The sequence below is a fragment of the Labrus bergylta genome, chromosome 18 (genome assembly GCF_963930695.1).
Source record: "Labrus bergylta chromosome 18, fLabBer1.1, whole genome shotgun sequence".
NCBI lineage: Eukaryota > Metazoa > Chordata > Actinopteri > Labriformes > Labridae > Labrus > Labrus bergylta.
The window spans coordinates 23,942,976-23,997,363 of NC_089212.1; the positions used below are offsets into that span (position 1 = coordinate 23,942,976).

A 54,388-nucleotide genomic window follows, 5' to 3' on the forward strand; every position below is an offset into this window, starting at 1 on the left:
CGGTTAGCGTTAGCCAGTTAGCTTGTCTCTGAACTGTTTGATACGATGACTGAGGCTATGAGACGGAAGAGGACGGTGAGGGATGAAGTTAAGAAGGGAAAATAGAGAGAGAGCAAGAAGCAGAGTGAACATCCCTGCAGATATTATTCATAACACTCTGTGATCTATCATTATTGGTGTCGTCATAGTCTCACGTTTAGCAGCTTTACCGGGTGCACAAAGTAATCCAACCCTAATTAAGCCAATAACAGCATTGTGTCTGACGACATGCAGTTACACTCAGAGACCATCGGTGTGCACCAAACAGAATTCCTACGTAATGTTGCTTTAAAGAGCTATAACTGCAGCTCGACTAAACAGTGTGTAAGCGTTCTGACTGATGATGTTGCCGTTACATCACAGATGTAGCCCAAACTCTTTCACCCCTTCCAGAGGTTCGCTCTCTTTTTCCCTTTTGTTCCAGTTACTTTCCCCCCACAGTTGGTCACAATCACTATCATTTGTTTTGCATGCTTTTTCAGTCACACAGAGTTCAAAACCAGAGACTCAGAGACTAAGACAATAGAACAAGAGAACCTTTTTCACACTGTATTCTTAGCTCAGTTAGACAGAAATGGAACTGATATTTTTTTTAAACAGACAGTAGAAAGTACTTATCCCCCTTCCCCCCTTTGGATCTGTAACGTACCTAATCTGACTGAGTGTGGACATCATATAAAATCTGTCTAAGAACTGGGACACCCTCAGCCTGCACAGGGAGAGAAGCTCCGTCTGCAGCAGTTTATTTTGTTGTGGTGAGGTTGCTGTGACTCCCATAAGAGAAGATGACAGCCTGCTTGGTGATCGTGCTCTTCCTGCTGTCTGCGTTCTCTTGTTTGCTTTCAGGTTGGATTGCCGGGTGAGGTGTTGTTGTTTCATAGAGCGGAATGAGGCAGGCACCAACAGGCTTAATGTTGAGAAATAAGGGGAGAAAACAATTTGTGATCTGAATTTTCTACTCCTGCTAACTGAGATTGCATACTGAGCCAGCAGGGGGGGAAAAAATCACACGGCAGATTTGAGTTTCAATTTATTTTCTGCAAAGTGAGCATCAGAACCACTGAAGACCCCAAACCCAAAAACTCCTACATAAAAAAATAACCTTTTGCTACTCCATCTATCCACAGTAATACATCCATCCCTCTTGGTGGGATTTGTGGATGTGTAAATGGTGAATGTGCTTATATGGCAATGTTCTCAGCGACTCAGTTTTAGGTCAGTTACTTTGAACTATTGCTGGGTTCATTCCCCTGTGGTGGAAGTAGTAAGAACTAGGAATACCACTCTGAACATCATCTAAACAAAGTTTAAAGGAAAAGTATGCAATTAACAGATAAATAGCTAAGTTAACTGGTGATTCTAAATTGCCTTTTAGAAAAAGCGGAGAAAGCGGTATAGAAAATGTATGGATGGATGGTTCCTGTCAGTGTTTTAAAACTATATCTCTGGATTAATATTAATGATGCATGCATGCTGCCTTAAACTGAGTTCAAGACTGTTTGGCAACTCAGTTTACATCAAGGCATCATATTGTATGAGATGATTATATGTTATAGTAGCAATACATCTTTGAGATATTCCTAGAAAGGTTTTACAGTTACAGATAATAAAGCTCAAGAAGCAGCAGAACTCTCTCATTCTATAAATAAATATTTGAATCCCTCAATTCATGGGATCAAATCTGTCAAAAAAATATAATTAATTATAAAGACACAGGAAGTCTGCTGGCTTATTCTGAGTCTAGGAGGTAATCTCTATAATTCCAGTGGAGATGCTGAGATATGATCAGAAGAGCTCCCAGGGTTGATTCACTACCAGGGCCTTTGATTTTATAAACACATCTCATACCCTGATAAAATGTCTCTTACGTACCTGCATGATGGAGAATAAGTTGCACATGCACATTTGTTCCTCTTCAAAACAAGAGGCAGCAGAGGGATACGTCCCATGAACAGAACATAAAGAGCGAGTCATGAAGTGTCACTGGATCAGAGCATAGACTGTTTATAAAGATGGATCAGAGCAGAAGACCAGAGTCAGCAGTTTTTTTAAGTTTGTCTCCACAGAGTTGAGGAAACATCTGCCTGAAAGTACGAGAGAATATGATGTTTGTGAAGAATGTTAAGTAAAATAGACTGTTTCCTCAATCAAAATAATTACGATGCTAATTCTGTTTTCTAATTAATAGCATTTTCCCCTCTGTGTTAGCATCAAGCTAACAAACTGAGATTCATCCCCGGTGCATCTATGCCCCCCTTGGAGTACAATGCACGAGCTGCCACAGCTTTGAACCCTGATATAATGCAAATGGTTGAAACCAAACCATTTTTTTTGTACCAGGCTGTAAACATTTGAATTTCCGTTGTAAAGTTAACTTTAACTTCAGGCCAAATGGGGATTGACTCGCTTTAGTAGCCAGCCTCATGTGGCCACTCTGGGAACTGCAGGTTTTTTTTGCACTTCTGGAATAGCTTTATTTTTCGGCCACCAAGATTTTCCTCTAGGTCTTTGCTCCACATTTCACCAGCTTATGGACAAATGAAGAAAAAAAGATCTATTATTGTGAGTTTTCTTGCCCATTAAGCAACCATCTCTAACATCTATTTTAAGGGACTCTTAGGGCACATTTGCAATGTTCTTTTCAAACTGTAAATACTCATTCCTTTCAGCTCTGTAAATCAGATATTCCATCTCTTAAAATCTCAGGTTTGTTGCCTCATGAAGCTTTTAAAAAACCATCCACAGTAGGCGAACGCGTGCAGCCGTCGCTCACATCCACCTCTCTTCCTCCTCCCAAGCAGCTCCAGGCTCCACCTGCAGAGCCGCCCCATCTAAAATTGATTACGGTGACATTTACTATTCATAGAAAAGGTTACTAGAGTAACCCTGTGCCGAGCAGCATGTTTGAGTGGAGCATTATTCCCAAACAAATGAAGAGACGCTCTTCACTGAACTGTGTACCGGAGCTGAATGACAAACTGGTTGTGTAATTATGAATAATTTGCTTATCTGCTGTGCACTTTGGATCTATCACCACTTAGTTTATATTCAAAAAAGGAACGATAGAGGAAAAAGAGAAGCAAATAGTGTTTGAATTTCTGCATATAATATTCTGGTGATCTTAAAAAACATACAATTATTTCACTTTTTTCTGGACACTCGAGCTGGAAACTGTTGAATAACCTATTTTTAAATAACATCTCTCCGCTGGTTGAAATGCAGCAAACAGTCATTTAAATGTTACATAATACTTGTAATGCTTCAATATTCAAACAGGAGAATAACTAAGGGAATAATCAAACAACAATTGACAAAACTTGGACAACTATTTTTTCATGAATCCAAGTGTCCATCATCTCTGTGCAAAACAAAATTCTGTTGTATTTATTGCTTTATTTTTTGTGTAAATTACTTATTTTATTGTTATTTCTCTTTATGTTTCCAACATAGCAAATTCCCTTACTCTTTATTCTGTATAAAAGCATCTAAAATGTTTAAATTCTTCCCTCAAGGATGAGTTATATCTGCTGATGAGTGCTGAATATGTGAAATGGTGTCTATGGAGTGAGTCTGTTCAAAACTGTACATCAAAGTTACATTTTTGCCGTTTGAAATGCTTTGAATCGGGACCAAAGGTGTGATATTAACAGTCCCGTTACCGTGGCAACAGTGTCCCTGTTTCATGCTACGTTATACCTGAACTCTCGAGCGGTGAGACCCACCTGACCACAGCCTCCGTTTCTCTTCCTGTTAGAAGCAGAACAAATCGCTCTGAGGTGTCCCACTTTAGAAAAAGGGATGAACTCAGCAGAGGAAACATCCTTCCTCATCTCTAATTAACAGAGTCTGTTCCTGGTTTACATCGTTAACAAGGTCATGTTTTTGCTGATGAAATTCACTTTGATTATTTTGTAAATTCTTGGTTAAAATCTTACTTAACTGTCCATCTCAGTTTCTCCCACGATGATAAGTAAATACCTTTTTTTCCGCCCTGAGATCTCCTCTTATTTATTGAGTTATCTGAGAATAACATTTCTTGTGGTAACTGGTCAATTTCTGCACATCTCCAGATATCCTTTCAAAGCTTCATCCAACTGGAACTGGACTGGTTGAAGATCTCTTCAAAGGTGAAACGTTTCTTCATTTCTAAATGAAAGAAAGGCTCTTCAGTTCTAAACTTTCTGGTGGACGGAGCTGGAAATCTTAAAGATCTTCAACCTGCCAGTTGCCTTTGGATCAAACTTTGAATTTACCATGACCTGGATGACTGAGAACCTACACAGACATTTCCAGAGATCTTGAGTTTTAACAAAATGACGACCTACTCCTGGGCTACTCCACAAACCTTCATAGGCAGAGGTCAATTTCCATATAACTTTAGTTAGATTTCCATGTTTAATTCTAAAGCGCCTGTGATTGGTTTACGTCGATTTCCCTCCCTGAGGACAAAAATCTCTTCACTGATTTAACCCTTTACATTAAGTTACAGGTTGTTTTTTAAAGGTTTATTTTGGGGCTTTTTACGCCTTCATTGTAGAGACAGGACAGTAGATAGAGTCAGAAACCTTTCTGCGTTCTAACCTCTCTCTCCATTTTTCAAAAGCATCTCCAATATTGATCCTAGTTTGAGCACGTTTCTGCTCGTGGAGCTTATTAGAAACATGCAGAGGCTTTTTAGGTCGGGTACAATCACTTCTATCTGAACCACTTCTCTTGACCGCTTCCATCGCTGCAACACCTGTTGACCTGATAACTGCTCTCATATCTGACAAACCGAGGGGCGTCCAAAACAGCTGTGTGGGGGAGTGTCTTAAAAGTGCCTACCTTCTCTGGTCCAAACAAATCCAGAGCATTCAGGAGCAGAATCTAAAGTTAGAAGGAGGACATACTGGCTGCTGCATTGTTGTCAGAGAAGCCAGCACTTCAACATAGCATGTTTCCTTAATGTCTGATCAGATAGTAAGCTCACTTTATCATTTTGCTCCTTTGTAACATCATTTAGATCATTCTGCATGTTAGCTGATCTGTTGTGCAGCTTCATGTGATACTCTTGAATAGTTAAACGAGCAGCAAGTTGGAGGATGAATGTTAATGTTGGTTCTCTGTTCAACTCTTCCTGTCACAGCGCTGTGTTGGCAGCCATGATGGGTCTAACATGTAGGTGTATTTTCTCCGTGTGGGCGTCCAGCTTGCAGGCTGAGAGGCCTCAGAGGAGACGGAGCTCCTGGCTGGCTGCCGTCCACACAGTAAGTGCTCTTCATACAATCAAACACACTGCATCTCCCTGCTCTTTCATTTGGTCCGTACACATTCAAGTGTTTCATCAGGTTCACGCTGAGTTTTCATCAGTTCAACCTTTCAAGAAATCTACACTGTCGTACGGCATCCATCCGACTTAATGAGACAAACATTTGACCTGTTACGAAACATTTACTTGATTCAAGGAAACACTTCAAAGCTCTCAGCAGCCGGCGTGAGACGAGATGACTGACTTACAGACGCATCAAGTTAAACAGCCAATCACACTTTACTTTGTGTGAGTTTATGGCACACGTTCCTACATTAAATAAACATTATACTACCATTAAAGGAAAATCACTCTCTTACAACTGCTGTGTTTGATCGCCCCTTTTAGTTTTCCAACCTCTTGAATCATCTTTGCACAAAAGTTTTGTGGTTTCTCTTCTGTCTTCTGGTGAATTACCGATCATTGGCTGTAATTTAAACAACTATTGGACATCTTTAAACGTGGGAGATCATGAGGACAGTTTGACCTTTGAATAAACTCTCCAGTTACTCTTTTATCATTATCATTTATCATTTTAGGTTTTTTTTTAGTCCAAAGCAGTTTGACAACAACGTTAACCTTGCGTGCCCGCTGAGATCTTTTGCGCCCAAAATGGGATCTTAAAACTCTTCATATCTGTAGCCAGCCTAAGATAAGATTTGTGTCTTTTAACAAATATCTGCATGAAATGGACTTGAGCCTGAGGAGCTGGGGATCGAACCCAAGTGAGTAGGAGACGACCGCCTCTACCGACTGAGCCCCTAATCTGTCCTTACACACCTTTCTTTACACTTTCTCAAGTTGCTTTTCTGACTGTAAAAACACAAGGAAGGAAGGACAGGGATGTTTTCATTATTCTATCGTTGGTAAATGTGGAGTTAGTAGAAATGTTTGTTGCAGCTTGTAAACACAACATTCAGTTTGGGTCCCTCCTCCCGGGCTCATCGGCACCGGAAGCGAACGCCCACCGCAGGGTTAGCGTGCACGTTTACTGCTTTAACACTGCAATCTACCTAAGAATATTTATTGTAATGGAGAAGCTGATCATTTAGCATGATAATTAGATAATTTAACCACTGCTTTGAAGCACCTGCCTGTCCAACAGAAAGCAGGCCACTCTGCATCACCTTCCATTTGGAACAAGCTTTATCCGCTGGGCTTTTCTCCTCACTAAGATTATATTTTCTCTTCTTTGACGATAGCGCCCCAATTTGAATCACATCCAATCGTTGAATTGTTTCTGCTCTGAAACTCACCTGTGCGCTGTCATTGGCTGGAGGAAAACATCAGCCTCCTGCCTAGAAACATTCAGAGTCAACCAAAACATGAAAATCCAGTCAGAGGAGAGCAGACCCAGCCTCCACCACACGGGTATGGACGCCCAGAGGAGATGATTGAGCAGCTTTATATTTGACTTTTAAGGACAAAGCTCTGGACTCTAACATGAACACTTTTTACATATGTCAACAGGAAACAGCGTGAAAGGGATCTCATTAAATGAGAAACTTTCAACAAAAACCGAGAAAAGATTTAGGAGTAAGAAATATGCTGAAGAGCTCTGAAGATAAAACATGTTAGTTTTATTTATCAAGCATCATGATGTTGAACTTATTTCCTTTTTTGTCTACATGAACGCTAACTTTGAGTTCATCTCGTCTTGCCTGTGATATGTCTGATATAATAATCAAACCCTTGTTTGTCCAGTCGTGGCGAGCGCTGAGAGGACGGTGTTCGGGCTGCAGGCGGAGGGGCGGGGCCTTTGAGCCTCGGCCTATCACGGACTCGTTTGAAAGAGCCGTTTGAAGCCAGCAGGAGTGGGAGATGAAAGTCCTGGCACAGCACACTTTGACATCATCAAAACACAACTCCCTCACAACACTCAGCACCTCTAATGGCCGTGTTAAAAAGGTACTTTTAAATACACAGATTTACAAGTGGCCGCTGGCACCGTCCGCTCCGTCTTTGTTCTGATCGGGACATGAATGAATTTGACATAATGAAACAGGCGAGCAGCTGGAGGGGACACAGCAGAGACAAAGAAACCATTATTTACTGAGACTGAGATAGTTGTTCAGAAAAAATGTTGAGATTAGGAGCTTTTAAATTAAAACAAACAAATATAACAAGGGAAGTTTTGATTGACTATTGAATTCATCAGTTTGGGGATTAAATTGCTGTCAGATATTTTTTTTAAAAGGATGAAAAGAAGGGAGAAAGAAGGAGGTAGGGAGCAGGAAACTAGAGGATAGAGAAAGGAAACGGTGATAAAAATGAGACAGACGGTTGTAGGAAGCGAAGAAGAAAGGATGAAATGAAGGAATGAGTGAAAGGAGGAAGGAAGGAAGCATATGAAGAAGGGAAAAGGAAAGAAGAGAAGGAAGGAATTCATAAAGTATCAAAGGAAAGGAAGTATTAAAAACAGAAGTAGGGGCGCTGGGAGCTTAGTGGTGAGTGTGTGAAGGCAAAAGTCTTCCAAAAGTTGGATGTCATTCCCCTCTCTCACTCTCTCCTTGATTTCTGACTTTCTGAAGAAGATAGATTAAATGCATATAAACGTAAGACTGCGAGCTAAATGAGTAATACCTGTTGGTGTGCAGGTGCAGCATCAGTGAATCAGTGTTTTCCTGATCGCAGCGCTGCAGCAGCAAACGTTAAAAAGCTCGCACCTCCGTGAGAATTATCTGTGAAATATGAGCGAGACAGTGTGTGTGAGCTTCCTTAAGAGGAGAGATGAGAGTTAGTCCTCCTTCCTTTGAAAAACAGCTTGTGACATTTAGAGATAATTGACACTGCACCACCCCCCCCACTCGCAGCCTCGCTCCCCGCAGCCCTTCATTTTCCCAGGAGTGACCCGGCGTGCTCCGATGAAGTGCTCCTCACAGGGTTGTCGTCAGAAAGGTCAGGTGCAGAGAGCGAGCGAGGCATGAAAAGAATAAGATGGAGAATCCTGCAATCCATCTCGCTGTCTGGATCAAGACACCGCACTGACCTTTCACAGTTTATCAGCCTCAACAAGCCATCAGAGAGGACGTGGGAGCGCACACGTGTGTGTGTTTATAGAAGAGAGACACGCACTGAAAACCTTTCATGTTTCTCATTTCTCTGAGATTACCTGGAATCTTCTTTCTTCAATTTTTGCTCTTTTTAGTTTCACTGCACGCTCAGATATCTTTAATTTCTTTGCAGAGGTCGTAGATGGCGTTAAGACAAATCCTCTTAACTTTGATGTCGACCTACAACTATTTTTTAATGTGATACATCCATCCAAATGTGAGTTATGTATGATTTAGGACAAGAAGAGTCAGAAGAAATGATAAGTTGTCATCAGGATATTCAGAGTGATGTCTTCATGTTAACTTTGAAAACACCAAAATATTCACTCAGTAATGATATAAAAACAGAGAGAAGCAACAAATCCCCTTTATTATGAAGCTCGGACAAGACACTATCCAACGTTATTCCTGTTTAGAATAACTTTAAAGAGCTTATAAAATTGCTGTTGTTTGATTAATTAACTTAACTTACCTTTCTGTGTTCTAACCTCTCTCCATTTTTCAAAAGCATCTCCAATATTGATCCTAGTTTGAGCACGTTTCTGCTCGTGGAGCTTATTAGAAACATGCAGAGGCTTTTTAGGTCGGATACAATCACTTCTATCTGAACCACTTCTCTTCCATCGCTGCAACACCTGTTGGTTTGTCCTGATAACTGCTCTCATATCTTGGCAAACCGAGGGGCGTCCAAAACAGCTGTGTGGGGGAGGGGCTTTAAACTGTCTACCTTCTCTGGTCCAAACAAATCCAGATCATTCAGGAGCAGAATCTGAAGTTAGAAGGAGGACATACTGGCTGCTGCTTTGTTGTCAGAGAAGGCAGCACTTCAACATAGCATGTTTCCTTAATGTCTGATCAGATAGTAAGCTCACTTTATCATTTCATTCAGTAGATATCTCACATGTTGGACCTTTAAAGTGCAAATTTGCACGTCTTCTCTTTCCTCTCTTTCAGTTTTCTGAACTTTTTACTTCACAAAAGTCATTTGAAAGCATCAGAGTAGTTACCTAAAATAAGATCAAAGCGATATCAATGAAACTTCTCCAACTGTTTATAAAGGAACAGCGACATTTATTGGCATTTGTTTTCTAGTGTTTAAGAGATTTTCTTGATTTGTGAAGCATGTGAGAATCTGCTGCTTCTCCTTTTATTCACATAGCTTCATTTTATTTTCATATTTGGATGTTATGACTGTTAGTTGTACAAAAGGAGAATCATGAAGGTGTTACTTTGGCTCTTAAAAAGTCCCTTTTAAAAAGCAAACAATCAATCCGTTGAAGTTTGCTCACCTGTTAACAGACGACTCAGAGGAAGATTCATCACTCAGAAGTGTTAATGTGTGAAAATGTTGAACAACAGCAGACTGTATCCAGCAGATCCTCTTTGTCTTAATGCAGGAAAAACACATTTTGAACACTTGACAAAGAAAGTTCCAGGACAGATTGGTATCTTTTGATTGGATTATGAGAGTTTGAAGCAGCTCTTTTAAAATCAAACTGTGAGTACGAGTTACTCCCTTTGAGCTCTAACTCTGCTCCGAGTTTTACAAACGACTTCATTGAGATCAAAATCTTTGTATGAAAAGACACAAAAATGTAAACTTTTCTTAGCTCTAGAGAGGAAACACAACGCACCGTCAGATGTTTGTTTTTTTAAGCGTTCACACACTGATTACAGCCGCTGAGATTTGAGGCGTTCAGATCACCTTCCGCTTTGTGTTTCAGTTTTTTTTATTATCCAGATGAACAAACGCTCGGAGCTGATTAACAATGAAACACTTTCTGTTTTCATGCCTCAGTAAGGAGAGGAACAACAAGGTGTGAGAGCAAAAGAGGAAGCTGTCATCAACTTCCCCTTCAGAAACTTCCTCTGAAAGCTGGACACGGCGACGTTTTGATCACGTTTACTTGAACATCTGCAGAGTTATTGGGCGCTCATGCACACAGATGGTCTGATTCACTAAAAGATTAAGCTGCTTTTGTACCCGTTGAAGATGTGCAAATGAGTCAACAATACTTTTAATACACGCTAATGTGAGGCAATGGAAAGACAGCAAACATGACAACAACAGTACATGTCAGCAAGCTGTGAAGTCAGCCAATCTTTTGGTTTGGCTATCTCCAAAACCTTTGTTTACTCTATGAATGAACACCAGATTTATTTTCTGTTGTGAGGACCACTAGCAGAAAGAGAGAAATTCAAAATTTGTCCAGAAGTGTATTGGCTTAAAACTGAACCTCATTATGTCCATTCCAGGGAATATGGGGAAAGTGAGCTAACGTTTAGAGCTTGTGAAGCTTTTAAATTATTTCTGTCCATGAATGACATTTCCTTCTTTGCTTTAGCCTTTAGTCCGTCTCTTTGCAAACTTTCTGCAGGTCTCTTTGACTTGGCGCTAATGCTAGCTGCTGCTTCATATTATTTGAATATGTCTTTGTTGCTATGACAACACTTCAGGTGACTCATACGATTCTGTGTGTTTAAGTCCTTGCGGCAGGTGTGTCGCTTATTGCGAACGTGTTATTCTTCTCTGACGCGAATCATGCTCACTGGTGACGCCGTGAGAACTCTCGCTGCGGTTCTGTGTTCAATGGCGGCTCGCATACCGCCACCTAGTGTTGTAGTCAAGCCCACACTGACCGAGACCAGGACATACACGATACCAGAGTTCTCCAAGACCGAGACAAGACCAAGACCATAAATATCACTGAAAAATCATCATCTTGTGTGCAGGAGGCGTGTCACTCACTTATAACACCGGGAAGGCTGCGGCCGTAATCAGGGGCTAACAATCAAATTATGTATTTATTATTTGAATTATCTGTTGTTTTAGAAAGCAGCGTTTTCCTTCTAAACACAGTAATGTATTAGAAAAATAGCCGATCAGTTGTGGTCTTGACCGGTCTTGATTTATAATCCAGAGTCCGCCCAGTCTGAGACCGAGACAAGGCCGAGAAAAAATGCTTTCGATACCGAGAAGAGACCTTCAAGAAGCGGTCTTAAGACCAAGACCATTTTTGAGTACGACAACACTACCGCCACCTATTGATGGGAATGAGTAGGCTTGTTAATAAGTAAATGAACGCCATTATTATCGGTTGATTTTATCAGTTAAAGTTTCATATTTAGAATAACTAAAAATGAGAAAATATTCCTTAAATTGGCTGATAAATTATCTGAACCGATATATACAGTATATATTGTTGATGTTTAACTTTTAAACACTTGAGGACAAAAAGAATCATCCAATCAGAACTCATCCTCACACTGACCGTCACAGAACACAAGAAAAAAAAACAAATCAAAGAACATTACAAGAATTTTGAAAAGGTTTATTACTTGTGTAATAATTTAGGCTTCCAGTAATTTAAAAAATATCATGTCTGTGACAAGCGACTCACATCTAAAATATACCGATTATTATCAACTTCTGTAACAAAATGGAGCGCCTTTAAAATCCTGTGAACATATTGCTTTAATATCCGAAATAAAACAGAACACTGTTACATTCCCTTGAACACCTAATGTATAAAGACACTCAATAATATGATATTAAAGAACGAGTTATAGTAACATCAATAAAGTGATGAAGGCTTCTTTAGTCAAATACTTCAAAAAACATCGTAGCTAGTTTTACAAAGTGAACCAAGATCACCAGACGACAGCAGTCACCACTAAACACACGGTGACGTTATTTACATCCAGACTTCATGTCAAACCTGTGCACTAAATACAGCAGCTACCGTTAGAAGTAGTAGAAGTAATATGGCACACACGAGCTAAATACTTTAAAGACAGCATTTAGAAACATCTGTCCGGATTACAAAAAAAAAATCACATCATGGGACATCTGGACAGAAAGGCTTGGAGCCAGAGAGAAAATCCAATTTAGCAAATTCAAAAAATAACAAAAATCACAAAGCTGGAAATGTGACAACAGTCGTCGTAGCGTGTGTCTAATGTGTGTGTGTACTTTAAATTATGACAGTAAAAACATGTTGGCTGCCAGGTGTTACGTCGGCTTCTCGTGAAAAGAGAACAGCCGAAAGGCAATAAGAGTCGTAATGGCAGCTTGGTCCCGTTCGATCTTCATTCTCTCACATGTGTCGGAGAGAACATGAAATCAAAAACACTTTCTTTAACATTTATTTATTAAAGAAGGTGCCAACACAACTCTGGCTCCAAGCCCCCGTGATCTGGTGTTTGGGAATCTGTTTAGTCTACCTTTCACTCCTCCATCTCCGCCATCTTTTCTATCCTTTAATGCAATCTGCTCACTCTGTCCGACTCTCTCTCATTCATCCAAGTCTGTATACACTCACAGTAACAGTGGATTACACGTGAGGACGGTTTTGTTCAGTCCTGCATCTCCGCCCCTGTGGCCTCCTCGTCCACGTCCACATTCAACTGTTCATCACCTGGAAGAGACATGAACACACTGAGTAACTCTCAGACTCAGATTTTACACATGAGAGCAAGTTTGATTGATTTTTTGGGCTTTTTGTGCCTTTATTGTAGAGAGAGGACAGTGGACAGAGCTGGAAATCAGAGAGAGAGAGAGAGAGAGAGAGAGAGTGGGGAATGACACGCGGGAAAGGAGCCACAGGTGGGATCTGAACCTGGGCCACCCGCTTGGACTATAGCCTCCATACATGTTGCACGCGCACTAACCACTGCGCCACCAGCGCCCCAGAGTTTGATTTCTTTTGTTGTTTACCACAAAAGTGAAGGAACAAAGGCGATAAAAAAGTGAATCTGAACCTTTTCATGATATAAATACAACTGCAGGATCTCAACTGGTCCAGACTCAGGATCCACCACTGACTCCTTAACGAGGAATCTCAACCCAACTAGCAGATATTTTTTTCAACCAATCAGATTTAGCAAAGAAAGGAACAAGACAAACATATTTAAAAAGCGACTCATAGGTGAGCTGATCTGCTGGTGGTAAGGTCACCCCTCATTTCCTGCTCTATCCACTGTCCTACAAAATAAAGGCATAAAAAGCCCCAAAAACAAATGTGAAGACTAAATTAAAAAGCAAATCATAGACTTTTTTTTTTTTTTTTTTTTACAAAAAAAGCTCCACTGAAAACATCTCCACTATGACCCACTTTTGGGTCCCAACCCACCAGTTGAAAACCACTGCTCTAATAGTATTGTATTAATTATTAGAATTAAAGAAACAAAGAATCTACAGATTGATTTTGTAAATTGAATGTACTTTGTAAGGGCTTTTCTAGTCTTTTGACGCTACATGTCTCACATACTGATGGCAGAGGCGGCTACTTTGGGGCGCAGAATGGCTAGCGGTTTGGTCGTGCCCCATATACGGAGGCAATAGTCCTTCAAGCGGGCTGCCAAGGGTTCAAGTCCAATTTGCGGCTCCTTTCTGTCAATGTCTTCCCAACCTTCTCTCTCCCGGGTTTCCTTCTCAACCCATTGTCCTGTCCAGAAGACGCTGCTACTTAAAGTGTTCAGCTGCTGATCAGCATCAAACTAATGTTATTCATACACATTCACACGCTGCTTGATATTCCCCTCAGGATCAAGTTGTGTCTTTCCCAACGGAAACTTCAGCATGTGGCTGCAGGAGCTTTACAACCAAGCAACTGTTTGTATTTCTGTTAGCTGCTATGATGCGTTTAGTAGCCATAGCATTGCTTTAAGCTAAATGCTAACTTCCCCAAGATTAACATGCTAAGATACTGATGTTTTGTAGGTTTACAAATAGGGGGATCATGTTTACCATTTTCACTTTCTACAGTAAGTAAGTACACTTGCGAGTTAGCATGCTAACACTTACCTTAGTTAGCAATCAACATATAGAACGTTTTATTTTGCCTGAAAAGTCCCTTTAATGTTTTTCTATCTTTGAACTGTGGCTTCAGACCAATCAAAACAAAGTCTCAGTGACTCATCACTCGTCCTCACCTGCAGTTTGTCCCTCTGCACACTGTCTCCCACTTTTGCCGTCCGGAGAGCTCGGCTCGTCCGGCGGCCAGCGGAGCTCGCCGCTCTCCACCTCGGTTGCGTCGGACGGCTCCACCACGATGGAGGGAAGCCTCTTGGACAGCTTCGGGTACCTCTCATGGGTATCTGGGAAGATCTGTTTGGAGCTCGTGTAAAGGTTAACTGAAGGGGTTTTCACAGCCGGTGGGATAAGACATCACTGCTCATCACACACGTGAGAGAACAACAATGCGGTAAAAATGGGATTAGGAAAGATCCATCAGATGACTTCACTTCAGTTATTTCTTTGATCTCCAACTTCAAATGTCATGCGGTCCTTTCTGTTTCCTCATTGAATTGTATGCTAAATGATCTCGTGAGCAGGTTGTGTCAAACTGGAACAAAGAAACAGTATTAGCGGACCAAAAAAGAAGATCTAATCGGACACAAAAAGTACATGTTGAGCCTGTCCCTTTCAGTAAATATCAGCCTGTAACGTGGAGAAACAGAAAGCAGCAGACAAACAGGATTCATCTCACACAACATCTCTCTGACTGTATGAAATATCACCCTTCACATGTCGCCTAATGATGATACATCATGTTTGGAAAATAAAATGTACAGTCGCCGATGATAACTCCCTCAGCTGGATATGACACATACCATTTACTCTCAGCAGGACTGAGTCCAACCAAACACTTTCCCCGCGTCAGCCCACATTTTACTGCTGCTCATCACTCCCGTGACTCACGGCTTCATGCCTTCTATTTAAATAAAACTCGACCGGTTTGAAATCATCTAAACACACACACATTTTGAAAAACACACACACAGCTGGAAGGATACTGCGTCCTGATCCGCGGCTGCGTCACCCCCGCTGAAGTCCTCCGTAGCCGGCTCCAGAGAGTTCATCACCTCAGTCATCCTGCAGGAAAACACACGCTGATTATCACCAATCAATAAGCTGAACACTGTCTCTTAAATGTTCAAGATTCTTTAAGTCTTTGCAAGTCCAGTGTTGAACAAAATGCTGCACAAACTAGAGAGGAGGAAAATAAAATCAGCAACAGAAATCTATCAAAGACAGTAAATACATGACATACCAGAAAGTGTGCATGAATATTACATCAGGTACTGAGTCTTTTTAACTTCTCCATATCAGAAATGTACTCCTCTAAACATCAAACATCACACATTGAGTTGTGTTTATATGTATCAGATCACATGGAAAACCTAAACAGTGATTCTCTAGATTTCCAGAGAGTAAGCAAACGTCATGTTTACATTTGTTGTTTCTCACCTATACCTGCATTTCCTTCCTGTAGAATAGCTTTGGCTAGTTTGGTAGGCAAACTTCTAACAGTGGTTTAGAAGTTTAGAAGTTTAGAAGCTGCATTTATAGGGGACGTCAATGAACACAGTGACTGCAGCAGCAGCCTGTACCAAAACTTCTACATCATCTTTGAGACAAAAAAAAAACAGAACACATTCGGACTTCAACACCGGCTGATTAACTTTAAAAACAGGTATGTGATTTATCTGATTATCCAGGGTGCAAGAAATGCACAAAAGAAAACACAGCCTTCGAGGAAAGATAAACTTGTTCACACTTGCACAAATCTCATGACATTTTCGGGGCATGTGTAAACATAAACGGCAACATTTTAACTCTAACTGTATCCAGTCTGACTGAGCTGAAGTGAAAACGCAGCAGGATATCATCAGGAGAATTCACCTCGAGCGAGTGGGAGGTGACGTTTATTCCCTCTGATTAGAACTGCTGCATAACGTTTCCTGTTTGTTGCTGCTCTCCAGTTTGTTCCTCTCTGCTCTTTTGTCGATTCTGTGAAACTACACTTAGACAGGGATAGTGTCCCGCTGTGAGGAGAACGTGTGAACAACCAGATCAGGAGGATTTCTGGGGCCACCTGAAATTATTTAGAAACTTTCTGAAGTGCATATGCTGAAACGGTTTCTGTCACACCTCCTCATAAGACTTGTGCTGATCCTACATGCAGAGTTAAAGAGATTTTAAAAAAAGGTAGAAAAAGCCCCCGTAGTTTCCTCTTAGTTGTTTTAAACCCTGACTGCCAGGGGTCAAAATGTTCCAGCAACACTCGTAGTATGAAGATCAACTTTCTAAACACGTCTTCAAGACTTTCACTCTTCATGCACCTCGTTTGTTGATTAAGTTGTGCCGGAAAATCCCACTCCGCTACTTCAAACCCTGACTGCCAGACACATGTATCACTCAGGTTCTTGCAAATGGAGCAAAGCTTGAACCTGGGTCCAGTCGGCCTAGTGTGAGTGCGTCCTCTACTTGAGCTCAGTGTCTTTTGACCAGACTGTTTACATGCACAGTAAAGTCAAGCTGAGGTTAGAGCGCCATTAGGCCGTTTAAATGGACTACAGTCCTTGTCTATGTACACCAGCACCATAGAAAATTGATTTATTGACAGCAGTATGTCCAATTCTGCTACGCTAGGTGGTGACACGCCCCCTTTCAGCGAGTTACTATTGGACCTTCTTCTGTTTGACCAACTACGTCACATACAAAACAATCGGCAATCAGCCCATCAATGTACTTCAACGTGTTTAACCCCTTCAGCTGACACAACATAAACTGTGTCTCCAAAGCCAGGCCAGTCCGGGTCCGATTCCGATGTAAACATGCGAGAGTAAATTAACTCCCAACCCCTTTATCTAGATGTCGGACCAACCCAATAAATTGACTTTTTTAACATTGTGTAAACGTGCTGACTGACCGAGCCGAGGATGTAACACCATAGCGGCCTTTACCTCCTTCATTATCTTCATATAAAAGCACACCTGGTTGTGCACCATCACTTATTTTAAATTGACTCTCGCTCTTATAACATGGATATTGATACATATCTAGAATCTTTGCCTCTTAAAATAACTCGTCCTACAACACCAGTCGTCTGCCCACCAGTAAAAAAAAACAAAAAAAAACAGACATTACATGTGACAAGTTATCAGAAACACCACTTTCCATACAATCACACCAGCAGTTGCTGTTGCCATGGGGACGAGCGATTGAGATTGTATGCCTCTGATTGTCGGGAGTAGTGCACTTTGCCTGAGCGCACAAGGCCGAGAGCTGATTTGGGGGTATTCATGTGTGCCGATACGCTGCAATTACCTCCGTCAGGACGGTGCGGTGTTGTTGTGAGACTTCTCTGAGAAACCATGGGCTCACTTCTGCCCCCTTCATCGCCGCAGCACAGAGACAATACGGGCCATTATTCCTCCTCATCAGACTCTTATTGTTTCCTCTGGAGGGAATCTGTGCGGCCACTCTCATGTCCAGCTTTAATATATTTAAAGAAAAAGAGAAGTGGAAAGTGAAGAGGCCCGCACACGTTTCCAGTCAGATCTGGTTTCTGAGAAGTGCACTCACTCAGCGCTGACCTGAAGCGTAACAGACACAAGAATTTAAATGCAGATGCCAGGCGTGACACTACTGTCATGCTTTCTTACCCGCTTCCCCGGCTGAATAATAATAACGTCTTATTTAGAGGCGTTAGGTCTGAACAAGGTTATCCATGTGTTAATGTGTCTGCCTCCTCGCTCTGCAGGACGCTGCTTCACTTCTGCCTCAACAGAGACATGAAACCCCTTCAGACACTTTACATTTAAAGCTGGCTGAGGGGTTTTAACTGCTGGTTCACATTACTTATAAGAAACACTGCACATCCATTAATTGAGCTGAAATAAGCACAGGTTTTTGCCAAGAATCAAGCGCAGTTGTTTTTTTCTTGTGTTGCAGTAAGTGCCACTTAAAGACCCTGTGGGGAGTTTTTTAGCTGATTATAAAACTGACTGAAATGAATAGTGATGCCTCTATAAGACCTATACAAGTAGGTGAGATCATCAGCAACAAGATTGGTTTCTATAATGTAATTTTTAATGCTTGTAAACACAGTCACAGGGTAGAGGTAAGACGAGACGACTGACAGCACTCTGCAAAAAACAGCCTTTTTAAAATATTTTTAATAGCCAATGTTGAGAGTTAATTATACATCTGACTGGTAAAAGACAGCAGGAAACTGGAGCTGGAGATGGTTTTTCCAAAAGGGCGACCGCCATCATTGGGCTTCAGAGACTAATGGGTGACAGCACTTAGACTACATCCATGTCTATGGTAAAAATACTTCGGCTTTCAGACGTGCAGAAAACACCCGGAAAAAAAGTTCCTGATATTTCCCGGAAGAGCTGTATGTGAGAACGCAAAGAGCCGACATTTTCACTCGGACTTTCTCCTGCTAGACACCCTTGTATTTTTAATCGCAGCAAATCCGAGTGAGCTGATCTGAGAACGTCGCAGGATATTTTCCGGAGAATTCACCTCAAGCCAATGGGAGGGGGGAGTGACGTTTATATACACCCCCTCCAGTCTGACAGGGATAGTCTCCCCGCTGTGAGGAGAATATCCCGAGCAGTCCTCCTGAAAGAGTGCATATATGAAAATGGCTTTAGTTGTGAAGACCTCTATAGGGCACCTTTAAGCACGCATTGGAGCTTCAACTAATGCTCATATTTCACGTCTTGATCGGCTTTGAAGGCAGATTTTAGTCGGGAGGAAAACCCTGTTTGTCGCAGAAAATAGTACGTTTGGTTTTAGCATTTGATCGTTGCCACAGTTTGTACAAATTGACAACGTGCCTCAGCTTCCTTTTGTTTTGTTTTTGTCATCAAATTCATAATCATCTAAATATATTGGGGATTTTTAACTATCGGTCTTTCATACTAAAAAAAAACAATGAAAACATCTTGTCATGTTTCAGGAACGTTTTTCATTATTTTCTTACAGAATCATTGATAATAAAAAACAACAATCACAGCTCTTTAATCACCTCTACAAGCCAAAACCCCACAGCAGCACCTTGATGCACTGCAGCTTCTCTCTGCTGATGCTGAATCGCAGACTTGAGAATTGATGCCAGATTCTTGCACCTACTAGTGTTAAAAAAAACAAAAAAACAATCTGATCTTTACTTGAAACCCATCCAGATCTCCAGAAAACAATTCTGCCTGCAGCCACGGTCTCCATTCTCCATCCTCACTGTTTGCTTTTTGGAAAGAAAGATGTGACCTCACATATTAAAATTCCTCCTCTCATGCTGTCCATCATGAGATCCATCACTGTGGAGACAGTCCACAGCGCTTTCCAAAAAATTGGTTTCCCTGAGGACGACTCAAAAATCTGTTCAATTCCAGTTTTTTGTTTTTGGAGATGCTGAAAGAATGACCACTCTTCTCTCTCCTTCTCTCCATCCTCTATCGCCCCAGCTGCACTTTTTTTTTTTTTTATATATTTCATTTCTGCTGCTAAATCAGAGCCAGCAGCAACACCACCTCCTCAAATTCAGGTTGCTCGGATAACCCAGTAAGTTTGAACAGCCCAGGGACGTGAGGAAAAAAAAAAATCAACCAATTGCCAAATATAGAGATATCGTTACTTAACATGCAGCCACCTGAAATGTTCTTTTTTTTCATGCAGTTACATCTGATTTCTCCTGTGTTTGTTGCCCTAATTCACATTTCCTGTTCTAGATTTTGACACAAATGCTCTTAGTTGATCTTTTAATGGCACTAAAATGAAATTACAGTTAACTGTATTTATAATTGATCATGATTTAGGGCACATAGGTTTACTTGCATTGCACACAACAGGTAGCCAGTGCTGCAGGTACCTGATACTATAAATAGATTTAAATATAAAACAGCCTCTGCTACACCTACACTTATACTGAAACACTTCACAGGCTGATGATCAGTGCTTTTTTGCCCACAATCCCACACACTGAACATCACCAGTGCAGGTTTAATTAATTTACAGTCCTTTGACATTTAATAAAAAAAAAATATATAAAACTAATAAATTATGTAAGAACTTAAAAAAAAACAAATTACTTAAATAAGCTTCTGAGTCAGTGTTGGAAAAGAAGACAAGTGTTGTCAGAGTGGGTTAAAAGGTGGATAAAAAAGCTCCGTAGCCTACCTGTCAGCGGGCTGATCCAGAGTCTCAGAGCAGCAAGGTCTCCGTCCTCCGCTCCTTCATCACACTGATGCTGCTGCTGCTGCTGATGAGGATGATGATGGTGATGATGATGATGATGCGGGCTGTTGTGGGCGACGCGAGGCTCCCAGTGAAGTTGCCGCTCGCATGGAAGTGTTCAGAGTCTGCGCGGAGGAACCGGACGGATGTTGCCTTTAAGTACTGTCGAAAATGTGTAAATTCCGAAAATAAGACAACTAAAACTATTCATAAGGGATGTTGTAAGACGACACCTGGAGTATGTTTCGGGGTGGGTGAGGTTGTAGCTTGTGTTTTATATTTCAGCGGTAGAACAACTCCAGATGTCGCACAATCGTGTCTTTAGCTGGAAGGAAAGCTGACCAACCACAGCGTTGCCTATTCCCGGCGAGATAACAATGTTGATAGATATATTAATTTGTAACTGGTTGAGAGTCAGCATTTCTCCTGGCTCTGACTCGTTCTTTAATGAAACACAAGCCTTCCGAAAACTTTAAGTTCTATCGGTTATCAGTCATCGGTTATCCTTGAAGCTGGGATAAACGACAAGCACCTGAATGCACCACCTGATCGGGTGAACCGAGCGGCCGTTGATTAGTTTAAATATGCTAATATTGTTAGCAGTTAGCTGATTCTCTCAGGTAACTTTCCTAATTTGTCGACACAATGTTAAACCTTGAGGACACGAAGATGTTGCCTTTTATTTTTTACTCTATGGTATCACAAGAAGTTAAAGTTAGTGGAGGTTTCTATCAAACAGCGCCAAAGCCTTAGTTGTTTGCTTGCACAGAGTGACGTCATGCATTTTATTTACCTGTGATTAGTTTTTCTTCATTATTTGTTCAACATCAGGCACGTTTGAAAAAATAGAAATATACTTGTTAGCTGTGTCTCCCTCTAGTGTTCAAACTCCTACTAAGGTCCTGTTGTGTTCATACAATCACGACCTTCTCTTTTAGTTCATCAGTTTCTCTTGTTTTTCTTTGTAAAAAATGCTTTTAAGTGTTTAATGTTTGGAAAGCAGCTCAAAGGCTAACTTTGATATGTAATGTAATATGTATGTCAGGACAGTGACAGCTACATGGTATTGAAAAGAAACCCTGACCTGAAAAAAATTAAAACATTAGCATTGAATCAATTTTATTGTAAAACACTGAAGAAAGTTTCACAGAAGAACAAAAAACATTTTTTTGCATTCTGGTTTTGTTTTTCAGGGAATATCTTCGGATGCGTTCATGCTGAAAAGAGTGGGAACCCTGAACTCCAGGTGAAGCCATCAGAGTGAATTCATGCTGGAGGTATCAGAGCAGAAGGTGGGTTCATGCTCAGTTTATTATTATTATTTTTTTTTTATTAGCACACATAAGAATACAAAATATACTCAAAATAGAATAAACAAAAACATAAAAGGTGTGTCAGGAGAGATCAAGAAGCCAACAGGCTTATCCAAGGGACCTCACCTCTTAAAGAGACAAATAAATCAACTAAACAAATCGAACTACACAATTTCAAAACAAAATTAAATATAAACACATATACAGTAACCTATACACGTATTCATACACACACACACTTAGACACATACATACAATAGAAAGACTGAGAATGTTAACCCTCTATCAGCTAAATGAAACACCCATTGATCTATTAGAAATGGAGTGAATGGGTGAGTTGATGGAGAAAAAAGAAAATAAATATATTTTATATATGCAAAAGTATGACCTCATGGATTAAATGTGAAGACAGTTTCCTTTTAAAAATCTCTGTCGACGAAGAGTCGTTAACGTGTTTTTTGGAATTCCATATTTGTACAAAAATTCCATATTTGTACCCCAGTTCTCTTCAATATGCAGATTATATGTAAATCATGCTCTCCAACCCCCCCCCACACACACACACACACACAAACACACACACACACACACACAAAAGGTGACAGTGAGCAGAATAAGGAAAACCACTGACATCCTAAAAAAATCTGTCATTGAGTGACATGTATGAAATTTCAGAAGATAGTCACTGAAAAACAAGGCAGAATGCAAAAAAATAAAAATAAAAATAAAATAATTGAATGCATGTGTTTTGTTCTTCAGTGAAACGTTTTCCTGTGCCAAAACAACTTTTTAAAATACAAGTGTTTCAATGCTTAAGTTTCTTTTTTCAGTTCAGAGTTTGTTTTCAATGCACATTTTGAGCTGTCACTGTCCTGGCTCTATAATTTTAGTAGTTTGCATTTTTTGGAAAGAGACTGTGACTTTATATTTTTAGAAGATTGCTACTGCCAGAAGTTAGAGTATTCATTTAAATGTAAAACATAATTTCCTTGTCAACTTCACAGATCACGAAAGCTGCCCCAACTCGAGCAAAACTCTCATGAATTTATTCTGACTTTGGAAATGTGTCTGTGACTCTGAAATCACTTGAAATGTCATTTGGTGTAAGGCCAGCACAAGTTGCTAAATTATTACAGACATGATACTCACAGAGATGGATCTGTTTCTGACTGAGATGGGTTTTGTAAACCAGAGACACAGAAGAAGTTTCTAGTTTACAGCTGCTTCAATCAGGAAATTTTTGATTAAAACCAAAAAAAATTAAATACTCAATAGTCTATAGGGTTGCCAAAATTTTCCGGACCAAATTAGGGACAAAATGGAGCTCAGTGCCACAGTGGTGTGAGGATGATGTGTGAATGTAGTGTGTATTTGATATGTAGTTTTACTCAACCTACACATCAGCTCAAAACTTACTTGTTATATAATTTTCTAAAACCTCTAATAAAGGACTCCTAAAGTGACAGATTATACCAGATATCTCTAACTGAGAATACTTCTACATGGGCACTTGGAGAACCCATTCCATGTTTTATACTTTAATAATAAAACATGGCAAAATGTGAAAGATGAAATTATTATAGTGGAAATAAAATATCCCACTCTTACCTTGGGACTCCTTTAACCCCCTTGCTGATATTGCTTGCATATTTTCCTAGCGTGGCCTTCTTGTGCATCCCTGAAGGTAAGGTCATGCTCAGCACTGTGGCCTATTGAAGACTCCCGTCGGCAAAAAGTGCAGAAGGCACCCACGTCATCCTTGCTTCCCATTGCTTATCTTTGGAGGCCAGTTTATGCATATATGTGTTCATACTTGGATGCCACAGGCTAACCAAACAACACCATCTATGAACAAAACGTATCTCAGGGTTTGGTGCTTTTGATGCTGTAGGTATATCTGATGCATGTGAGAGGGGCTGTGATTGGATGACAGACGTGATCAGTGCATGATGGACTAATGGCTGTTTCAGATCTAATCTAGGATCAGTTAAGTGTTAAGTTAAGGTGCGTTCCACTCAGGACGAACAAATTTGGTTTGTAATATGGGATGTCCCGGCTAATACGGGATGGCTGGCAACCCTAAAGTGACATCATAACACAAACAAATTAAGCAATTGAGGCAGCGATAGACCAGCATACATCTGTATTCTGCAATTTAAAATGATTGTTTTTGTCTTTGGAGTCTGGTGGCTATCAAAAGAGCAATGTAACATATGTTACTGACCAAAAAACACATTTCATACTCTTAAACAAAGAGGTCTTTCTCTGTTGGGATCCATTCTCTATTGTTTCCAATATGTCAAAATATTAAATTATAAGGCCCAAGTTTAAACGATACTGAAATTACACCTAATAACACATAAAGCATGAGTTTGTTTTAATTGACCTTTTCTAAAAGATCACAAACTTTGACCCTGATCAGGACTGAAACTAGCTGACTTTGACCACAGACTCTCATTAGCTATCGGCTTCAGCCAAATGATTGCGTACAGAATATTTATTTAGTGTGTAAAACTTTGGTTCCTGGAATTCAAACAAGTGTAGTGATGAAATAAAACTCCAGAGATCATTAACAGCTATTTACAGACAGTTTAATATCTCCACTTTGTACAGTGATATGGGAGGAGAAACATACTGTTGACATATATATTTCTTACTGTAGCAAATTAGCTTCTAAGCAAAATATTAATACAAATATAATTGCAGCAGTACACTGGCTGTGTTTGATTATAAGCATCTCATTTCAGCTCTGCAATACTATTTAGTCTTTACACTTAAGCAACAGCAACAAGAACGTCTTAATTACACATACATATTTCTTTGTCTGCCAAATACTGCACAGTTGGCTTGTAGGTGATATCTAGTGTCAACTTTACATTTGAATTATTGTAAACATATTTTGGAATGTCATTAACATTGATTGTTTTTTTGCAACAGTCTCGTTCAAATCAGGCATTTTTTTTATTATTTTTTTTTTATCAAATGCACTGGTGATTATCTGATGAATACGGTAAGATGATCAGTGCTGTTCATTAAAAACTTTGTAATGACAAAGATATGATACATGTTCAGAAGCAAAAGGCATGGCTCACTTTCGTGCCATATATAAGCAAGAGTATTTGGGAAAGTCATAACTTTGCGGGACGGACGCTCAGTTGCACAGCTTATTAACAACTTCACATTTTGTCAGTTTGAATGACATTACTTCAACTCTTTACAGGTCAACAACATGCAACCAGAGATTGAAATTAACACCTGATCACTGACAATTTATCTGCTGTAATTGGTAGATTAAACCTGTTTCCCATGTCCCACGATGGACGGTGAAATTGAGAACCATCTGGCCAATAAGCCTGGACATTTGGGGATAATATCTTAAGTCATAATTTACATCAAGCTATTTCATTTTTCAGCTTCATCAAAGAACCTCATTTTCTCCGAGTGCACAGTCTCTCTAAGTCGTTGAATGGAAGAAGCTGTCTCGCCTGAGATGTGCTCAGCGGAGTCTAACATGCGCGTGATTTGTTTAGTTATAACAATTGTTTCTTTGCTTTCACTTCTTTCACTTGATGTCTCTGTTACTAAATGTCTCTCAAAGACTGTTTTCTTGCCGCCTTGTGAATCTTCAACAGTCCACGATGCAGCTTCTTTGCCCTCTGATCTAAGAGGAAGGCCTCCGACTGACTGCACTTGGACGGTAGTCAGAAGCTTGGCATGCTGTGCTTCTGGGGTTGCTTCTATGTTTGATGTAATGACATGTATTTTTCCAGATTCCAGTCTGAGTGTGTCTTCAGATGATGAAGAAACTCCAGATGACAGAATGGTAATTTTCTCAGGCAAGTTGGGCTCTACGGAGAACAGCTCAGTCCTTGTGGTGGAAGTGATGATATTACGATGCACCTCTCCGAGTCCTGTAGCAGTGTTGGGATCAGAGTATTTGACAGTTACTTTGGTTGGAGAAGATAAGGACAGACCGACATGCTCACTTGTCATTGCAGAGCTAATATCAGCAAAGGCATCTGATGACTGGACAGAACAGGTAGGGCTTATTGTGTCATCCACTGTTTCCCCTTCAGGGCTCTTTTCCTTCTTGTCTTTTTCAGGACTCTTTGCAGGTTCTGATGGGGAGGACAGTCCAAACCTAGGAAATTTAAACCAACCTGTCCTCTCAGGACTTCTGGTAGCATCTTGCTTGATATGTGTTTCCTTTTCTTTTTCCTCTAACTTTCCACTGAGTCCATCTGCTTTGTGGACTTCCTTTGCGTTTTCAAGATTTCCTTCCATGGTGTCTGTTTTCGGAACCTGAAATTCCACATCAAAATTCTGGAACATTTCACCAATTGATGTCAAAGTCATTTTGGGGGACTTGTTCTCTTCTTTCGGCTCGATTTTAATTTCCAGCTGTTCTTCTAGACATTCAGCTTCGACGGGTGAAGATTGGTCTTCAGGTTTGGGCTTTGAGAAGCTCAGCCTTGGCATTTTAAATGATGGTAGTTTGAATTTACTAGGAGAGCCCTGACTTTCAGTTTCTGTCGTTGGTGTCTCAACATCTGTCTTGAACTCTACACTTGGACCTTTCAATGTTAATGGTGATCCTCCAATGTCTTTAGCCTTGGCTTCAGTCTCAGATGCTTTCATGTCGACACTAGATGCAGACTTAACTTCAATTTTAGGAAGTTTGACCTGAACTTTAACTTCTGGTAGTTTAATCTCTACATCGTTCTGTGGTGCATTTAACTCTTCTTGAGGTCCTTTTGCTTTTGGTAGTGCAATGCCAAACTTTGGCAATTTAAACTTGCTTCCTTGTCCATCATATTCAGTTTCATGCTCGGTTATATTTTCTAGTTGAGGTTGTGTGACTATCACTTCTCCCTCTGAAAGAGAAACATCCACATGTGGAATTTCAGCACTGACCTCAGGTTCTTTAATGCTTGACTTTGAGAAAGATAGTCTGGGTAGCGAAAATCTACTTTTTTTCAAGTTTACATCAGTTTCTACCGCAGAGAGCTCTTCCGTTGTGATAGCCCCTGAAGGTACCTGGACTTCAACATCTGGTGGACAGGGATCTTCTTTGGCAACTTTTAATGAAACATCAACTTCGGCTGTTTCAAAATCGATATCACCATCAGGAGCTTTAGCACCTGTCCTTGAAAATGAAAACTTAGGAAATGTCCAACTTGGTTGCCTTGACTTGGCCTCAACCTCAACTGTAGGTGCATCTGGTACTGCGGTAGCATCTTTATGTTCCTTGAATTCAACTTCAGGCAGTTTGACTTCAGCTTTGGCCTCTGGTAGTGTAACATTCGCATCTATGTTTGATAAACTTAGATCAATTTCAGGTCCTTTAACTTTGGGCATGGAGATACCAAAAGTTGGCAGTTTAATCTTGCTTCCTTGTCCATCATATTTAGTTTCAAGCTCAGTGATACTTTCTAGTTGAGGTTGTGTGATTATCACTTCTCCCGCTGAAAGAGAAACATCCACCTGTGGAAGTTCAGCACTGACCTCAGGTTCTTTAATGCTTGACTTTGAGAAAGATAGTCTAGGTAGCGAAAATCTACTTTTTTTCAAGTTTGATTCAGTTTCTACCGCAGGGAGTTCTTCCATTGTGATAGCCCCTGAAGGTACCTGGACTTCAACATCTGGGGGACAGGGATCTTCTTTGGCAACTTCTAATGAAACATCAACTTCGGCTGTTTCAAAATCGATATCACCATCAGGAGCTTTAGTACCTGTCCTTGAAAATGAAAACTTAGGAAATGTCCAACTTGGTTGCCTTGACTTGGCCTCAACCTCAACTGTAGGTGCATCTGGTACTGCGGTAGCATCTTTATGTTCCTTGAATTCAACTTCAGGCAGTTTGACTTCAGCTTTGGCCTCTGGTAGTGTAACATTCGCATTTATGTTTGATAAACTTAGATCAATTTCAGGTCCTTTAACTTTGGGCATGGAGATGCCAAAATTAGGCAGTTTAAACTTGCTTCCTGATCCTTCAATTTCACTTCCTTTACCTTTCAGATCCACAGATATGCCTTCAATGTCTGAACTGGGTCGTGTGACATCCACAGTAACTCCCTCTTTCGATATTTCCAGCTTTTCCTTATCAATTTTAATGTTTTTGTCAATGTTAGGTACTTCAACACTGACCTGTGCAGCACTTGCTCCAAATTTGGGTAATTTAAATGTTGGCATTTTAAATTTTGTTGGTGATCCTTCAGTATAACTTGTCTGAACATCAACTTGTGGAGTTATCACTTCCACTTTGGCGGAAGATTCTTTAAGTTCGACACCAGAGAGTTGAACTTTAGCTTTGGCCTCTGGTAGAGTCACATCTACATCTTTCTTTGACAAGCTTAAATCAATATCAGGGTGTTGAACATGAGACCCTGAAAAACCTAGACTTGGCATTTTGAACTTGCTCCCTTTTCCTTCATGTTCAATTCCTTTGATTTTAATATCTTTTGATGGACCTTCAATGTCAATATGGGGGGCTGAAATATCAACTTGGGGAACGTCTCCGGAAATCTTTATATCAGCTCCATCGATTTTTAGGTCTTTTTTAGTTTCAGGCAGTTCTACACTGGCACTTGGAATACCGATTCCAAACTTTGGTAGTTTAAAAGTAGGCATCTTAAATTTTGATGGTGAGCCTTCTTTATCCTTTGTTTGAACTTTGATCTCAGGTGCTTTGAATTCTACTTCAGCAGAGGGTTTTTGTAGTACAACTTCGGGTAGTTTGACTTCCGCTTTAGCTTCGGGGAGTGTCACATCTATGTCCTTCTTTGATAGATTTATATCAATTTCAGGTCCTGTTACTTTAGGCATTGTTATGCCAAACTTTGGCATTTTAAACTTCCCTGCTTTTCCTTCGTGTTCTATTCCTGTCATTTTCATATCTATTGATGAGCCCTCAATGTCAACTGTGAGAACTTCTTCAGGAATTGTAATGTCTGGTCCATCAATTTTTAGGTCTTTGTTGGTTTCAGGTACTTCTGCAACGGCACTTGGCATTCCAACTCCAAATTTTGGTAGTTTAAATGTGGGCAACTTATACTTAGATGGTGATACTTCTGTATCCTTCTTCACCACCTTGATCTCAGGAGCTTTGATTTCCAATTCAGCAGAAGGTTTTTTCACTTCCACGTCAGGGAGTTTGACTTCAGCTTTGGCTTCAGGGAGTGTCACATCTACATCTTTCTTTGATAGATTTATATCAATATCCGGCCCTTTTACTTTAGGCATTGATACTCCTAGCTTCAGCATTTTAAACTTGCTTCCTTTTTCTGGATGTTCAGTTCCTGTAGTTTTCATCTCTATGGATGGACCCTCAATGTCAATGCTCGGTGCAGCAATGTTGATTTTGAGATCTTCATCGGGAATATTCATGTCAGCTCCATCAATTTTGAGATCTTTGTTAGTTTCAGGCACTTCCACAGTGGCACTTGGCATACTGACTCCAAATTTTGGTAGTTTGAATGTGGGCATCTTAAATTTTGAAGGTGAGCCTTCTTTGTCTTTTGTTTGAAGTTTGATCTCAGGTGATTTAAATTCTACTTCAGCGGAGGGTTTTTGCAGTTCAACATCAGGGAGTTTGACTTCAGCTTTAGCTTCAGGGAGTGTCACATCTACATCTTTCTTTGATAGATTTATATTAATATCTGGCCCTTTTACTTTAGGCATTGATACTCCTAGCTTCGGCATTTTAAACTTGCTTCCTTTTTCTGGATGTTCAGTTCCTGTAGTTTTCATCTCTATGGATGGACCCTCAATGTCAATGCTCGGTGCAGCAATGTTGATTTTAAGATCTTCAGGAATATTCATGTCAGCTCCATCAATTTTGAGATCTTTGTTAGTTTCAGGCATGTCCACAGTGACACTTGGCACACTGACTCCAAATTTTGGTAGTTTGAATGTGGGCATCTTAAATTTTGAAGGTGAGCCTTCTTTGTCTTTTGTTTGAAGTTTTTTCTCAGGTGATTTAAATTCTACTTCAGCGGAGGGTTTTTGCAGTTCCACTTCAGGAAGTTTGACTTCAGCTTTAGCTTCAGGGAGTGTCACATCGACGTCTTTCTTTGATAGATTTATATCAATATCAGGCCCTTTTACTTTAGGCTTTGATACTCCTATCTTTGGCATTTTAAACTTGCTTCCTTTTTCTGGATGTTCAGTCACTGAAGTTTTCATCTCTATGGATGGGCCCTCAATGTCAATGCTCGGTGCAGCAATGTTGATGTTGAGATCTTCAGTAATACTCATGTCAGCCCCATCAATTTTGAGATTTTTGTTAGTTTCAGGCACTTCCACAGTGGCACTTGGCGTACTGACTCCAAATTTTGGTAGTTTGAATGTGGGCATCTTATACTTTGATGGTGAGCCTTCTTTGTTCTTCAATGCCACTTTGATTTCAGGATCTTTAATGTCAAATTCAGCTGAAGGCTCTTTCATTTCAACATCAGGGAGTTTGACTTCGGCTTTGACCTCTGGAAGTGTCACATTCACATCTTTCTTAGACAAGCTTAAATCAATATCAGGTCGTTTAACTTGAGGCACATTGAAACCAAGACTTGGCATTTTGAACTTGCTTCCTTTTCCTACATGTTCAGTTCCTGTAGATTTGATCTCTATGGATGGGCCCTCAATGTCAATGCTGGGTGTTGCAATAACGACTTGGAGAACCTCTTCAGGTATTTTCATATCAGCCCCATCAATTTTGAGTTCTTTGTCAGTTTCAGGCAGTTCTACATGGGCACTTGGAGAACCCATTCCAAATTTTGGTAGTTTAAATGTTGGCATCTTAAATTTTGATGGTGAGCCTTCTTTATCTTTTGTTTGAACTTTGATCTCAGGTGATTTAAATTCTACTTCAGAAGAGGGTTTTTGCAGTTCAACATCAGGGAGTTTGACTTCAGCTTTAGCTTCAGGGAGTGTCAAGTCTACATTTTTCGTGGATAAACTTAAATCAATTTCAGGCCCTGTTACGTTAGGCATTGTTATTCCAAACTTTGGCATTTTAAACTTGCTCCCTTTCACTTCTTGTTCTGTTCCTATAGATTTTACATCTATTGCAGGGCCTTCAATGTCAATGTTGGGTGCTGCAACTGTGAGAACCTCTTCAGGAAATCTTACTGCTCCTCCATCGATTTTTACGTCTTTGTTAGTGTCAGGCACTTCCACAGTGGCACTTGGCATGCTAACTCCAAATTTTGGTAATTTGAATGTTGGCATCTTAAATTTTGTTGGTGATCCTACTGTGTTCTTCATTGCCACTTTGATTTCAGGATCTTTAATGTCCAATTCAGCAGAGGGCTCATTCATTTTAACATCAGGGAGTTTGACTTCGGCTTTGACCTCTGGAAGTGTCACATTCACATCTTTCTTTGACAAGCTTAAATCAATATCAGGTTGTTTAACTTGAGGCACATTTAAACCTAGAGTTGGCATTTTAAACTTGCTTCCTTTTCCTACATGTTCAGTACCTGAAGTTTGCATCTCTATGGATGGGCCCTCAATGTCAATTCTGGGGGCTGCAATATCAACTTGGGGAATGTCTCCAGAAAGCTTTATATCAGCTCCATCAATTTTGAGGTCCTTGTTAGTTTCAGGCAGTTCTACAGTGGCACTTGGGATACTGACTCCAAATTTTGGTAGCTTAAAAGTAGGCATCTTAAATTTTGATGGTGAGCCGTCTTTATCTTTTGTTTGAATTTTGATCTCAGGTGCTTTGAATTCTACTTCAGCAGAGGGTTTTTGCAGTTCAACTTCGGGTCTTTTGACTTCAGCTTTAGCTTCAGGGAGTGTCACATCTATGTCCTTCTTTGATAGATTTATATCAATTTCAGGCCCTGTTACTTTAGGCATTGTTATGCCAAACTTTGGCATTTTAAACTTGCCTGCTTTTCCTTCGTGTTCTATTCCTGTCATTTTCATATCTATTGATGGGCTCCCAATGTCAACTGTGAGAACTTCTTCAGGAATTTTAATGTCTGCTCCATCAATTTTTAGGTCTTTGTTGGCTTCAGGTACTTCTGCTACAGCACTTGGCATTCCAACTCCAAATTTTGGTAGTTTAAATGTAGGCAACTTATACTTAGATGGTGATCCTTCTGTATCCTTCTTCGCCACCTTGATCTCAGGAGCTTTAATTTCCAATTCAGCAGAAGGTTTTTTCACTTCCAAGTCAAGGATTTGGACTTCAGCTTTGGCTTCTGGTAGTGTCACATTGCCATCTTTCTTAGATAAACTAAAATCTATTTCAGGCCCTGTTACCTCAGGCATTGTGAATCCAAACTTTGGCATTGTAAACTTGCTCCGTTCACCATCAACTTTTGCTTCCCCCTCCGGTAATTGTAGATCCACTTCCCCTCCTTTCACTTCAACCTTTCCCTCTGGAATTGCAACATTCACACTCTGAAGACTGACATCAACTTCTGGAGCCTTTACACTTTGTTTTGAAAATGAAAAACTGGGTAGTGAAAACTTTGGCTTTTTCAGTTTTATATCAAACTCAACACCCGGCTGATCATCTTTTACAGCCCACTCTGAACTATCTTTTACTTCCACCTCTGGCAATTTGACCTCTGCTTCAACTTTTGGTACATCGATATCTGTAGATGGCACTGATATTTTTAAGTCAGCTCCTTCAATTTTGATATTTTTGTCCATATCAGGTACCTCAGCGCTGACATTTGGAGTTGTTACTCCAAATTTGGGAAATTTGAATGTGGGCATTTTAAATTTTGAAGGCGATGCTTTTAGGTTACTTGATTGAGCCTCAATCCCAGGAGCTTTAATTTCCACTTTAGCAGAATGTTCTTGAAGTTTAACATCAGGGAGAATAACCTCTGCTTTGGCTTTTGGTTGTGTGGTGTCTTCATCTTTCTTTGATAAGCTGAAGTCAAATTCAGGTCCTTTCACTTTAGGCATTGATATTCCAAACTTTGGCGTCTTGAACTTGCTTTCTTGCCCAGCAAGTTCACCTTCAAACTGCAAGGTCTCTGATTCCAGCTGAGGTTTTTTAACCTCAATCTTAGCTTCTGGAATAGAAAGATCCACTTTACCAAGTTTGACATCAATTTCAGGAGCTTCTGGGAATTGGGCCTTAGCATCTGGTAATTTGACATCCACACCTTTCTTCGGAGAGCTTACATCAATTTTAGTACCTTGTACTTTTGGCAATGATATTCCAAACTTTGGTACTTTAAACTTGCCTTCTTTTCCCACACCTTCTGTTTCAGTTATTTTCACATCAAGTGAAGGAACCACAATATCAATATTTTGTGCTGCAATGTCACGTGTTGTCCGATATTGAGCCTCAATTTCTACTTCAGCAGAAGACTTTTTCAGGTCAACATCAGGGAGTTTTACTTCTGCATTGGCTTCTGATAGGGTCAGGTCTTTTTTTGAGAAGTTTAAATCAATTTCAGGCCCTTTAACTTTTGGCATTGTGATACCAAACTTAGGCATTTTGAACTTACCACCTTTCCTTTCAAGTTCAATATCAGTCTCCAAAGGTTTGAGTTCCACTTCAGGTTGTTTCACTTTAACCATAGCCTCTGGCATTGTCACTTCTGCTTTTCCAAGACTGACATCAAATTTGGGCACATCTGGAAGTTTGACCTCTAATTTTGTCTGTGGTAATGCCATATCTACATCTTTCTTTGATAAGCTTAAGTCAACTTCTGGTCCTTTTACTTTTGGCAAATTGATTCCAAACGTTGGTATTTTAAATTCCAGAGAAGATCCGTCTGTTTCAAACTCTGGTGGTTTCATGTCCACATTTATTTGAGTGGTTTCTGGAAGTTTGACTTCAACTTTAGCATCTGGAATTTCCATTCTCTCTGGAAATGGCACATCTGCTGCTTCGAAATCAACCTCTGGAAGTTTAACATCCACCTCCGCCACTGGTAATGAGACATCAGTGTCTTTCCTTGACAGGTTGAAATCAAGTTTTGGCCCTTTAGCTTTTGGCATGGATATTCCAAGATGAGGCATTTTAAACTTGGTTCCCTTTCCATCTAGTTTAGTTCCAGTTGATTGCATATCTATTGAAGGTCCTTCAGTGTCAATTTTGGGTGCTGCAATATTAACTGCTAACCCTTTTGCTTGAATATTAAGGTCAGGTCCTTCAATTTTCATATCTTTGTCCATATCACGTTCTTCCACAGATACATGTGTCATATCAAACCCAAATTTTGGTAGTTTGAATGTTGGCATCTTAAATCTTGATGGTGATCCTTCAAAATCCTGTTGTTGAACTTCAATCTCTGGAGCTTTGATCTCAACTTTAATATCAGGATCTGTACATTCAACTTGAGGGAGTTTGACTTCTGCTTTAGCTTCAGGTACACCAACCTTTCTTTGTGAAAAGCTTAAATCAATTTCGGGACCTTTAAGTTTTGGCACTGAGGCTCCAAATTTGGGGATTTTGAATTTGTGTCCTTTTCCATCAAGTTCAGCTTGTGTTTTCTTCACATCAAGAGATGGGCCCTCAATATCAACACTTGGTGCTGTAATGTCAACTGCACCTTCCTCAAGTGGTTTCAATTGTGTTTCAGGAATTGGAATACCTTTGTTCTTTTTAGATATTTCAACACCTGCATTTTGAGTAGCACCTCCAAATTTGGGTAGTTTGAGAGATGGCATTTTAAATTTGGATGTTGATCCTTCCATATTCTTTTCAACAGATTTGCTTTTTGAAACTTTAATGTCCACTTTAGCAGAGGGTGATTTTAGTTCAGCATCAGGGAGTCTGACATCTGCTTTGGCTTCCGGTAATTTCACATCTACATCTTTCTTAGATGAGCTGAAGTCAATTTCAGGAAAGTTTACTTTTGGCATTGTGATTCCCAACTTTTTAACCTTGCTTCCTTGCACACCAATTTCTGCTTCACTTTTTGGGTGTTGTATATCCACAGAAACTTTAGGGCCTTCTGGGGTTTCAACCTTAGCTTTAGCCTTGGGTAATATTACATCAACATCTTTCTCTGAGAACCTCAAATCAATGTCAGGCCCTTCTAATTCTGGCATTGTGATTCCAATCTTTGGCATTTTTATCTTGCCTCCGTGTCTGTCAAGTTCACCTTCAGTTTGTAGAGGTTTGATTTCCAAGTCAGGCTCTGGAATAGAAATCTCTACGTTACCAAGCGTAACATCAATCTCTGGAGCATCTATGAGTTTGACCTCAGCATTGGCCTCTGGTAGTTTGACATCGGCACCTTTCTTTGATAGGCTTAAGTCGAATTGAGGCCCCTTCAATTTTGGCATTTTAATTCCTAACTCTGGCATCGTGATCTTTCTTCCTTGTCCATGAAGTTTAAGATCCGTCTGCTGAGTTTTGATTGCAAGCTCAGATTTTTCAACATCCAGCTTTTCCTCTTGAATCGAAACATCTATGCCCCCAAGAGTTACTTCAACCCGAGGAACTTCTTGGTGTTCAGCCTCTGCTTTAGCTCCTGTTAGTGTAACATCTACACCTTTTTCTGATAGTCCTGTATTCATTGGAAGGCCTTTCACCTTTGGCATGGAGAGGCCAAGATTTGGGATTTTGAACTTGCTACCCTGTCCCTCCTGTTCAATCGTATTTATCCCTGCATCAATGTTTTTGTCCATTGATGTGTGCTCCTTTGCGTAAACATACGCTTCACGTTTTATCTCTGGAAAGGAGATGTCAGCATTTGGCTTTGAAGCATCAAGATTAACGCCAAAACCTGTAAGTCCGATGCCACCATTCTTTTCAAATTGTGAACCACTTACTGAATCAATGTATTCAATCCCATCGATTTCAGGTACCTTCACATCCGATATGGCTCCTCCAATGTGCCCCATCGCTTTCTTTGTTTCAGTTTTTGACGTTTGTACTTCTGGGATGACTATAGTCCTTCCTCCTTTGATATTGTCATCTTTTTCCTGATTTAGATTTTGTTTTCCAAAGTCAAATCCAATGTGAGGGATTTTTATGTCTGGCATTGCAATCCCTGTTGTTTTCTTCTTTGATCTCTTATCATCGCTTCCCAGAGCTACAGCTTCTTCATCTGCACTTTCCTTTCCAGGTATTATTATATCTTCTCGTTTATAAACCTCAGTTTTAATCTCTTTGCCACTCAGTTTCTGGGGTTTGTCTTTCTTTTCCACCTTGGCTTCAATTAGAAGCACCTCTGAGGCTAACCCATCAGGTGCGACCTTTGGTAGTTTGACTGTGGTCTTGGAGATGCTTGTAGAGGCCGATGTGTCAAACCTAGTAAAGTGTGTCTCATGTTTTGATTTGTTGTCTACAACTTTTGTAGGTGTTTTGACTGATATTCTTTGTGCATTGGCGTCTATCACAGTTATTTCTTCGGGAATAGGCACACCAGATGTGTCAACCTTAGGCAGCTTAAATCCAGGCAATTTCGAAACTGCCTCTTTAACACTGTCAACATCAATTGACATTGGCATAGTTTCAGATGTAATTTCATCATAATGTCCTGTATAAACCACTTTGGGTTCTTTTATTCCTCTGGCTGCGGTCTTCCTAGACAAGTCCTCCATACCAGGAATCTCAATGTCTTCACGTTTGGGAAGTTGTGTTTTGGAAAGACTGCTTTTTGACAGACGTTCGTAAGGGTCCTCTTTCACTTCTGTACCATCACTTGTAGGAGGCTCAATTTTAGTTGTGCAGTCCTCAACATTTACATTTGTTTTTTGAATATCAATGTCACCAAAGCCTATTTTTGGCAGTTTGAATGTCTTGGTTTCTTGTTTTTGTTTATTGTCCTTGTCTTTCTTTGTTTTTGCTTCTCCTTTCTTTGGAGACTTTTTCACCAATGCAACATCAGATATTTCAAGTTCCACCTTTGGCAAGCTGGTGTCCGTTTGCGTTGTCAATGGTTTGGCTGAGATTGCGCCAGGTCCTTGTTCATCTCCCTTTAGCTCTTTGTGTGTCTCAAGACCTGGGATTACATTTGACTTTTCATTTTCAGGTTGATCTGCTATTTCGATACTTGCCCCCAGTGTTTTCAACCTCTTTGGTGAGGCTTTTGCTTTTGCTTCTTTCTTGTGTGATTTATCCTTCCCCAAAATTTTCATTTTTAATTCAGATCTTTCTTTCTTCTTTTTCTTACCCTCAGGAGACTTTGCACCAGAGGGGCTTTCTTGATCTGCCAGAGCCACAGTTAGATCTTCTGTTTTCAAAGTGCTATCAATAGTTATGAGCTCCATCTTGTGTGTCAGTTGTTGTTCATTTTGCAAGTCTTCCGAAGCTGTCACATAGACTTCAGGGGTTTCTCCAGAGGAGCTTTCAGGGCACTCAGGTGAAACCATTTTGCCACTGATCTGCCCAGTTGTCACCGTGTCTGTTTCTAGATCTTCAGATGAACCTACACGGCCTCTCTTTTTCAGAAAAGAAAGCTTCATTTTATTCCTCTTTTTGCCTTTGACAGCATCCTGGGATTTTATCGGAGACTCTGTGTCACTTGTGGGGGGACTAAGCTCAAGCTTTCTCTGCTCGTCGGCCTCTGAGGAACTGTGAGACCTCGTAAAGTGGGACTTCCTTCCTAGGGTATGAAACTTGGGCCATGAAATGCGGGCATCACTACGCCTTTTGGTTTTTCCATGCTCCCTCATTTCAGGAGTATACGTGTCATCCTCCTGTTGAGAAAACAGAATTATACAAATTACATTTCAGTCTTAAGACCATTTATCACAAAGACTTTGATAAAATAACTGAAAAATATTTACGGGGATGACATCAGATTCCATGATGGGTTCGGTCTCTGGGACGTCTGGTTTGCGTTTCAAGCAGAGCTTCACTTTGTACGCTTGAGCGTGCTCCAGAATCTGAATGGCGTCCTCATATGGAACGTTGTCAAAATATACAGTGGCACTCAGAACCTGATCACCTGTGTGAATGAGAAAAAAACATTCAGAAGCACTTATATGAGAAGGCTTTCAGTCTATGAAACTGAATTTTAAAGGAATAAAGTTAAATTATTCTCATAGACATTTCTCTTGGTCATTTTTCGGACTCTGGATTTTAGATCAAGACCCGCCATGTCTTTTCTGTGATCAGAAGGAAAACTCCTATCTAAAAAAAACAAATCACTTAAATTCATTCATAATTTTTTTTTTTTTCTCCCGGTTACGGTTGCAACCGTCCCGGTGTTTCTGTCTAAGCAAGTGACATGCCCCATTATGGTCTTGGTCTTGTTTCGGTCTCGATCCCTCAATGTCTTGTTTTTGTCTCGGTCTTGGAGCACTCTGGTCTCGCGTATGTCTTTGGTCTCTGTTAGTGCGGTTTTGACTACAACACTACTGTATAGTGAGTTAAAATGTTCACATTTGTTACTAGTGATGAATATCAGTGACCTGTTTATATTTCATGCTGATTCAGCACTTTATTCTTTCTGAAATGGAAGCTGCTAAGAGCATCATCTGTTGTTTATCCATTTTACCTCATTAGCTTTTTAAATGTCTTTCGTCTTTTTCTGTCCTTTTTATGCCTTGCTGCAAAACCAATCGCCCTTTGGGGACTTTAAAGTTGAAGTTGAAGTAGTTTACCTTCTTTCAGTTTCAAACTTTTTGAGGCCGGGGACTCTGGTACCACTTCCTTAATGAAGAGCCCCTCTCTCCCCCCTCCACCGTAAATGAGACCCTCTGCGCATCCATCTTGGGCTGTTTTCACGATCACCTCAGACTCAGGGCTGTGAGCTTCCTGTCGACACATCAAAGTAGAACAGGTAAGAATCACTTCACCTCGAGGTGTGTCATTCTCCGCCGCAGCACAGCATGAAGGGATTCACAGATCTACACACAACAGAGAGGAGAAGCTGGGGAACGTCTCACCTTCAGTTTGTGTGTCTTTGATGTCGAGCGCTTTTCAAACATGGACCCAAGCCCAGACTTTTTACTTTTCTTTCCACCCCCACCTTTGCGATGTGGGTCATGCTCCGCTTCACACTAAAAAGAAAAGTAGAAAAAAAAAGAATTCTTACAAAAAAACAAAAAATAATACTGAAGTTGATCCATCAACAGGATTTGAAACTATTTGCTCTGAAAGGGAAGGATACATGAAATACTCTGTATTAATACACAGAGCAGCTGAGTCATGGTCATTATTACTATATGCATTTGTAAGCAAAACACAGCCCATCTCAGACCACACAATGTTGCCTGGACGACCATAAAAAAGCATTTCACTAGTAGTGGGTTACTTTATTTATTAATCCTTTAAATGTACTTGTTTGAGTTCCATCTTTTTCTGACTTCTACCTTTGAAATTAATTTCCAAATATTGTAACAAGCCTCCTCATAGGACAAAAAGCAATCATACCTAAACATCGAAATTGAACATTTGAAATCCCAGTTTATGTGTTTAAGAATACATAGTGAAATATCTTTTGGCTTTTATACAAATTTTAAATTATCTACATATTTGTCACATTTGACCTTAATCTGTGACTTCATGTGGAATAGTCCAGTCTTCTTCATTTTCACTTATCTTTACCTAAAGACTTTAACAATCCACCTCCTACTTTGATTTGAGCGCACAGATAGATCCGTGTCAGGCTAAATGAGCCAAACACAGGCTTCCTTCTCTGGGTCACAAGCCTGTTTTTCTAACTTAATTTGAGTGAGTCCATGATCATCTATACTCGAACAGACTGTTCATGGACTCAGTGTGTTTACAAGTAGCCTATTTAGGTAACCAGGTTATAGTCTGGTCTCTGTAATAACCCTGTTTCTAAAATGTCTGGCTATAAAGAAATCTACTTTCCTCAGCTGTTGGAAGGATTATGAAAAATAATCTTTCTTGGCCTAATTGATGCGTTCACTGTATTTTCAGGTCATTAAACATTATGAAAACAAGTTCTTTGTAATGTGGATCGGTGGTTTATTTCCTGTGTAGCATGCTGATGTGTCTGTGCTTTGTACCTCTTTGTCACTGTCTGTGTATTTGTCCATTTCAGGATACTCCTCGACGGGGGACGATCCTTGAGGACGTGGTCTCTCTCCCTCGGTGAACTGAGATGGCTCGTCACATATCTGCGTGGACATCGGGTCAGTGAGCACCAAAACAGTCACCTGGTCTATTCCCAAAACAGCTGTTGTGATTAATTTTAAAGAGACATCTGAGTCACTTTCAGTCATCTGCATATACATCATCTCTGCTTCATAGCCCCCTGAAAAAAATCAGTTTTCTTATCTAAAATAGCTCTGCTTGAAGAACGAGCCACAAAGGTATGAAGTGTGAACACACCTTGCTCTGCCAATGGATAGTTGGCATCTAACAATTGTCACACTAGTTGTGTGTTTCCAGGGAAGGCGGTGTTAGTCGGTCTGATAGTCAAACACATTCCAGAGGAAATTATCTACAAAATAATTTGAAACATTCCCATTAAAAAAAAAAAAAAAAAGAAAAACTGCTACAGACATCGATTGTCCCCAGAGGATTAATCTTGCAGGACTAATCACCTTAAAAAGTGTTGAGCAAGGGCCTTTGGGTAAGTAGCTCAGGGAAAGTAAGTTATGCTCAATTTAGAAGGCTGTTATTTAAATGTGTCAGACATATTTTTTTATCAGAATTTAGGTCAATTAGATCAGACTCGACGTCAGATCAACCCAATTTTCTAGGACTCCAGATCAGGGCTGAAACAGTCGATTAGGACATTCCAAATGTTTCTGTGACTTACTTACATAGTCAGTTTTATTCAGTTTCTGTTGAGTGAGCCCAAGAGAGAAACCTTTAAAAATATATTTTAAAAAACCTTTCATTTCTATTTTAGTCAAAGTAAGATACTCACTGAGTTGTCCTCTGGTACAGGCTCTGCTCCTCTCAGCCTCCGACCGCCTCCTGTAGAAAACACACACAGATTAACAAAACATACATTTCTGTAAGAACATCAGCGAATTGTTAATTAATGTCAAGAAATATTAGAACTTCATTCCAACAAGCTGCACCAGCACATGTAAATAACCTAATCTCAAAAACAGGTTGCATGGTGATTAACAGCTGAAGGGAAAATTGCACAATGGAATTTTTTAGCAGCGCCAATCTTGATCTGAGCAAAGTCCTTTTTCTCAAAAAGGCATTGCAAATCTTTCAACACCACGGTCAATTAAAAGGATCCATGAACACAATGTATGTCAGTGTGAAATACTGTGAGGCTACAAAGACGATGCACACCTGTACGTGCAGATAATTAGAAGTCGAGCACTTGTTTTTCTGCATTTATGTGTTTTGAGCTGTAAGCAGAGACTTCCACCCTGTCTGACTCCTGACGCTTGTTTTGAGGCTCAGAGAGACACTGGAGCCGATGATGAGACTATTTAGAGTTCTTCCTGGCAATAATTCCCCCAGGGACCTGCTGCCTTCTTCGTCCGTTAAGTGAGCCAATGTATCGATCCACAGATTAGACTCTGCAGCCTCTCAGGTCGGCCTTTGCAGACTGCTGAGGAGGGGAAGTCTGACTCCATGTGAGCGTGGTTAGTCAGATTATTACTCACTAACGTTTACTTGGTTTGATTCCATTTTAAGTCAGCTATTTGTTCAGGCCATTTGAATGTGAGGTTCATTGTATCAGGAGGAGAAGTGCTGTACTCCAGGTGTTAGTAGCTTAGATTTACAGCATACATTAAGAAAAGTCCTTTTTAATAAGTTTGCATGAATCAAAGCTTGACTATCGAGCTGGTTCCAGAAGTAAAAATCTCATTAATTTTCTCCATTGTGGATTTGATTATTAGGATTTGATTATTATGTATGCCATAACCATCCAAGGTAGGCTGACCACGAGCGACCTGAGTGTGGAACGATGGTTTGTGCTCCTGTAGGAGCCACAAGTTCGTATGATATCAAACTCATATTAAGAAAAACTTTGTTTATTAGCAATCTTGGGGAAAGGATCTACACTCCCTACGATCATTGAGTGTCACAACAACGTCTCTGATTGGTGGAGCTTGCTGTTTCCATGGCAGTGTTTACTGCCCCTTGGCTTCATATTCAAACGAGTAGTGTCGCTTGTGAGTTAGCTATCACTCTTTTTCAATGAAATCAATTGGCAAATGAATTCACATGATCATTAGGCTTCTGATCAGCAGATGTTGTAACACTAGAAACAAGTATTAAAATGTTGTTATTGAACCCTACAAGAGGAATCCAATCATTTCACAGTGCAGATCAAGTTATTTGTGCTCACACAGCTTATTCATTTTTATTCTAATAAGCTGTAGAACTGGGACTGCGACCTTTCTAAGCCTCACTGACGCACTAAACTCCTTAAACTCAAATCAAGAAATTAAAGGAAAATGTCACCCAACGTGGATTAGGTTTCCAGAAAAATTAGCAACTCAAGAAGTTGCAAAGCCATATGCCCACTAATGCACAGACATACAGTATATACTGCTACACCAGAGTATCTCGACTCACCACTCACACCGTCACCCCCCCACTCTTTCCTTAATGTATATCATGTGAGGTGCTCTGACTGCCTGTGTGAGTGCATTAAGAGACTGATGGAGTGAAAAAACCTTCTACTGTATCAGGGTGTGTTGTTGCTTCAAGGTTGATGATTCATGATAATTTAAAGAAGCTATCGAATGACACCACAGCTCAGATCCTTTTCTGAAACGGAAACTTGTCTAAAACACAACGTGCACCGTCATCATAGACCCTAAAGTTCTCTAACACCCTGATCAGAAATCTTAACAAACACAACAGATTCACCGTGTCAGCTCTGAACACACCACAGTCTAGACATGTTGTGAAATGTCATACCCGACATCCTCTGCAGCTGCACCGTTACATCGACTATGGTTTGAGTCCTTATCACCGTCATTACCTTCAATTAATGCAGAATCAATAGTTCACCTACCTGCTGCTGTTTGTTGGTTCAACTCCGGGGAAATAAATCAAGGTGTTAACAACACGTTACCCAAACTGCCCTTTTAGCATTCCAGGCGGGAGTGAGACTGCCAAAGTGGCTAAAGTGATTAGTTCAGTCTCAGATGGACAAAGGGGGCGGGACACTTTTAGGTCGCAGGCCTACCTTTGGGTGTCACTCCCAAACTGAATGAAGTGTGTTCTGGAGACTTAACTCTTTGTACGCCCTGGAAGCTACCTTCAGATGAATATCTTATTAAAGAATCCACCTCCCCCTACATTTTGCAGAATAAAGTAATGAACTGGAGGAACACCTGACTTTACAAAAAATGGCTTTAATGTCTAGAGTTTCCATTACTTAACCTATCCATAAACAGTGATGGTTGTGACATTTGAATTATTTGGTTTAACTGCAACTTAACCCATTGCGGAAATTTAAATTCTAACAGACTTCATGGTCACCAGACAATGAACCCAACTGTTTTCCTTGATCCTCTGACTTTACTTCTTGCCCTACTAAAGACCGGCCTGCACTGTACAATTGAATAAAATTTGCGGTCGAATGTCAGCTCACACTGTAGGACTGAATCATTTACGCCACACGACCACATCTCCTGATTTTGGCTCACACTGTACAACTTAAATCAGGACGGAGCATTCACAATTATCGATAGAAACTCCCACAGATGGAAGTTGAAGTCGGGAGTGCTTTCAATTCATATGCACATCTCAATCAAACTCTACCAAAATATCAAACATGGCAGAAACCCATCCTGCCTGTGGGGAGCATCTGATCGGTCCACAATCAGCCGTTGTGCCTCAGTGTACATTGCACGACTAACGTAGTACATCAGGCTGAATTTCTTCATCATACAACTCCAAAACAGGGTCTAAATCAGCCTGAAGCTGTATGGTGAACGAGAGAGAGACAGTGTGTGGTTTTAAAAGCACAAATATGTTAATTGAAAATGAGAAATTATCAATTATTAGGGTGTATATGATTTCTATTGTTGTTGCTGTGATTTTTACTATAATTGTAAAAATCTGGTGGACCTTTCCGAGACGTAAACTAGTAAATCATCATTTTAAAAAGTAGATTTATATGTTCATGTTTCACTCTGCTCTTGCTGTGGAGTTAAGTTGAGCGACTTGTGATCCACTGATGGTCCAGTGTGTCTTCAGGAAGTGAAGCCGGACAGCGTCAGATAAATTCATTAAACAGAGCGCCTCCCTCAAGGCTGAAAACTGTCATGTGCCACGTCTCTAGCACACTGCTGCTGGTGTCCCGTGTAGCCGACCATGGCGTCAGTGTTTGCAGTGAGCTTTATGGAGCATTCAGATGCTGCCTGGAATGACTTGATGATGTGTTTGTTGTATTATTCACCAGACGGATGTCCAGTTGTTCTGCCCTCACTACCGACAGATCACGTTTTTGACTCTCCTTGTGGGAGAGTGGGCGCATATCAACACTCACTCCTGACGGAAATGATCAAAGTAAAATCACATCATAGTACTTATTGTGGCGTCTTAGATTGGAGAATGCAGCCTTTGACTAAATGGGCCTGTACCTGTGACTCGTTCATATCAACAATACATTTCAAAGTCCAGATATGTTTGTTGATTTATTCAACAAAAAGGCCAAACGATGATGATAATCACGATGATGACAATAAGGATAACGATGACTGTCAACAGAAAATAATCAAACCCTCTCACCACAAAATTACCAATAAATTAGGGAAAACCACTAGTTTTAGATGTCAAACTGCTATTAGGAGCAAAACATAATAGAAAAATAAAATTCACATGTTGGCTCCTTCAGTACTGTTCACTTTTATGACTTATCATTAGAGGAAATATATCAAAATAAGTATTAACTGTTTCCTGCTTTGACTTTGCATTTGCTCATAAAAAAAACAGAGCGGTAGATGCTGAAGTCTTTTGTGGTGCAGATCCTGTATGAATCATATTTGGGATCAACTGCGGCTCTGGATCTGGGTGTGGCTCCTCCCTCAGTGCTCGTGCTGATGTGATGAGGAGGCTTATGAACTAGTGTTGTGGCTGTCGGCTTTCAAACAACACACATGTAGATGCTTAAACTCGTCTGTCCTCACACAATGCTGTGACAGTGAACCTCTCATGTAACAGGTTGTGGTCGCTAATAGCACCAACAATTGTGTTTCATTTTCATCCGCTATCTGCTCCATCTTAAGGTCTAAAGCACATGATATGATATTCAGGCTCAAACACCCCCATAACCTTCCCCTGCTCTTGATTTCTTTCTTTGAACGTGACATGAATTTCAGCATTTAAAACAAAGCTTCCTCCTTGAATGGAACAAACAAGGACAACCTTAAAGGAAAAACCAACAGCACATGTATCCCAATCATGCGTAACAGCTCCTGACCGTCTCCACACATGTGGAAGAAGTGATGAGCTGCTGAAAGGGTCAGACTGATTTCACCCTTGATTATGTTCATAGTAGTAAAAACTCAAATTAATGTTTACAGAATTTATTCACAGTTTTTGATCACACAAAGAGAGAGTTGTAGTCATAATCACATGAAGGTTTGTGTTTGACATCCTCTGTGGCACATTGACCACCAACTCTGAGCAGGCGGTAACTTTTTCACTCTAACTGCGCGTGCATCAGGGGCGTGTCTAGATTTTTTTGACTGAGGTGGCCCAACTGTGGCTCTGACTTATGCAGGGGTGGCCTGAAGTGGGATGTGCGCACAAACACTCACATAAATATCAATTGTCTACCCTTTCTATCTTCACCAATCAAACCTACTCTATAAAATAAGATATGCACGCACAGACTGCCCCGACTTCCACCTCAGCAGCAAGGAAGTGTGGACAACAGGAACGCCAGGAAATCCTTCCCGCATATTATCCCATATGCTCTTTTGTAAAGCATCTCAAAATAACACTTGCTGTGTTGTGAGTTGGCACTATACAAATAATGATTGATTGATAATGGCAACATTAGCTTAATGTTTAAATTACACAAAAAGAAGATTTATGTTAAAGTCTGAACTGAAATTACTTGCATGCACACTCCTGCACAGTCTAACTTGCAATGTTTTGGTCCCGACACATTGCCAGTTATTTCCTTGCAAGTAATACAGAGTGCCTTACTTTCTTGTGCACCTGTCTTATGAAATAGACATTCATATGTTATGTTTGGGTGGCCAATCAGATTTCTAGGCGGGGCCATGCCACCCCTTGACCCCTCTGGACACGCCCCTGCCGTGGATGTTAGCAGCATTATTTTTTAGTTAGACGTGTTTGCAATGAAGCTCATTTGCATATAAAAAGGGAAAATGCATTCCCTAAATGATGGCATAATGTCACATTTAAATGCACACAAACAGCTTCAGCATGCAGAGACACTGTGTGCTCTGCAGAGCAGTAAGGGAGGCATTTAACCCTTTGTGTGTCTTTTACAGTCCACTTACTTTAATCAGCTTTGATTAAAATCACAAGATCGAACAAAAACAAACATGCAGGTTGAAATGTTATGTAAAATCTTAAAATCGGTTTCCTGTCCTCAGCTCTTCTGTTACATAACCGCCTTCTGCTCCAGTTTGTGTTTCCTGTTGAGGAGCACCTGGAAGGCTCCCTGAGGCTCCCCTCTTCATAAACTAATATAAAGTAATGCTGCTCATTATTTGTGCTCCTGGATTTGGATCCTGCTCAGTTTTCAGTGCAACAGGCAGACACACAAGCTGCTTTCACTGCAGGGCAGCTTGTTTCAATCCAAATTATAATAAGATTTGAGTGAAAGGGGGAAAAAAAAACTAAATTAGATTTTCTGCATGGATTATATGAACATGAGACCGTAAAAGCGCATGCTTTCAATCTATTGATCCGCTGCAAACTTACAGCGAGTTTCATCACAGCTCTGGAATCTTTTTTCCTACTACATGTTTTCCCACGATGAGAGACTCAGTCTTACTTCAGGTCAGCTACCTGCCCATAGGGTTGAACTGTGTTTCCAACAATTCCTGATGTTTTTGTTTTCCTCATAAGCCCTGAGCATCGGCTGACTCAGATTAGTTGAGTAAGAGAAACATCAGGTCGATTTTTGTCTTGAATGACATTTGATCTGTTCAATCGATTACTCTCACTGCTGTTCAGCCTAAGATAACGTTTATCTCGACCACAGACATGTAAACAAATACACATAACCTGCCTTTTCTTACATTTGATCTGGAATTGAACTTTTTTTTCTGACTCAAAGTTTGTTAAGTCTGGACTCAAGTGTCCTCTCTCTCCTGATGAGTCTGACAATCTAAGTTGAAATAGATTTAATAATAAAAGATTGGAAATTAACCAAAAATATGAGAGCATTCATAAATATTTCTAACAAGTATCAACCTCCTGGAACCTCCTCCTCTGAACTCTTATTGTTCAATATTCATTTCAAAGTTGTATTTGTCAACCTCTCTGATGATTCAAACAGGTTAAAAACAAATGCTAAGATCGTCTCTTTGCTGCAGCCACATAGACAAATCATCCAAGTGGTGTTATAATGATTGCAGAGCAGGATTCTTCAGACTGAGGTCGAGACTCTGGCCCTCCTGTCTGGCTCCCTTTCTCACTGTAAACTAATCTCACTCCTTCTTTCTCTTTCTCTCCCTCTCCTAATAGCTCTTTCTTTCTCTCTCTCTCTGACCTTGAGCGCCACCTGAAGCCTTTCAGAGCGACACAAAACTCTCCACCTCTTCAGGCAGATTTCATTTAAAGTAGCAGCAGAGTAAATGAGGAGAATTATGGGTAAAGTGTGGGCGGGGGGTGGGGGGGCTTTGATGTAGAAAAACATAGAAACACAGCCAGTGTTGTTTTGGATTCAACATTTTACCAGACAGCAGACATTTACGTCCTTAAAGCAAACATTCACCTGAAGCCTGTGATCGACTTCAGTCAAAATAATAACTTTTAAATCAGCGCTTCACTAGTTTTAGTCAACATCTGTCACATATGATGAAACTCAACAGAACAAGGACGATATCAGAGGCACAATGAAAACTCTACTAAGGCTCAATGTTATTCTCTTCTACCTTTTAGCAATGTTATCATCTCATAATAATAACAATAAATAATCAATTGTATCCATAAAGTAATTTATATTTGATGCAAATCTCAAAGTGCTCGAAGCTTAATCCAAAGACAACTGGACTTTGTTGAAGATAGTTCTAAGTAACCACGACCAGGATGACTGAGAACCTACATAGACAAATCTCAAAGAGTTAAAACAGGAGCATAAAAGCATGAATTTATAACCACGCCATGTTGGTGATGCCTTGATTTCTTTGCCTTAGATGGTTTGTCTGATTCATCTCTGGCACAACCACCTGCCTCGTAAAAAAAACTGTTGAGGTACATTTTAAAATCGATGCTTTTTACCGGCAGTGTCTATAAAATACTGAGAAATGTTCCAGACAAAAACGCACTACAAACAACAACCTTTGGAAAGATTTAAAGGACATGTTTCCAACAATTCAAATCCCTAACGTGGGGCGCTGCTGTCATGGCGACCAGCGGCTGGTGTATCATAAAGTAAAAATATCCATTTTGGTATGAGACTGATTTTACTATGATGGTTTATTTTGTTTCATATTGTCTTGTGTTGTGTCCGGATTTCATCTTTGTGTTTATTTTGACTTTACTGTTGATGCTGTCCTTGTGTTTGTTGTACTCCTGCTGCAAAACAAATTTCCCCTCATGGGACAATAAAGAATCTGAATCTGAATCGACACAACCTGCCGCTTGCAGCTGTAAAGTAACTTAACTTCAATCATCCTGTAGAGCAGAATAAATGGCATATTTTAAGTATGTATCCTGAATGTTATCGCCCTGGCTGTCGGCTTGTTGCTCCTGAAGGCTTCAGAAACACTTTTAAACCTGCAGACGCAGCGCCACTTAACAAAGCTCGCACAAGATGACGCACTTTAATTATCTATAAGATGTTTTAAACTTCAGTGTGGGTGTCTTTAAAATCTCTTTATCATGACTATATTTCATCGATGATGTTTGTTTTGAATGTATTTTTGTTTGGACGTCCCTCGACAGATGAATTTGTATTTCTGTAACCTTTTCTTTTCATCTTTGGAAAGCCGAATCTCCCGACTACTGTCCCTCAACTTGACTGATTTAACACAAATTACACAACGATGTTTAACGTCTACATACATGGCATGTAAACGTTTTAAATCATGTCAGCAATGTGTCCTCTTTAACGATACATTTATAGTCCTGAAGAGTTCTGACTGCAATGTATCAAAAGAAAGACTGTGAGCAGTGTAACCTGTAAAATATTCTCTGCAAAAGTTTGAGAACCTGCACATCCTAAACTTTCCTTTTTTTTTTCGGCTCCTACAGTGAAAGTGATGCAAGGTTACAGGTAGTAGCTCTTCCCTCTTTTATATAAAGGAAGCAGCCTTAAAGCGCTCGTCTCTGGGGTTTTTGCCTGTGAGGGTATTTTTAAATTTGGGGAATAGTTTTTGCTCTCAGAAGAAGCTCTTTTCATCTTTGCCCTCAGGAATGTATCCTCTATCGCTGTTTTCATTTAGGAAGTGCCGCATTAACCGAGTCTTGTTTTCTTTCGGCCTCTTCTTCAAACGCACAGCGGGACAGAAGTGGGAGAAAGTGCGGAGCTGCCTGACATCCTCGATGATGACATCTTCAAACACTCCCCTGCACTCTGCAGACACACCCAGCACCCCACTGCAGGTCAGAAACACAACTCAGCATCAGCACCAGCCGCCTTAAACTCACTCACTGTGTTCTCCCTGCATCAAAAAAAACACACACGCACAAACCCAGCCTCTCCTCTCACACTGCACTACTGAACCCTGCTGCTGAATCAGTGAATAACTCTGGAAGAAAACAGCACAGACAAAGTCATAGAGAGAGGGAAAATAGAGCAGAGAGAGTGTTGCCCACCCGTCTCTGAGGAGGCGGCGTGCCAGTTGGGGAAGGCCAGATGGAAACAGTCGCACATGATGGCAGCGGTGGTGGAGGCAACGGCAGCAGAGATGAGGTCCTGGGCCTGGCAGGGAGGGAGGGAGTTGGTGGAGGAGGGTTAAGCAGGTGCTGCTGCTGCTGCTGCTGCTGCTGCTGCTTCCCCCGTCTCGTCCTCTGCTAGCCTGTGTGTCTAGGAGCGCCAGTCGCAGCACAGAGGGATGAGTTGCAGAAAATCAAGAGACAGGAGAGTTAGAGTGAGAGTGCTCACTGCTGCCTTCTCCGCGCTCAGATCTGTCCACTGAGTGAAGGAAACTCCCTAGCCTGCCCCGTAAACATGGACCTCCAGTGCAGCACGCTAACTTAATTATGGGAGGAGCTGCCCCCCCCTCCCTCTCAACACAGACACAACCCTCAGTTTTCCTTCTAATCCTCCCCCCTTTCTTCCTTGTCTTCCTCTCTACTCTGTTCAGTCTCATTGATTGACCTAATGGGACAAGGACAATCACGATGTCAGCTTCTGGCTCCTCCACTGACAGTACTGTGGGGAAACGTTTTATTGACATCAGGCCACAACTCGATTTGACACTGTTTACATTTAGTTTAAAAGCCCTTGTTGTGGAAACGACGGTGAGGACTTAAGATGGGAAATCAGGAGAGTGATCAAACTGGAGGAATCAAACTAAAAACAGCACATGTTGCCTGGCAGAGTTGGCCGGTGAGGCTTTGACAAGACTTTTGCAGTGATAATTCATGCCTCATCCTGGCATCTGGGAAATCTCAGTCCAGACAGGATATGGCAAGATAAGCATGTGGCTAAGTGGCTAGGCACTCAGTTACACTCTTAACAGTGGAAGAGTACAAATCGATACTGAACAAACAACAGAAATAACAAATAACTCATGTTTAAAAAACAGTCAGAGCAAGCCTATGCAGTTTTATTAATATGCCACACCTGAAACATACAGGTGATTCAAAGTGATTCACACAGGCAAAGTAAGGACGTTTGACAAGAAAAGCATCACAAGGCAATTAAATACTTTAAGCAGTTTTGAACTCAATCCCTAATAAATAATTCATGAGCAAACAATTTCTGCTTCCAAGTCCAAAATGTGATCATTTTCTTTTTGCTTTCCATATCTAGATTTTTTGACAAGCTATTCAAAGCCACTACAATTGCAAAGCGCTTATTAATGACATTATTTTGCAGCTTTTTATAGACTAGAATCTTTGCTCTTTAATCAGATAAATAACATTCATCAAGATCCAAAATTAAGCTTTTTGTCATAAAAGTTTGATCTGCTACGCGTATGGAACTGAAGAGAACTTTGGTTTAACTTAAAATTATTTCAAAACGTTTCTAAATGTATCGTAACATATCGTAGCATGTCATACCGCTTCATGTCACATACTGTAGTATCATGTCATCGTATCTTATCATAAATCATATCTTGTCATCATGACGTATTGTGTCATATCAGCTTGTTATCCTTGTTATCAACATTTTATCCAGTCACTTTAGTCTTTGGTTATTTATTTTTTTTTTTTAAGTTATAGTTTTATGCCGAGTTTTGCCTTTATTAGATAGGAAAGCTGAAGAGAGACAGGAAGTGTTGGGAGGAGAGGTTGGGGGGGGTATGACATGCAGCAAAGGGCCGGGGTCAGATTCAAACCCACAGCCGCTGATGAGGACTACAGCCTCTGTACATGCATCATAACCGCAAGGCTATCGGCGCACCAGCTTTGATTATTTGATTTTTACCATCTTATGACATTTTATACAACAACTTAACATCACATTACTAACAAGTGTATTTAGTTTCAGTTTATGTCACAAGCATTGGTTAAAGTGTTGCAGAGTTTCATGATGGAGTTCTCCTCTAACAGAAACTCCTGACACATCAGAATCACACGGAGGCTTGTTTGTGTCTTTAAGCAGAGTGACCATGTGACTTGAAGTGAGGGCAGGGATACCGCAGAGATTCACCTTGTATATCAGGGAAGATCATGAAGGAGCAGATGCAGGTTAAGTGCTTCTTAAAGCTGCAATTAAGACGTGGCTGTGGGCCAAAAAACTGTTCCTCCCATAGGATGGGGGCTAGTAATGATGTAGTGTGTATTCAGGGGAGGTGGGCTGCAGGGGGACATATCTCAAAATGTTGTACACATCACCTAAGTCAGCATCATGTTTTATTAGAAAATCTATTTGGATGTTTCTCTTGCCTTCTGGACAGCAACCCGCAAATCGGAGCAAATCATTGCCGCACTCGCCTCGCCTGTGGGTGAGTTTGATCATCAGTGCTAAGTGATGTTTGGACCTGAAGCAGAGCTGGCAGTGCATTAGTCATGTTTGGTCTGATCAATAGTGAAGAAATGCAAGGCAGCACTATGGTATGACAGCCTGTGCAGGTATCAGGTAGCGTGTATCATCCAGGCCGCGCTTTGAAGATTTGTTTCTTCTCTACACGGTGGGATAAATAACAAAAAAATTGAACAATAGAGAAAACACAAGAGCAGAAAATCAAACTTCCTGTGATCTGGACGGGTGTGTCTACCAGAGCAGGATGTAAAATAATATCATCAGGTATCATGCGGGATATTTTTGGCACACAAACAATCTGTGCTCACTGCAGCATGCAGTCAATTTCCAGAGATGCAGCAGTTCAATCACATGAAACAAAATGAGCAATTATTCAAATATGAAGGAATAATTACAGCTTTTTTATCCCTTTGTGCAATGACTCACACATCACTTAAACTAATTTAATGCTCAAATGTTCTGCTCCAGCTTTCTTTCTCCTTATAAATAACCATTTACGATTTTTATATAAACGCTCCTTTTCTGCTTCTGCATTCAAGTCAGGACAAATCCAGACAAATGAGATCAGCTCTTTTAATCTCTCCGGTTTTTATGAGCGGACAAAGTGACACAGCATTTAGTTTTTGGCAAAAGTTCAAAACAAACATCTCCAATCCAAAGTCAATGTCTGGATAGAGGGGAGTTTCATTCTGCACGGCTGCATTTTCTGACGTTAGATGTATTAACATTAAAGTTTGTAACATGAGAAGAGCAGAAGACACAACGAGAACAATGTGGACGTCAGTAGCAGGGACTCCGATTGTGCTGCTGTGGTTTGTTGTGTCCTTTACTGAAGTCACTAAAGTCCCATTTATTACTGCATGTTTGTATTTAGAGAATATGGCAAAAGAAAGCAGAGTCATTTTCAGGGTTATTGTTTTATTGAAGGCACTTTGTGCTTGCAGAAGGGAACACACAGTACAGCATTAGAACAACAACAACATCACAGAAAAGCATTGCAAACCAACCCAGTGGATGATGAAGTGTCAGGGCTAACGTGATCATAAAGGGGTCTCATGTCATCATCAGCATGGGTTAGGGTCAGGGTTAAATGGGAGATCCAATTTCTGTCCTTTAACTTTAAGTGACCTAGCTTACGCCCAGTGCAAAGCGTCTGCAGGTGTCTTTCCTATTTTCTTCCTAACGCAGTCATCATTTTCACTCCCAGTGTCACTTGTTGTTTAAATAGAAAATGAGCTTGAGCCCCTGGTAGCGCCCATGGTATGTTGGTATCTAGTGTGTTTCTGTTTTGAGGATGCAGAAAGCGACTGTGCCTTGAATGGTAAACTGTAAATGGACATGAGCTTGTTTAGTCTTCTGACTACTCAAAGCGCTTTTACACCGCAGGTCACACCTACACATTCACACACTGATGGTAGAGGCTGCTGAGTAAAGTGTCCATCAATGTCCCATTTATACACATTCACACGCCGCTGAAGAAGCAGTGGGAGCAATTCGGGGTTAAGTGTCTTGCCAAAGGACACATCGGACATGTGGCTGCAGGAGCTGGGGATCAAACCCCTGACTTTCTGGTTTCCAGATGACAGACTCTACAACTGAGCCACAGCCGTCATAAACCAACTGAAACCTGGTCCAGAGTATGAGGTACAGGATGTTACCACAGACTCCCTGGGTCCAGGGAAGCACAGCTGCATCACTAACCAAGCGTAGGCCGATAAATCTCCAAATCACTTTTTCGCTTTGTGCTCCCGATAGCGAGCTTATCGTCATCAAAATAGGGCCCTAAGTCCCTTTTGATCTATGATAGGGGACGTTATTGTAGTTATGCATAAAAGTAAAAGACATCACTGTTTAACTAGGAAACACTAGTAAAACAATTCAAAGGTTCAAAAAACAGAACATTTATAGAAGAGCAAATTGTGTCAGTCGAAGTGCTGCTGCATTGGGAAGCGCTCCTCAGTGATGTGTTGGTATGCACAGAAATATGTGTGTGAAATTCAACTTAGGCACGTTGATCAGTTGCATCCCTTTTTGCATAATACACACCATGACTCAGTGTGAGTGTTAATATCCACTTCTGAAGGACCGTTTACTAACAAATCTGGTTCATAATTAGTCCTTTCAAGCTTTTATTAGATTAGATTAGATGTGTCCTTGGGCAAGACACTGAACCCCAAGTTGCTCCCGCTGCTTCATCGGCGGTGTATGAATGGATGAGTAACTTCTTTCCCTTTTAATTGTTGCCACATTTGTAAGGAACTTGCATTTGTGGGATAAGCAGCAGAGCTGAGTATGCGGGTTGCGCCCATGATAAACTTGCCAAATCTCCTCTGCCGATGCCAAACAGCTTATTCTGCTGTCGACTCTTGTTTGGTGTTGTTTATTGGATTGGATGATTGAAGTCTGAAGAAACAAGACTGTAACGACCACATTTCCCACGTGATTTATAAAGTATTTCTGATGATTAGTAACAAGAATAGAGACTTCTCCAAAAAGACACGCACCTGTATCGACCGACTGCA

General features: G+C 40.5%; 3 protein-coding genes across 3 annotated transcripts; all 3 read right to left on the minus strand.

Annotated features, from left to right (window-relative positions):
- Nucleotides 1–11,695: 11,695 nt before the first annotated feature.
- Nucleotides 11,696–20,516, minus strand: si:dkeyp-72h1.1 (LBH domain containing 2). Its single transcript, XM_020649703.2, has 4 exons — nucleotides 20,357–20,516; nucleotides 15,178–15,256; nucleotides 14,314–14,488; nucleotides 11,696–12,797 (listed from the first exon to the last, which is right to left on the minus strand). The coding sequence occupies exons 2-4, from the start codon at nucleotides 15,253–15,255 to the stop codon at nucleotides 12,736–12,738; spliced, it is 315 nt and encodes a 104-aa protein (XP_020505359.1). The 5' UTR covers nucleotide 15,256; nucleotides 20,357–20,516; the 3' UTR covers nucleotides 11,696–12,735.
- Nucleotides 20,517–24,295: 3,779 nt separating this feature from the next.
- Nucleotides 24,296–37,841, minus strand: LOC114921086 (neuroblast differentiation-associated protein AHNAK). Its single transcript, XM_029280385.2, has 2 exons — nucleotides 37,441–37,841; nucleotides 24,296–37,350 (listed from the first exon to the last, which is right to left on the minus strand). Exons 1-2 carry the CDS (start codon nucleotides 37,459–37,461, stop codon nucleotides 25,129–25,131), a joined length of 12,243 nt encoding a protein of 4,080 aa, XP_029136218.2. The 5' UTR covers nucleotides 37,462–37,841; the 3' UTR covers nucleotides 24,296–25,128.
- LOC136183306 (protein AHNAK2-like) lies at nucleotides 37,656–49,852 on the minus strand. The gene is made up of 6 exons (XM_065966661.1): nucleotides 49,529–49,852; nucleotides 40,503–40,552; nucleotides 39,634–39,744; nucleotides 38,545–38,658; nucleotides 38,260–38,413; nucleotides 37,656–37,663 (listed from the first exon to the last, which is right to left on the minus strand). The coding sequence occupies exons 1-6, from the start codon at nucleotides 49,584–49,586 to the stop codon at nucleotides 37,656–37,658; spliced, it is 495 nt and encodes a 164-aa protein (XP_065822733.1). The 5' UTR covers nucleotides 49,587–49,852.
- Nucleotides 49,853–54,388: the final 4,536 nt, after the last annotated feature.

What these genes read in the sequence shown, in the direction of transcription:
- si:dkeyp-72h1.1 (XM_020649703.2), bottom strand. Translation starts at nt 15,255, where the DNA reads ATGACTGAGGTGATGAACTCTCTGGAGCCGGCTACGGAGGACTTCAGC. An exon ending in CAGCCGCGGATCAGGACGCA is followed by an intron (nt 14,489 to 15,177) that starts GTATCCTTCCAG and finishes AGCTCCAAACAG; the next exon opens with ATCTTCCCAGATACCCATGA. An exon ending in TGCAGAGGGACAAACTGCAG is followed by an intron (nt 12,798 to 14,313) that starts GTGAGGACGAGT and finishes TGTCTCTTCCAG; the next exon opens with GTGATGAACAGTTGAATGTG.
- LOC136183306 (XM_065966661.1), bottom strand. Translation starts at nt 49,586, where the DNA reads ATGTGCGACTGTTTCCATCTGGCCTTCCCCAACTGGCACGCCGCCTCC. An exon ending in CGCCGCCTCCTCAGAGACGG is followed by an intron (nt 40,553 to 49,528) that starts GTGGGCAACACT and finishes TGTTTTCTACAG; the next exon opens with GAGGCGGTCGGAGGCTGAGA. An exon ending in CTGTACCAGAGGACAACTCA is followed by an intron (nt 39,745 to 40,502) that starts GTGAGTATCTTA and finishes ATGTCCACGCAG; the next exon opens with ATATGTGACGAGCCATCTCA.
- LOC114921086 (XM_029280385.2), bottom strand. Translation starts at nt 37,461, where the DNA reads ATGGAATCTGATGTCATCCCC. An exon ending in TGGAATCTGATGTCATCCCC is followed by an intron (nt 37,351 to 37,440) that starts GTAAATATTTTT and finishes TTTTCTCAACAG; the next exon opens with GAGGATGACACGTATACTCC.